Source organism: Triturus cristatus, chromosome 4_2 (assembly GCF_964204655.1).
Source record: "Triturus cristatus chromosome 4_2, aTriCri1.1, whole genome shotgun sequence".
Lineage (NCBI taxonomy): Eukaryota > Metazoa > Chordata > Amphibia > Caudata > Salamandridae > Triturus > Triturus cristatus.
The window spans coordinates 904,688,868-904,760,956 of NC_140586.1; positions in this window are offsets into that span (position 1 = coordinate 904,688,868).

A 72,089-nucleotide genomic window follows, 5' to 3' on the forward strand; every position below is an offset into this window, starting at 1 on the left:
CTTTGCAACGCCAATGATATACCCCCGCGCCGCACGGCCACCAGCTGTGTGAGTGCCCCTCGCCCCTGCTCACAGCCTCGTTGTGCCTCGTTGTGCTGTTTTGCCGCCCTAGCTGCCTGCCTCGCTGCTCCCTGCCCCTCCGCCGTGTGTTCGTAATTTATTGTAATTTATTGTGATTCTGCTGTTGTTCTCATTGCCTTCTTTTTTGTCTCTGCTGTTGTCCCCCTGTGCATGTGTGCGTTTATATTGCCTTGTTTAAACTTTAGTGTCATCCTCCTGTGCCTTGCCCACCCCACTCCCCGCTTCCCGCCGCTGTTCACGCGGCCACGCCCCCTTTTGTTTTGTGTCCTCCCCGCTCCCGCCTCCCAGCTGCTCCTCCCTCCCACTTGTCCATAAAGGGCGACCAAGTGGCGCAGGTGAGTGTGACCTGTTCTCAGGACACCCCCACGCCGCACGGCCACCAGCTGTGTGAGTGCCCCTCGCCCCTGCTCGCAGCCTCGTTGTGCCTCGTTGTGCTGTTTTGCCGCCCTAGCTGCCTGCCTCGCTGCTCCCTGCCCCTCCGCCGTGTGTTCGTAATTTATTGTAATTTATTGTGATTCTGCTGTTGTTCCCATTGCCTTCTGTTTTGTCTCTGCTGTTGTCCCCCTGTGCCTGTGTGCGTTTATATTGCCTTGTTTAAACTTTAGTGTCGTCCCCCTGTGCCTTGCCCACCCCGCTCCCCGCTTCCCACCGCCGTTCACGCGGCCACGCCCCCTTTCGTTTTGTGTCCTCCCCGCTCCCGCCTCCCAGCTGCTCCTCCCTCCCACTTGTCCATAAATGGCGACCGCGTGGCGCAGGTGAGTGTGACCTGTTCTCAGGACACCCCCGCGCTCAGTGCCCCTCGCCCCTGCTCGCAGCCTCGTTGTGCCTCGTTGTGCTGTTTTGCCGCCCTAGCTGCCTGCCTCGCTGCTCCCTGCCTCTCCGCCGTGTGTTCATAATTTATTGTAATTTATTGTGATTCTGTCCTCCCCGCTCCCGCCTCCCAGCTGCTCCTCCCTCCCACTTAGCCATAAATGGCGACCGCGCGTACGCGCAGCGGTCACGCGCAGCGGGCGCGCCGATTGTGCGCTGAAGGCATGCCAAAGGCAAGCCCGTCTGCGCCCGTCTGCTCCTGGCCCGCGCCCAGCGCCAGAACCCCTGGCCCCCGCCGTTGCCAGCCCACCCGACGGACCTACGACGCCGCGGCCCTCAACGCACTCAATGCCGGCCGGAACCCCACCTGCTGCCGGGCCGCCCCGAGACGCATTCACGGACCCTTCACCTGCCCAACCTGCAAGTTCACCTGCCTCCGAACCTGCACCGCGCCCGCCAAGCCAAACTCCAGCAGCGACTTCAAGTGCATCCTGCTCAACACCCGCTCCGTCCACAGACACGCCGTGGAACTCTGGAACCTCCTCGACACAACATCACCAGACATCGCCTTCCTCACTGAAACATGGATGAACGCATCCTCAGCCCCTGACATCGCCATCGCCATCCCGGATGGATACAAGATCATCAGGAGGGACCGCGTCAACCAGACCGGAGGAGGCATCGCCATCGTCCACAAGAACACCATCCGCATCATGTCCGACGCCGACGACACCCTCGCCACCGCCGAACACCTCCACTTCCAGATTCACACTGACCCAAAGACGACCCTCAGAGGCACCCTCATCTACAGACCCCCGGGACCACGCACGCAATTCAGCGAAGACATCACAGACTTCATCAGCCCACACGCCCTCCCCTCCGCTGACTACATCCTCCTAGGGGACCTCAACTTCCACCTGGAGAACAACAAGGACCGCAACACCGTCACCCTGCTGGACAACCTCCCCAACCTCGGACTCAAGCAACTGGTCAACACCCCCACCCACTACGCCGGCCACACGCTTGATCCCGCCTTCTCATCCAGCAAGCACATCACCTTCAGCCACTCCACCGGACTCCACTGGACCGACCACAGCTGCGTCCACTTCGGCTTCAGAAAAACCACAACCCACCACCACCCGCATCAGGTTCTTCACAGGAGCTGGAGCAAGATCACCGCCGACCAGCTCACCACCTCCCTCAGCCAGAACCCACCTGCCAGCACATCGGACCCCAACGAAGCAGCCCGCAACTTCACGCAGTGGCTGACCGCCTGTGCCGACGACCTCGCACCACTGAAGAACCCTCCCAGCAGACCCAGAAGCAGGAAAGCCCCCTGGTTCACCGACGAACTCAAGGACTCCAAGAAGACCTGCCGCACCCTCGAGAAAGCCTGGCTCCTCGACCAGACCACTGACAACATGACCGCCCTCAAACACGCCACCCGCAAGCACCACCAGCTCATCCGCACCACCAAGAAGAAATCACTGAAGGAGCGACTGGACAACAACGCCCACGACAGCAAGGAACTCTTCAGCATCGTCAAGGAGTTCTCCAACCCCAGCACCGGCAACAACGACATCACCCCGTCACAAGATCTCTGCGACTCCCTCGCCTCGTTCTTCCACCGCAAGATTGCCGACATCCACAACAGTTTCGGCGCACCATCCTCGCACCCAACCACCGAACCAACGCACCCCACCGCCACCCTCCGCACCTGGACCACGGTGACCACCGAAGACACAGCCCGCACGATGAACACCATCCACTCCGGTTCTCCAACCGACCCCTGCCACCACCACGTCTTCAACAAGGCCGACTCCACCATCGCACCCCAACTCCGGGACGTCATCAACGCCTCCTTCAACACTGCCACCTTCCCGGAGAGCTGGAAGCATGCCGAGCTCAGCGCCCTACTGAAGAAACCAACAGCGGACCCCACCGACCTCAAAAACTTCCGCCCCATCTCGCTCCTCCCTTTTCCTGCCAAAGTCATCGAGAAGATCGCCAACAGACAGCTTGCCGCCTTCCTCGAGATGAACGGATCCCTCGACCCCTCGCAGTCCGGTTTCAGAGCCAACCACAGCACTGAGACCGCCCTCATCGCAGCCACCGACGACATCCGAGCCCTGCTCGACAACGGGGAAACAGCAGCACTCATCCTCCTGGACCTCTCCGCAGCATTCGACACTGTCTGCCACCGCACCCTAGTCCAACGCCTCAGCAACACCAGCATCCAAGAGAAGGCACTGAAGTGGATCACCTCGTTCCTCGCCGGAAGAACACAGGGAGTCCGCCTCCCCCCGTTTCGATCCGAGGCCACCGAAGTCATCTGCGGCGTCCCGCAAGGATCATCACTCAGCCCCACCCTCTTCAACGTCTACATGAGACTTCTTGCAGCCATCGCACGCCAGCACAACCTCAACATCATCTCCTATGCCGACGACACCCAACTGATCCTCTCCCTCACCAGAGACCCCGCCACCGCCAGAACGAGCCTACACGAAGGGATGAAAGACGTTGCTGAGTGGATGAAGAAAAACCGCCTGAAACTGAGCTCAGACAAGACGGAAATCCTCATCCTGGGACCATCACCCTCCGCCTGGGATGACTCCTGGTGGCCCCCAGCCCTGGGCACCGCCCCCAAGCCAACAGACCACGCACGCAACCTGGGCTTCATCTTGGACTCCTCCCTCTCGATGACCAGACAAGTCAACGCCGTCTCCTCATCATGCTTTCACACCCTTCGCATGCTTCGCAAGATCTTCCGATGGATCCCGACCGAAACCAGGAAGACGGTCACCCAGGCCCTCATCACCAGCCGACTGGACTACGGAAACACCCTCTACGCTGGAACCACAGCCAAGCTACAGAAAAGACTCCAACGCATCCAGAACGCCTCCGCCCGACTCATCCTGGACATCCCCCGACGCAGCCACATCTCCGGCCACCTGAGGGACCTGCACTGGCTCCCTGTCAACAAGAGGATCATATTCAGGCTCCTCACCCACGCACACAAGTCTCTCCACGACCTGGGCCCCAAGTACCTCAACGACTGCCTGACCTTCTACACGCCCACCCGCCAGCTACGGTCTACCAGCCTCGCCCTCGCCACCGTACCACGCATCCGAAGAGCCACCGCCGGAAGCAGATCCTTCTCCTACCTGGCGGCCAAGACATGGAACTCCCTCCCCATCCACCTTCGGCTGGCCCAGGACCACCTCGCCTTCAGGAGACAACTCAAGACCTGGCTGTTCGAGCAGTAGCGGACCCCTTCCCCCAAGCGCCTTGAGACCCTTCCGGGTGAGTAGCGCGCTATACAAGTGTTATGATTGATTGATTGATTGATTATCCTATAACAATAACGTGGATAATGTCGCAAACAAACATATCTCCTATTATCAATCCGGTCGCTAACCTGCGTAGTGACGAGAAAAGTAGTGCTATCCGCGCTTATCGCAGGTTTCATTATGCCTGCTTTCATTCTTACTTAGCCATATTGTTCTATGGGAGGTGGATTGTTGGCATAAGCTCACCCTGCCCTATTTACAAAGATTCTCCTATCGCTGTGCGATTATCACTGGATTTTCAGCGATAATCTCACATTTTGCAGCTATCGCTGGATTATATATCGCATTGGAGATAAGCGTTGCTGATAGCGCGCTATCTCGGCTATATAATCCAGCGATAGCCGGTGATAATTATCCTCGCGCTAAGTGCACTTAGCGATAATTATCGCTGGCTGTTGCTGATATGCCCCCAAATCACCTGGGACATGTTACCAAAGCTTTGCATGAGAAAACACATGCTGTTTCAAGAAAATAACAGGAAATTGGGCACTTTTCGAGAAGTTTGATATTAAGTTAAATAAAACAGACAGTACAATATATGCCAGGTAAGTTAAAGTTATAGAGAGCTTTCTTTTTAAAGAGCTCAGAGCAGTAATAAAGCAGATGTGCAAAAATATAGGTTTAAGCGCACAAAAATGAAATGCTTCTAGCAAAAATATTTGCAATAAAAAAGAGCAGCACAGACCAGCAAAAAGCAGCAAAAAGAGAAAGCTTTAACAAAAAACTCAAGTCTTTTCATAATGATCTGAACAATACGCCTTATGCAGAAAGATATGTTGACATTTTAAAATGCACATCTTTAGGAGACTAAACCGCTACAGCAAAAACACATTTTCCTAACTTCCTGCCTGCTTTCTGTCCAGCACATGCATTTGTTAGGTACAGTTAAACTGTGCATTTCTACATAAACATTCATTATTACTGTAATCTTTTCACCAGGAGCAGAATATCGACCTAGAAATACATTGCATTAATTCATTTTTTTTGTGCATAATTTCTTCCTGAAGATAACATGGAGCAGGAAATCTAATATAATAGAAAATAAATACTTCCCCTCTTGCCAACCGGCGCAGAGCTCCAGCCTCGAATGGTTATATCTTGTTAGCCAAGAAAAAGAAACACAGACGAGTTAGACCATCATTCGAAAAATCCATTCACCTGATTGTTCTGTTTTACAGAGAGAGGAGCGTCTGCACGGTTTTTGTTGCGCGTGTTATTTAACAATACAAAAATAATGTCGAGTGCTTTTTGAACTTGTTAATTAGCTCTCTGGATAGCAGGACAGGCCGCGCTGCTGCTTTTAGCTCTAGTTCTCTGTTTGTATTCCTGACTTTGTAGGTTGTTGCAGTTCATTCAGTCTTCATTGGCCAGGAGGCAGGGGCAAAACACGTCACACTTCCCCTGGTGGGGGCAGGAGTTCTAAGAGACAGCAGGTATAAATAAAAGGGGGTTCATGGATGGACTGGTGCACATTGGAAACCAATGGTGACAAGGTGGAGCCTTATGTGGTGTTGCAGGCTCTTGCCTGAGTCTGGCAGGCAGGGGCCCAACAGAAGGGACCCGCCTCTCCACTGTGGGTCCCAGAAGTCCAGATTTCGGAGTCTGCCAAGAAGGATGATCATGTAGACGGATTTGAAAGCCGCCAAAAAATCAGCTCCTCAGGACCCTGAATTTGCTAAACCAGTTTCCTTTCTAAGAATATCTAAAAAATAACTTCAACGGAAATCAGCTACTATATGCGTGGAAACAGATCCCGGGGTGGAAATCTCCTCCCCTTGTGTACAGCCAGTATAGAATGACTCAAGTTGGGGGCGTGGCTAGCGCCCGCGGACAATGGCGGTGTTTCTGCGGCTCTCCCGGGCAGCGCCGTGAGGTGGGGCCGCGACGGAACTCCTGGCGCCTCTTCTCTCCTAAAAATCATGAAGTCTGTCTCAGGAACGGCCGGAGCATGTCTAGGGTGATTATTGAACTCTAATATTTACTTGCAAGGCTGCTTTCCTCCGACGAACGGTGCGAAGCAATTTCATCTGCAGCGGCCGCCATCTTGTCCAAATGCTGACGGTGCTCCTTCCTCAGCGCTGACAGAAATTCAGTCACAGAGTTTCTTGCGCAACGGAGGTACCGGTGGACTATTCTTTATTTTTATAACCTGCTGCCTGCCTTCATATGCCCTTCTCACGTTTAGATGCAGTTTTGGCTCTCTTTAGAGCGTAGGTTGTGCAATTTGAGATACTTGCCGCTTATTGACTGCCAATTTTACCTTCTTTGATGTTACAATATGTGTGGGTAGTATTTTGAAGGCACTTTTATTTATTTATTTATTTATTTTCTCAACTTCATTGGATTTGGATCGCATTACATGCCTCACTCCAACGTGACATGTCCTTATCTTTGTCCTGAACATATGTGGAACCAATACGTTCGACTGTTACAGTTATCCTGCTGATAATTTGGACTGTGCCTAATTCTTCGCAATTTCTCGGTGTGAGGGGGGTTCTAACCGTACTCCATGTTGCTTACTGCTTCAATTTCAGTTTGTTTAGCCCTGGATTTTTCTACTGCATTGGTACTGTATTGACCTCATCATATTTTTGGATGCTAATGTCATTTTTCGCTGCTGTCCATTATTCCTCATTCTGCTGTTACTGCCTCTGCTTTTGCCATTTTATCTATGGGCAGATTACATAAGGAGCTACATAAGGAGCTACGCAAGCCTTCTCCAACTCCCCGTAAATTTCTTCTTCAGACGGAGTCCAGGTATAAGTGTCTAGAGATGGATGACTCCTCCGATCCCTCTACTAAGAGCTCTTCCTCTGCTGTAACCCCGCATACCAGTGGCGTTGCTAAGGCTTCCACCAAACGTCTCAAAAAGGACCCTCCCTCTCCTCCCAAACAATCTTCATCAGTCACTTTGGACATCCTTTTAGAGGAAATTAAAGCTTTACGCCCTTTTATTGAAGACACTAAAACCACTCTTGAAGAAACCAAATCCACTCTTCAGATGCTTTCCGATAAGTGGTCAAATATTGATGGTCGTGTAACCCATTTAGAACACCACATGGATACTCTTGCTTCCTCTGTTGCTAAGGTCGATCCACTATGTGTTCAAGTATCTAATCTCCACAAACAAATTGAGAATTTGGAAAATAGAAGCAGGAGAAATAATCTCCGCATTTATGGCCTGGCGGAAAATTCAGAGGGGTCTGATGCCTTAGCATTTTTTAAATCTTTTTTGCCGAAGATTCTCCAGTTGCCGGATACCACAAATCTTAACATACAACGGGCTCATCGGTTAGGTCCTCTTTCTACTGGATTATCTACCACTCAAACAAACAAGCCACGAGGTGTTATACTCTATTTTTTGGAATATACTGACCTACTCACCGTTTTGTCTGCTGCCAGGGCACTACCCCGTCTCACTTGGTCTGGTAATCGGCTTTTCTTTTCACAGGATTATGCAAAATCGACTGCAGATCGGCGTAAGGAATTCCTTTCACTTCGACCACGGCTGAGATCTATGGGAGCGAGATATGGTCTTTTTCATCCCTGTCTCTTCAAGGTGACTTTCAATAACAAGACTACTACTTATGATGATCCGCTGAAATTGAAGAGCTTTCTGTACTCCCACAACGTTACTAGTATGGATACTGCTGCCTCGCCCAGTTATTAATATATGGTTGCATTTGCCTGTTCTGTATTAATGATTATATGCTTACCTCCTGATTAGTCTTTCGACTTTGTTATGCTTATGCAGTCTTACTAATTGTCTGTTTTTCTGTTACTTCTGTTTCCCCTACATATTTAATATTAATTCTTTTTTCCCTCTTGTACAGATTTCTTCCCTCATATCATCATTCACCTTCGTGCCCCTGGAGTTCGTTGCGGTCGTCCTCCTTCCCTGCCCTCCCTTGAGAGCCTATGACTCGTCATTGCTCTATGTGGCCTCCAACCTCCTCTCCTTTTGTTTGTTCTCGACAATATGTAAGTCTATTGTTCTTCTTCTTTTGTCCTCTTGCTCTTTCATGTATTTTTTTTCTTCTTTATGTTCTTTAACTCTTTCTTTATTCTTCTTCCAGTCCTTCTATTTTTCTTCGCTCCTACCCTTGCTCCAACTATTGTTCCTTGCTCTTACTTTTTTTCCTTATCACGTAACTGATGTAACTGGTTTTAACTTCACGGTTCATTATGACACTATTTTTCTTTATTTTCGCTGTCTCTTCTTGATATATTTATATGCTTTTAATATTTTTCTTTTTGTTTATTTTTATGCTATTCTATATGCTGATTTATTGATATGTCTTTCTAATATTATTCTATGCCTTTGAAAATATTTTCAAGGAATGTTAGAGGTTTACATTCGCCGATTAAAAGACAGAGAGTACTCTCTCATCTGGCCAAACTCAATGCAGATATAGTTTGTCTACAGGAATCCCACCTATCAGATGTTGAGTCTGCCAAATTAAAAAGGGGTTGGGTGGGTGATGTATACTTCTCTCCAGGGGATGGTAAACGTAATGGTGTTTTGATTTTATTTAAAAAAATCCCTCCCAATCCAGTCAGTAACGCATTTTGCTGATGTTTCAGGTAGATGGGTGTTAGTTAATTTTAATTTTGATAATGTTCCCATTTCCATTTTAAATGTATACGCTCCCACATGTGGGGACGCCTCTTTTTGGTCCTCTTTAGCTCCGCTAATTGCTCAATACTATGTTGATAATTTTATTCTAGTAGGCGATTGCAATGAAGTTTTTGGCCCATATTTGGATAGGCATTCTGCTAACGCTTATATCCCTCATAAATCGCAAAATTTTTTCACTCAACTCATTACACAATTCCAACTTACTGATGCTTGGAGACTTTGCAATCCCACCTCCCGAGAATACACCTTCTTCTCACCCCCTCACCATACTCAATCTCGATTAGATTACTTTTTTCTCACACATCACCTCACTCAGTCCCTTATTTCCTCTGACATTGGCTCCATTTTAATTTCAGATCATGCTCCAGTTTCTATCACATTAGATATTTTGCAGAAGCCTGTCTCCTTTAAAAAATGGCGTTTTAATAACGCTCTCCTTCTCGATGCACAATTTGTTTCTTCCTTCACTTCCTTTTTTCATGAGTATTTTTTATTTAATCACACCGGCGAAGTTTCATTTCCTGTGGTATGGGATGCTTTTAAAGCATCAGCCAGGGATTTCATTATCAACTATGTTACACGTAAACGGAAGAAAGCCCAATTTGACAATAATGCTATCCTTGCTAGAATCAAACATTTAGAGCACTTATATTATACTTCTAAATCAAAGGATTGTTTAAACGACCTCATCTCTGCCAAACTTGAATTTAATAAAGAGTCCACATTTAACGCTTCTAATTTTCTCTTAAAATCAAGCGCCAAGTTCTACGGTGGACGGAATAAGGCTGGTAAGTTGTTAGCTAATTATTTAAAGGTTAGACGCAATAAAGTTAACATTGAATCTGTTTATGGCCGGGACGGTTTGCTGAAACGTAAAAGTGACGACATCCTACAAGAATTCTTACTTTTTTATCAAACCTTACATTCTTCCGAAGCTTCTTCGTCTGAAAATGCCATTTCCCAATTTCTTTCCACCATTTCTCGTCCTTTTGATACTCTTCCGGATCTCTCCTCCTTAGAATCTGACCTTACTCATAGAGATCTCCTTCAGGCTTTCCACACTCTTAAGCATGACAAAGCTCCGGGACCCGACGGCTTTACTGTTGAATTCTTTTCCTGTTTTTCAAATCTGCTAATTCCCAAATTGCATTTGCTTCTCTCTAATTTTCTTCAAACTGGTTCTGCTTCTTTATCTTTTTCTGATGCCCTTATTTGTATTATCCCGAAACCGGGTAAAGATCCATGCTACTGTAAAAATTATCGTCCTATTTCTCTTGTAAACATTGATTACAAAATTTTTTCTAAAGCATTAGCATTGCGTTTAGAATCCTTACTCCCCGAGCTCTTAGGGAAAGAACAATCGGGTTTTGTTAAGGGTAGATTGTTATCGGATAACACCAGATTATTTTTTGACATCCTTTCTAAATCTTCTCACCACCCTCATCCCCTTGCAGCCATAGCTTTAGATGCGGAAAAAGCTTTTGATCCCGTTGAATGGCCTTATTTGTTTCAAACTCTGAAGTGGTTTGGTTTTGGACCAAAAATTTCTTCCTTGATCTCTTTCCTTTATTCTTGTTCTAGAGCTGCTATTTCAGCGAACGGAGGCCTTTCCTCCTATTTCTCTTTAGGAAGAGGAGTGAGACAGGGTTGTCGACTCTCACCTTTCTTATTTAATCTTGCTTTGGAACCCTTCCTTCTGCGAATCCGTCAAAATGATAGTATATGTGGTTTTAATTTTCAAGATACTAACATTAAGATTGCAGCTTATGCTGACGATGTCCTTCTATTTATATCCCACCCAGTCACCTCCCTTCCAGCATTCTTAGATGAAGTTCATTCTTTTGCTCAGGTGTCGGGATACAAACTAAATAAAGACAAATGCGAAATCTTACCACTCACTAAAGTAACTTTCAAGGATGACTTCTCTACCTCAGGTTTTACTTGGAGCCCTAATTTTATTAAATATCTGGGCCTTCATTTTCATTCCTCTCTTTTGGGTACGATCACTAAATCTTTGGAAGAATGTATACAAAAATTGACTACTCTTACTAGCAAATGGCATCCTCTTTATTTATCATGGTGGGGACGATTGGATACGATCAAAATGATGCTTTCTCCTATTGTTTTGTTCACAATATCCAACATACCACTTAGTATTCCCTCAAAATATTTCAAGAAGATTAATTCCATTCTCTCTTCCTTTTTGTGGGGGCATAAACGAGCTTGTATGTCCTTGTCTAGGCTAATGCGCTCTAAGAAGGAGGGTGGGGTGAATTTTCCAAACTTCTCCTTGTATCATAAATCCTTCCTGTTGCATCAAGCCTCTCACTGGACCGAGGACATCTCTTCAACGTCTCCTCTCTGGTTGACCTTGGAACAGTCTATTATTTTCCCCTTTTCTTTCAAAGAATATCTTATGTTCTCCCGTAGACCACAATCTATTTCAACTCCCATCCTTAAATTTACCTCAAAAATGTTGCCTTTATCTACTTCAACCTTTTTTGATCAACCTATCTGGCATAATACGTCAATTCTAATCAACAATAAGCCAATCTTCTGGAAATCTTGGAGAACACGTGGTCTTATCTGGGTAAGGCAATTGTTTCATCATACTCAGATTATTCCTTTTGATTTAGTTGCCGCTTCTTTCAATCTCCCTCTCACTTTCCGAACCAAATATTCATTGCTAACGCGCGCATTACAACATGCTTATGAGGTCTATCTTGATATACCCCCTTCCTCAACTCCCACACCATCTGATGCGCCCTCGTTACATTCTTTACTCCTTACACATTCTAAAGCTTCTAAGATATATGCTTTCCTCCGCACTTTGCCTCATTCCCGCATTAAAACCAGTATAGAGGAACATTGGGAAACAGATTTTGGAACTTCATGGTCTATTGCATTATGGGACAAATTGTGGTTAAAAATTCGTAGATCCTCCAGAGCAGCCAATACCACACAAACCCTGTTTTTTATTTATAATCGTTTATTGTTTTCACCACACATTCTCAGTACTCACTTTCCAGATACCTCTGACAAATGTTGGTCCTGCTCTCTACCAGGTGCAGATCTCTTCCACATGCTTTTTGTCTGCCATTTTGTTCTTCAATTCTGGAAGCAGGTTTGGTCTCAAATGAATAATATTTTTTCCTCAACCCACCCCTTCTCTCCTTCTCATATCTTTTTAGGGAGCCTATCTCCCATCTGGGAACATTGCACTTGTAACGTTAGGATGATTGATTTGCTATTAGCTGTGGCATTTCAGCAAATCACCAAAAACTGGAAGGATTTTACCAAATTATCTTATAAGGCTTGGTGGTACGCTGTTTGCTACAATCATAGGCTAGATACAACTTTTGTATATCCCTTATCCTTAGCTGTTAAACGAAGAGAAATGTGGAGCCCAGTTACATTATTTTTTGATTTGAGTGCTCGTATTTCTCTGTCTTTAACCCCGATACATCAAGAAGTTTCTAAACCTCCATGATTTCCTGTTCCTTCTAAACAAAGGTTTTTCTTTATTGTTCTTTTTCTTTTTTCAACTTTGTTATTGATTATATTGTATATTTCATATCCCCTTGTAGTACTTTATTTCATACCAATTACCAGTTCTTGGTTTTTCATATATTCTTAAACCTTTGATGTTTCATATTACAGCCTATATTAGTGTCATTACTTTATGTGCTGTGTACCATATGATGTAATATTTGAGCTTTTCTTATGTTAATAAAACTTTTCTGAACTCTAGAATGACTCAAGTTAAAATGCAACTCAGAGGAGGAGATATTGCAGCTGGTATTTTGCCTAGGGGTGGGCGGAATTTGCGTAATCGCGTTACGCAAATCTCCGCGAAACGGTAAAAAATCTCCGCGAACATGCAGAAATTCCGCGAACACGCGGAATTGCATGTTCACGATGCTTTTTTCCTGTTCACAGTTGCTGTTTGCGTGCTCGGGGAGAAATATCTTGCGAACACGCATTTTGAGAACGCGAACAAGAAAAAATTTCGCGAAGTCGCGGAAAGCAGAATTTTGGGTAATTTTGCGTTCTCCGCGGAACGCGAAATTACTGAAATTCCGCAAATTCCGCGAGCGGAACGGAATTTACCGCCCAGGCCTAATTTTGCCAACATTCTCAGGTTTAGGAGAACATTAACTAGTGCATGTGTCCTACCTTAAGTATTCATGTTGAGGTAGAAAATAACACTGTGGCAATATGTGGCGATGAAAAGCAGATCATTACTGCACAACAATGTGCTTCTGTTTTGATTTGTCAGATACTAAGGGCTCTGATTAGTGGGTGAGTTTTTTTTATTATCCTTTGCTGGATGCGACTTCATGATTTTCTTAAGCACACAATGCTAGTTATCTTGATTTAGACTACGCCCATACTTGGATTGGCCACACCCCTTTAAGAGATTTGCTGCTGTGCCAGGCGCACGCGCACTTGTGTTTTTTTGCAGCTTTATATAGTGCAAATGCGATCCGAAGGTATAGGTCAGCTTTACATGAGCACCAATTACCATTGAATAGGGTCGCGCTCACTTGTGCCAAGTGTATTGCAAACTTAAATTCTATTTTGGTGTATTTGCTTTCAAACTTTCCCACCCTTCCGTGGTTGTTTTTAAATCCCCCCCGCCCACACCTTCCCGTCACAACTTTCAGATCTTCACCACACTCCGGTCCTTGCTTTCAATTCACCTCCCGTCGATTTTAATTCCAAAACCCTCCCATTGTTACTTTCAGACCTGTCTCCCCCCTCGCCAGAAAAAGTGCATTGGCAAACCTTTGGTAATGCTTAGTTTTATTTTTTATATTTGTGGCAGCTTTATATAGCGCCAATCAAATACGAAGGTATTGGACCGCTTTAAATGAGCGCCTGTAATAGTACTAGCTCTATTAGTTTTTCCACCTAAAAAGCGCTATTAGGCAGCCAGCGTAGGTCGCTATACAGTGCTTTTTTTTAATCATCTCCTTATCCAACTCCAACACCCCACCCCTCTCACACTTGCTAACCCCACCCCATTGCCAAAGCCAATAGCTTGCCCATGTTCAAGACCTATTGGCTTTGCCAACGCTACTTCTGAAAGCAGTCAGAAGGGTGCCCACAGATGCTGGATTCGTCAAGATAGGCGACAAGTCAAATTATTTTCCGTGTGGAGAGGATATAAAAAGGTTAGTTTGAAATGTCACTTTTGCCCCCACGCTATGAGATTACTGCCTGTTCCTCCTCAATATGAACGATGCTACACAGATTAAAAGAACACAAAAGGAGTACACTCTAACAAGTTTACAAAAATCAAAATCACTAGCGTATGCCTCAGACCTCTGTAGGTAACAAAAAGGTTGTGAATCAAAGCTATGCTTTAGCTTGAAGAGCGTTAAATGTCTGAAACCAGTGCACAACTGAGAAATCCCACATTGCGCTGGCCCTTTAGCGATAAAGCACGGTCTTGCTTGATTCCAAATTATCACCAATAAAATGTGAATAAGGTGTGCTTCAAATGCACTCGATGGAGTGTCAACATACTGTGCGTCCATTCCCACAGAACAAATTTCCCTTTTTGAAATGACTTTCTAGCAGATGTTTCAGGACACCAGATATTCAATAAACTATGTTTGAAAAACAAAAGTTGCTCGGTCATACTAAACAGTGCTCTAAGGATAAAAGATACATTTTGATGAATCAACTGGTTTTAAATATACCATATTGGATGTAGCTAAGGAGCTCCATTGCTTTCAAAGAAGGGCAAAGCAAAACATCCGAGTCCGAAAACATGCGCTCATTTTTGTAGTAAAGAAACTCAAAATATTGGTATTGCAGCAGCACAGGCTGGATCATCCAGGCATTAAGACATCTCAATACTCAGTGGAAACAGAAGTTCTCAATGCAAACGCTTTTCTAACAGGATGATCAGAAGTAGTTTACTGAACACCAGCATATGGGCTATACGTTCGCGACTGATGAAGTTACCATACCAGCATATTTTACTACCAATAAAGTTATACTCGTGTGAATTTCCAAAAGATAAGTGCAAAGCACCACAGTGAAATTTCGCTTTATTAACTGAATTTCAAGGTCCCTGCTGAGTGTCTTTAGCAGCAAAACAAGAACTGTTAGCGATGTGGAAAAAGACAACAATTCCAACTACAGGAGCATAGTGGATTTATATTTGAGCAATACTGGGGATTAAAAAATTAGCATACAGCATTCCGGAGAGGGACAGGATAGTTGCGAATGCATGGGGCCCGACAGTGACAGTAAGCTAGAGACTTTGTGGAACTGAACAGTCTGAAACGATGAGGAGTCTCCATATTACTGAAACGGATGCTATTGGGGATTCGGACAAACAGACCAAAAAAGAATCCTTGAAGAAATAGAAAGGGCAGCACTCTTGGGAAGAGAGATTGACCATTATTTAGCAGAGGTTAGCTGAGGGGTGGGTGAAGTTGCAAAGTTTTTCCTTTGGTATCCGACCAGACGATTATGTCTGTCTTGCACTATTCACTAAATTCAAATATTGAAATTTAGATTTATGTCTAGTAATGTAAATAATTGTATTTTTATGGCTTATACTTAATAAATATACCTTATTGCCTATTTTATTATCCTTTGCTGGATGCGACTTCATGATTTTCTTAAGCACACAATGCTAGTTATCTTGATTTAGACCACGCCCCTACTCGGATAGGCCGCACCCCTTTAAGAGATTTGTCATGTCTCTTTTAGAGCACCCCCAGTTTTTTTCCCCACTTAAAGCCCTGCTGCCCCTTAAAGGCACCCTTCCAGTCTCGGGTGGAAGTCATGGGTGGAAGTCATGGGAGGAAGCTTGGTGAATGCAAACTCTAGAACAAGGAACCTATGCAACTGTTGAAAGAGGTGGCATCAAGATTGCATTGTCAAGAATCCTCCTTTTTGCAGTGACAATATGGAAAGCGTTTAAAATGGTCTTTAGAGGAAAAGCCCAGTGGTGTATGGTACTAAGGGTACTAAGAGGGGAGGAAGGAAGATGAACAGAAACAAAAAGTCACCACAGCTCAGTCTCGGAGAGTAAGCTAAAATTCTCATTTTGCTTTAGTTAGCTGTGCACGTGCTGGGCCAGGCGAGAGTTCCCTCACCCTGCAGGCACAAGGTAGCAGGTGTGGAATTCTTTATGTCAGTGTATGTGATTGTTTTTTGCATCGCTCCAGTTGCCTAGTACTGGGTCAACATAGAGCCATGGGCATGAGGGCAATGCTGGCTAGGTGTCAACAAATGTGCGAGCCCTGCTGTGCCCAATGTTGGTATGGCTTTGGTTGAAAGAGGACAGGATGGGGGGCACCCCACAGTGCATGTGCCACAGTTCACACATGAGGAGAGAAGCGAACGTGGCCCTTCAAGCTGTTCTAGACATAGTGCAGCGTTAAGTGGAGAGTGGAAGCTTCGCTCCCAGACTGGCCCTTTCCCATCCTAGCTTCCTCTTGGCTCCATCCTTAATTTGGAGCAGCTGCATTCAGGAGGTATCAGTGCTGCCCAGTGCCCACCCTTTTGCAGCTGCCTTTCTGGAGTGGACACTGCCTGCACCCTCACCCCGTCCATCGCCTTTGATATGCTGGCTGCCATGTGGGGGCGCTGCGAGGTGACGTCTCAGTTACATAGAATGATATTCAGGATCCAAGCGCAGCCTGAGGGAGGTGGCAGGCCCTTGGCAGAAGACGCCTCGTCTTTAAGGCCTCCTCTCCCTCCAAGGTTTGGGCTCCTTCAGGCTCCGGAGGGGGGCTGCCAGAGGACAGAACGTGCCCCCTGAACCCCTGCAGCCTGGCTGTTTCTGTGCTTGACCTTCACCACACTATCCCCTCCGAGGCACCCTGCAGGGGGAGCACTCTGACGCTGACTGCACTCTGCTTCCGTGGGTGGGAGGCTGGGATGGTTCAGTGCTGCCGCAACGGGGTCTCTTTGTGTGCGTGCAGACTGGATGGTGAGTGCTGTGACTGTATGAGTTCAGGGTGAGGGAAGTGAGTGCCTGTGCGACTTCACAGTAATGTGTGTGACTGTATGAATGTGGGGTGAATGGTGGGCCTGTGTGAGTGCAGGTGGTGTTGTGGTGTGAGTGCAGATTGAGTTGTGTGTCTATATCAGGCCTGGGCTAAAATTCCGTTCCGCTCGTGGAAATTGCGATAATTTGACATGTTCGCGTTACGCGAAGAGCGCGAAAATGTAAAAATTTCCGCAATCTGCATTTTACCGGAATTTTTTTTCTTGCTCGCGCTGTAAAAAAATACATTCTCGCGTGCGCGCGATCGCCTTACCTGAATCCCCGCATTCGCCGACAAGTTTTCCCGATCCGGTCGCGTTCTCCACGAGATGTTGGATTGTTGGTAGCCATTTGCGCAGTCTCGCGACAGTTTGCGCCCGCATTAACGTCATTTGTCACGCGATCACGTCAATCGTCGCGTGATCACGTCTTTCTTCTCGCGATCATGCACCGCGAGAGTATGAGATGATTGAGATCTCATGCCCGTGAGCAACCGCATGGGTAAGTTGGCGAGCCGTGAAAATACCGCGAACGGGCGGGAAAAATTCTTCTGCGTCTTCGCGATACTTCCGCGTGTTTGCGGAGATTTTAAACATTTTCGCGATAGTTTGCGAAAGTGAATTTCGCAAATACCGCCCACCCCTAGTCTATATCAGTGCACTATAAGAGCAGTATATCTTTGAGTGTGGGACGAGTGGTGTGACTGTACTGGATGACTGGTGTGAGTGCAGGTCGAGTGGTGTGCCAGTTTGAGTGGCAGGTGAGCAGTGTGCTTGTGTGAGTGCAGGGTGGGTGAAGCAGTGTGGTTGTGTGAGTGCAGGGTGAGTGGAGTGATGTGGTTGTGTGAGTGCAAGGTGAGTGGAGCGATGTGCCTATGTGAGTGCAGGGTGAGTGATGTCTCTGCATGAGTACAGGGAGAGTAAAGTGCCCTTGGTTGTCCATTTTCACCTCTTTTTTCTCTTCAAAAAATTGCAGCAAGTTTTTGTGAAATTGATGTTGAAAATGCAGCATTTGGACCCATTATTTGTTCAATTTCTCGCTGGGGAGAAAGCCCTCTCCTAGCCCCCCTCCCCCAAATTTCAGTTAAAGCTCATTTGCACTGCTTGCTCTCACTTCATATTTAAGTCAAAGCTTCGTGTCCGACCACTTTAAAAGTCTCCCTAGCCGCCACTAAAGCCATATCCTGAATAGCTGGTAAAAGAGGGCTAAGATCCAGGAGGGTAGGGAAAGAGAGGATGCATTGCTTTGAACGGAGAGGCAGCATGCAGAGAACACATGGGTGGGCCTGGGGCAACAAATAATAATTTTGAAAGAAGACTACTGGAAGCCACTGCAAGGAATCTCAAAGGCTTATTGTCACAGAAAAGCCTACTGGTCATATGCAACCGACAATAAGACAGGCCAGTTACTAGCATAGTTTTGCAAGATGGAGGAGGGTCTCGGGCAAATTCATGAGCAGGTGCCTAGGCCCAGGTCCCTCCCACTTACCTGGGACTGGTCTTCCGACCAGTCTAGGCCCTTTGAGACCCAGCCTTGCACCAAGAGGCTCCGCCCTCGCACTGTGTGCATCCTCTCTCTTTCATTCACTTTCTCTCTGCCACATCCACTCTGTTGCCTATTTTCTGCTGTCTCTCTTTTGCGCCTCTTTTGTGTTTTCTGCTCTCTATTGCCACTTTCTTGCCCTTTTTCTGCCCTTTTCACTTTGGTGGCTTTCTGTCTTGTACTGCCACTTTTCTGTTTCTTCTCTTTTTACCACTTTATTCCACTTTTCTCCTTGGTGCCTTACTCTCTTTTCTGCCGTTTTGTCCTGTACTTTTCCTCATTACAGGTCCTCTGCCCCCCTCCGGCATATTTTCCCCTCCTTCCATCTCCCTCCGCTCCTTACCTTCCCCTCCCATATTGCCCCTTCTTCCCACTCCCTAAAGCCCCGTCCACCACCACCCCGTATTCCACCCCACTCCCAAGACCTACCTAATGTTAGCGGCTTGACAAAGGCAAGCCCGTCGGTGCCCGTTTGTGCCTGTGACACGAACCCTGGTCCAACCGGCCCCCACCACTACACCGCAGCGACCCTCCTCTGACTCAACCCAGGCAAGAGGTCAACACAATGCTGTGGCATAGCACCCCACACCGTGGTAGGACTATGCAATGCACCCACTGTCACTTCACATGCAGCAGCACACCCACACACAACCCCAGACACCAACACCCTCATCTCCCAGTAGGGCAAATGCCTCACATCACATCACACCACACTATATGTTATTTTATGTTATAACAATTCATTATGCGCACTACAGCCTGGAGGTGTCTAGGCGCTCACGGTCTCCAAAACTGTATCAGAAAAGCTATTTTCTAAAGAGCCATGTTTTGAGCAGTTTCCTGAACTCAAACAAGGAGGAGGACTTCCTGAGAGGGAGCGGAAGGACATTCCACTCCTTAATAGTGTTGTAACTGAAACTCCTTCCCCCCCAATTAGTCCTTTTAATTCTGGGGGTGAGCATCAGGAAGGCATTGGCTGAGCGAAGCGCTCTGTTGGGAGAGTACCAACTAAAAAGATCCTTCAGAAATCGTGGTCCTTCTCCATGCAGGGCCTTAAAGGTGGTGCAAAGTGCTTTAAATTTGATCCGCTGGTCAACTGGTAGCCAGTGCAATTCCCAAATGCCTGCACTAATAGACTGATATTTAGGGGCATCCAGGACCAGTCTAGCAGCGGCGTTCTGTACTGCCTGCAACCTTCTGAGTAAATTGGATTGCAGATTGATGTACAGTCCATTACAATAATCCAATTTGGATAACACACAGGGAGGTCATCCCAGTTTTTCTAGTGTTTATAGGAATGAAAGGCAGAATATTCCGTACCATTTTAATAATGAGAAATGCAGAAGAGACCACCTTTGAAACTTGGGACTTTATGTTGATTTTATCATCTATAATGACCCCCAAATTCTTAGCCTCGGCCACTGGTGTAGGAGTAATACCCAGTGTGTCCGGCCACCAAACTGGTGAACATTGAGGGGAGAGGTTACCAAATAGCACCACCTCAGTGTTTCCTGAGTTCAGCTTGAGGCAGTGCCTACCCATCCACTCATTCAGCGAGACCATACAGTCATGAAGTTTGGTGGAATAGTTGATGTCCTTATCCACTGCTGAGATGACCAACTGAGTGTCATCAGCATAAGAGGTTGGACATAGGTTAAACCTTCTAATTGGAGGCTACTTCAGAGACATGAATATTAGAAAGCGTGGGGCTCAAAGAGGACCCCTGCGGCACCCCACACGGCAAGATGAAGGGTGCAGATTTAAAATTGCCCAGTTGCACAGTTTGTGTTCGGTCCAAAAGAAATGACCTTAAGAGGGAAAGGGCCCTTCCGCCTATGCGATGGTTTTTAGACGTTTGACCAGGCTCGTATGGTCCACGGTATCAAATGCCGCAGACAGGTCGAGGAGAACAAGGGCTGCCGACCCCCCGCCGTCTAGTGTTTTTCGGATCTCCTCAGTGTTATTGCCGTCTCGGTGTTGTGTCCCGCTCTGAAACTAAACTGACTCTGATCCAGGATTTCGTTTTCAGTAATAAAGGTGGAGAGTTCAGTGTTTAGCCGTTTCTCAAAAATGTTAGTGGGAACAGGGAGTCTAGCAATAGGACGGTAGTTAGCAGGATCAGTTATGTCTAAATTACTTTTTTTTAAAGGGGCAGAATACAAGCCTGTTTCCATATTGAAGGGAAGTGCCCTTGCAATAGCATCTGATTAAACACATTAGTTAGCAATGGGCAAATAATGTGGCTGATGCTTTTGAGAATCCTGGGGGGACAAGTATCCTCTGGAGATCCTGATTTGGTACAAGAGAGAAGAGAAGATCGTTGGTCGGAGCAAGCCGGTGAAAAATCTAAGAAATTCACTTTGCCTGATGGAGCATGTAATGCGTTATTAGTGAATGATCTGTGCGTGGTGAATTGGTCATATATTTGGTCCACCTTGGACTTAAAAAAGTGGGCAAGAGTGTTGCAGAAATCTTGGTTAGAGTTGGCAGAGCCGTCCTTGGGTGCTGAGATTAGGTTCTTTATAGTCTTAAAGAGTTCCTTGCTGGACCTGCCAGCCCCTTCAATTTGTGTCGTATAATACTGACTTTTTTCCGCAATTAACTTTTTCTTATAGTCAGCCAGTGTGGCTTTATATAGTTCCTTCTCTGCTTTATCATAGCTTTTCCTCCATCTTCTTTCCTGCCTTCTGCAAGCTTGCATATCTAATTGTAGGGTCTCTGAGAACCAAGGGGCAGATGGAACTTTCCTATTTTTATTTATCATTAAGGTCGGAACTACCATTGCAAAGTTTAACTCTAGCCATGCAGTGTAATTTATGGCAGAGGCTTCTGCTTCCCCATGCAAAGCAGGTTGGCTTTGTACCAGCTTGGCACCCAGAGTACTCTTGTCAATTTTATGCCATGCTCTGCCGAGAGTCTTACTGCTGGCAGTATTACCAGCATAAGATCGGGGCAGGTTATAGCTAAACAAGACAGCATAGTGATCCGTCCAGGTCAAAGGGAGTGAAGATGTCTTAGAGATGGCTGTATTGTTGGTGAAAAGTCCATCCAAAGTGTGACCTGCTACATGCACGGGATAGTGTATGATCTACTGTAGCCCTAATCCGATGGTGGCATCAAGAAGTTCTCGTGTATCTCTATCTTCTGGAAGTGCCAGTACCAGCACCTCAGCAACCACTCACATGTATGCTTCTCAACACCCACTCACTCATCATCCATGCCACTGAGATCTGGTATCTCATCAGCAACAACTCACAGGATCTCCTCTTTCTCACATAGACCTGGCTCAACCCAGTGTCGGCACCCAACATCGCAGTGGCGATCCTAGCAGGCTACAAGATCGTATGCCAGTACGTCTTCACAAGCCACGACTCACAATCATCCATAAAGACATCATCAAATACACCATATCCAAGGACTCTGACACCCCCTTCATAGAAGACATGCACTTCTATCTACAAACGAACAACAGCTGCACCCTGAAAGGCACCCACACATATCATCCACCTGGACCACAAACCAACTTCAGCAACCTCATCACAGAATTCATCACTCCCTTCATCATTAACTGCAAGGACTTCAAACTACTCTGGAACCTCAATATTCTCCTCGAGGACCATATAGCCCCCTGCTCCACAGCCCTCCTCAAAAGCCTGAATAATATCGGACTCACCAGGATAATCACAGACCCTACACACTCTGGATCCAATCTTCACCACCAGCAACAGAGACACCTACAACTCTGCCTCACCGCTCACATGAACCGACCACTCCATCATCCAGTTCCAAATCTCCACATCACAAGTCAATGCACCCACCAGCAACACTGTACCTAGCCTTAACATGAATAAGGTAACAGAGACTGACTGTCCAACACCCTCAAAACAAACCGAGCCACCACCAACAACAACTTCGACAAGGACATCACCGGGGAGTGGATGAAGCCTTACGGCTAGAGCGGTCGACCTCGGACCTGGGGAACCGGGTTCGAGTCTCGGCAACGATGCCACACATCCTGTGAATCTGGGCAAATCACTTAATCTCTCCATGCCTAACAAAAAATGAATGTGTTCCTCTGTAACGAAAGTGGTGCTCATGTAAAGCGCTCTGATACCCAATGCCTCAAGTCTTGTTCGCGCTATATAAAACTCTAAAAAAAGTGAACAAACTCTCTCGTTCCCATCATAATCAACAGACAAAGAAGAACCAACAAACAAGCCAACTGGTATACAGATGACCTCCGGAAATCTAAACAACACTGCAAGCAGCTGGAAGAAAATGGAGATCCAACCAAGATGTAGATGCCAGAACCACCTACAAAGTTACACTGCAGCGCTGCCAGCTACTCTTGAGAGACACCAAAAGAAAGACACAAACCAAACATATACAGGCAAACTCCAACAGCTGCAAGGAGATCGTGATCATCAAAGAATCACCACCCCCGAAGCCACCGCCAACACTATCACACCAACACAGGATCTCAGCAAAAATGTGTCAAACTTCTTTCACTGAAAAATAGGGAACATCTACTGAAACATGGAACAACAATCAGACCACAAAGATCTCATCACCAACCTGACCACCACTTACCAAAATAATCATCTGACCATATCGAAAACATTCACCGAAGAAGACACCACAGAAATCATGAAAACTGTTCATTCAGGGGCCCCAACAGACTCATGTCCCCACCACATCTACAACATGGGAGGCTCACCAATCATCAATATCTTCACCCACACCATTATCAACTCCTTCATCAAATCTGCCACCTTCCTAGAAGACTGGAAACATGCAGCAGTCAACACCCTCCTCAGAAACCCATCAGCCAACCCCAGATAGCTGAGCAACCTCTGACCCATTTCTCTGCCCCCATACTCAGCCAATGTGATGGAGAAGGCCAACAAACAACTCACCAACCACCTTGAACTCCACAACTTACTGGACCACTCGCAATCAGGTTTCCGGAGCACCCCCAGCACAGAAACAGCACTCATCGTGGGCACTGATGAAATGCATACAATAATGGACCATGGAGAAAACTCAGCCCTCATCATACTCAACCTTTTCGCTGCCTTTGATACAGTCTCCCACCATACCCTCATCAGAAGACTGCACACAAAGGCATCCAGGGACCGGCACACACTGGGATAAGCACCTTCCTTACAGGCAGCACACAGTGTATCAGACTACCACCCGACACATTTGAGCCCAAGAATCTAATCTGCGCAGTCTCCCAGGGTTCATTACTAAGTCCAACACTGTTCAACGTATACATGAAACCACTCGCTAACTTCATCACATCACCTGGTATCTGAATCTTATTCTACGCTGATGACACCCAACTCATCCTTTTTTTGACCAACAAGTTCACCACCACCAGAACCAACTTCTCCACTGCATGATCAACGCAGAGGGCTGGATGAGACCTACTGACTGAAACTCAATTCTGACACATTGGAAGTGCTTATTTTAGGGAACAAGAACTTTCCCTTCGACTCCACCTGGTGGCCATCAGAGCTCAGACCCTCATCCACACCTGTCAACCATTTTTCATTTAAGCTCTCTCTTTCAGTATTAACCCTGGGTGTAGTTCGCGAAGTAGCACTTCGCGAAGCTACGTAAAGTGCAGTTCGCACTATGCGAGCTACGTGTAGCACTTTCTCGAACTGCGTAGTACCTTGTTCGCACTGTGCCAGATGTCGTTTTCAATGATTGCACAGTGCGGACAAGCAACCGGCACTGTGCAATGGCATCTTGCACAGTGCGAACTGTAGTTTTCTGCTGCTCAAGTAGATTTTTACTCGAGCGGCAGCTTTCTCAACGCAAACTGGTAGTTTCTCATCGCGAGCGGTCGCGAGCATACGCGACCACTCGCAATGAGAAACCTGACCTCCTCGCATTGGGAATCTCGCCGGGAGGTTTATTTTCCATGCTCGCAATCGCCAACTTGATGTTGCTGATCGCGAACAAGGAAAAAGTCTCGCCGGGATGTCATTTTGCTTGCTCGCGGTCGCCAACTTGACGTTGAGGACCGCGAGCAAGCAAAAAATGACCGCAGCACTACGCAACACTACGCTACGCGTGTTCGCACTGTGCTACGTGCAGTTCGCGTAGTGCGAAGTAGCGCGAACTTCGCAAACTACGTGAGCGTAGCGTAGTGCTTTGCCCAGGCTTATTCAGTATATACTCCTAAAAAAATAGAGTAACTTTGCTAACAAATAATGTTTATCATTCCAACGCTAGACTGCCCTGGCTACTTTATTGACTACTTTGGATGTTTATTTATTGACAGTCAAACTACATTTTAGATAAGTAATAGTCTTTCATATGTTTTCTTTCTACTACACTTTTAATGTAATAAAACTATTTTTTAATAAAAACTGTTTGTTGGTGTTTTTTTCAAGGCGTTCGTATTTCTAGGTGAGCCTTTACTTTAGGGACTGTGATATCCTTCTACTCACATGCCTTTTCCTCAACCCCTCCCCCCCTTTTTTTGGGTGTTCATTGTGTCTCGTTTTTACTCTATAGTCACGTACAGTATTCGGAAGGTTCTTTCTTTTTCTTGGGATATTTTGCTTCGGTCACTTTCACTACATGAAAAACATGTAATGAATGATGTTGTAATACATTGAAAGTAAAAACTATCTTTGTATGTATACATTTACAGCCCTGAAGAAGTCACCTCATTGTGACGAAACACGTGTTGGCTGTTTCTATGTGGAATATATTCTACGGAACAATAAATCTTGCTGATTCCTGTCCCTCATTTGAACCTACATTGTTTAAGACAATCCAGTCTATATAACTCAGTTTACTTTATTTGGACTCCTTTCTGAGTGCTTGGGTACTAAGTTTTCTTATGTTCATATGGAGGCATTTTATACCACCATGTTCTATGGTAGTAGGGTGCTTTTGTACCTTTACAGCACCATTTATGTTTGTGTAAGAATGACAAAGAATTTGGTATACATTCCCACTACTGTGTGGATTGAGATGTTCGGTCCTCTAAACCACTACTACCTTTTTTTGGATTTGATACATGGGTTAAAGCTGGTGGCAACATCAGTTGAACCTCACGTGAAGACCTAGGTTCTCATGATCAGACAGCATAAGGAGCAGGGAGTCTCGAGTTTCTCTTGCACCGCAGTTGTATGAACGGAGAGCAGTGCAGTGAATTACAGACCTTTTCTCGTGTGGATGGAGTGTATTGAGAAACTGGGAGGATGCAGAGCTGGACACGCTCATCTCAGATTGGACATGACAGCTGTAAGAACAGACTTCATCAGCGGTCTTCGCAGGGAGGGAGCTTTACATCGGAAATAGACAATGAAGTTATACTTGTTTAGCTCAAGCTTGGGGAAATCCATGGCTTCTCAGAAGCAGCATTTCTTCTACTGAACAACCAAGCTTGCCTAAGGGGTGCGGCATTTAACTATCTTACAGGGAAAGATAACGCCTGATTGAGAGTTTGTGGTGTGGAAAATCCTGCAGTCTGTGGTCAACTGATATATCTAAGGGACAGTGTGCGAGGAAGGGTCCCAACACCACTCTACACCAATGTGGGTAGAACACGGCAGAAAGCTTGCTGGTAGAAATGTGCCCATCATATGGGTTTGTTGCACTAGGCTCATCACTTACATTTCGCAATACATTGGATCAGGTGCCCTCACTTCAACAAGAACCGCCCAGTGGCAGCAAGCTGGTGTGGGCGGCAGAAATGGTCACCTAAAGTGCCTTAGGTGCACCAGCACATTGCCATTGGTGCTTGATTGAATTATCCTGCTGGGACACTCATAGAAAGGAATGGGAGCATTGGTAAATAACTGGGTGTGCACTTGTGCTGTCACTATTCCTACATAGGCCAGTTTGGAAACAGGTGGTCCTCAGGGAGGTGTCTGAAATCCCTCACATTGAGCAGGCCCTTGAGCCTGAAGTAATGAGATTGGTGGGTGGTGTCAGCATTTGCATTAGGACAAAAGACTGTAGATCAAATATAACCAGAAGCAAGAGAGACAATGTTGATCGAACTGGGCGTGCCCTTGTGTTGTCTTGATTACTGCCCAGGGCATATGCCCACTGACTCATCAATGCAGGTAGGATCATTAGGAGTCCTTGGCCCAGATTCACAAAGGTTTAGCATGACTTGGAATGACCTGGCACTACTAAAGTCCCTGCACACAAAGCACAAATGCCTCATTACATCAGCCAAACTCAAGTACTAAACCCGCTCCATTAATGACACTACCAACTCAAGCAAAACTTTCTCCAAGACAATGAAGCACTACATTAGATCCCTTCCTTAGTCTCTAATCTCACACTCCAATGGCAAGTGCAATGCCATGCGCCTCATCTGTAGTGAAAAACACAGAAAATCAGACTGCACATCAACACCAAGCGTGCCTCTCTTTTTAAAACCAGCTCTCTGGGAAGCATATCACATTGATCATCATTCGAACGCCTGTCCTTCACAGACTTTTCCAGCACCTTCTTCAAAGACACATCCTAGGAAGATATCTTATCCTCATTCTTCCTCAAAGCCCTCTCACTATCATCAATTCCTAGGAAGATATCGTCCTCATTCTTTCTCAACATCCTCTCACTATCAATGCCTAGGAAGATATCTTGCACTCAGTCTTTCTCAATGCCCTCTCACTACCATCAATACCTAGGAAGATATCTTGTCTCATTCTTTCTCAAGGTCCTCTCACTATCATCCATGCCTAGGAACACATCTTGCCCTCATTCTTTCTCAAAGCCCTCTCACTATCATTAATGCCTAGGAAGACATTGCATACTCATTCCTTCACAACATCTTCTCACTATCGTCAATGCCTAGGAAGATATCTTGTTCTCATTCTTTCTCAACATCCTCTCACTATCATCGATGCCTCAAAGATATCTTGTCCTCATTCTTTCTCAACATCCTCTCACTATCATCGATGCCTTGAAAGATATCTTGTCCTCATTCTCTCTCAACATCCTCTCACTATCACCAATGCCTTGGAAGATATCTTGTCCTCATTCTTTCTCAACGCCCTCTCACTATCAATGCCTAGGAATATATTTTGCCTTATTCTTTCTCAACATCCTCTCACTATCAATGCCTAGGAAGATATCTTGTCCTCAATCTTTCTCAACGCCCTCTCACTATCATCCATGCCTAGGAAGACATCTTGTCCTCATTAATTCTCAAAGCCTCCTCACAATCATCAGTGCTTAAGAAGATATCTTGTCCTCATTCTTTCTCAACATCCTCTCACTATCAATGCCTAGGAAGATATCTTCTCCTCATTCTTTCTCAACATCCTCTCACTATCAATGCCTAGGAAGATATCTTGTCCTTAATCTTTCTCAACGCCCTCTCACTATCATCGATGCCTCGAAAGATATCTTGTCCTCATTCTTTCTCAACATCCTCTCACTATCATCGATGCCTCGAAAGATATCTTGTCCTCATTCTCTCTCAACATCCTCTCACTATCACCAATGCCTTGGAAGATATCTTGTCCTCATTCTTTCTCAACGCCCTCTCACTATCAATGCCTAGGAATTAATTTTGTCCTTATTCTTTCTCAACATCCACTTACTATCAATGCCTAGGAAGATATCTTGTCCTCAATCTTTCTCAACGCCCTCTCACTATCATCCATACCTAGGAAGATATCTTGTCCTCATTCTTTCTCAAAGCCTCCTCACTATCATCACTGCTTAAGAAGATATATTGTCCTCATTCTTTCTCAACATCCTCTCACTATCAATGCCTAGGAAGATATCTTCTCCTCATTCTTTCTCAACATCCTCTCACTATCAATGCCTAGGAAGATATCTTGTCCTTAATCTTTCTCAACGCCCTCTCACTATCATCCATGTCTAGGAAGATATCTTGTCATCATTCTTTCTCAAAGCACTCTCACTATCATCAATGCCTAGGAAGATATCGTCCCCTTCTTTCTCAACATCCTCTCACTATCAATGCCTAGGACGATATCTTGCCCTCAATCTTTCTCAATGCCCTCTCACTATCATCAATGCCTAGGAAGACATCTTGTCTCATTCTTTCTCAACGCCCTCTCACTATCATCAATGCCTAGGAAGATATCTTGATCTCATTCTTTCTCAACATCCTCTTACTATGATCAATACCTAGGAAGATGTTTTATAATCATTTAAGGTCTTTCTCCTAATAAAAAGTGACTTGCCGGTGAGATCCAGCCGGTTCCACACTGGATGACCCTGGTGCACGCACGTAAGCTCCTGTTAAGACTGTATTACTATGGTGTGATTACTATGGTGTGCTTCTGGAAGATGCAGCAGAAAATAATGACATTACCTGGTGTCCTATAATGTAGCTCGATAATGGGCGATAGCACACAGAGGCACTCCTGCGTTTGCTCCAATATGATTTGTATGTCAGTGCTCAGGACTATCACAAATGGGTTATATCTAAATTGTTGTGATTGCTAATATTATTTGGCACCTGGGATTTGCATTTATATTATTCACAGCAGAATATAACCAAATGCTTTTTTTTCTTTGTATAGATTCAAATTGTCAGTTATGATAAATAAGTAAAATACCAATAAAGATATTTAAACAAAACAAAAATCAATACCTAGGAAGATATCTTATCCTCATGCTTTCTCAACTTTCTCTTACTATCAACAATGTCTAGGAAGATAAATTGCCCTCATTCTTTCTCAAAGCCCTCTCACTGTCATCAATGCCTAGGAAGATGAATCATACTCATACCTTCTCAACATCCTGTCGCTATCATCAACGCCTAGGAAGATATCTTGTCCTCAATCATTCTCAATGTCCTCTCACTATCATCCATGCCTAGGAAGATATCTTGTCCTCATTCGTTCTCAAAGCCCTCTCACTATCATCAATGCTTAGGAAGATATCTTGTCCTCATTCTTTCTCAACATCCTCTCACTATCAATGCCTAGGAAGATATCTTCTCCTCATTCTTTCTCAACATCCTCTCACTATCAACGTCTAGGAAGATATCTTTTCCTCAATCTTTCTCAACGCCCTCTCACTATCATCCATGCCTAGGAAGATATCTTGTCTCATTCTTTCTCAACAGCCTGTCACTATCATCAATACCTAGGAAGACATATTCCCCTTATTGTTCCTCAAAGCCCTCTCACTATCATCAATGCCTAGGAAGACATTGCATACTCATTCCTTCTCAATATCCTCTCGCTATTATCAATGCCTAGGAAGATGTTTTGTCCTCATTCTTTCTCAACATCCTCTCACTATCATCAATATCTTGTCCTCATTCTTTCTCAACTTCCTCTCATTATCGTCAATGCCTAGGAAGATATCTCATACTCATTCCTTCCCAATATCCTCTCACTATCGTCAATGCCTAGGAAGATATCTCATACTCATTCCTTCTCAACATCCTCTACCTATCGTCAATGCCTAGGAAGATATCTTGTCCTCATTCTTTCCCAACATCCTCTCACTATTATCATTGCCTAGAAAGATATCTTGTCCTCATTCTCTCTCAACATCCTCTCACTATCACCAATGCCTAGGAAGATATCTTGTCCTCATTCTTTCTCAACGCCCTCTCAATATCAATGCCTATGAATATATCTTGTCCTTATTCTTTCTCAACATCCTCTCACTGTCAATGCCTAGGAAGATATCTTGTCCTCAATCTTTCTCAACGCCCTCTCACTATCATCCATGCCTAGGAAGATATCTTGTCCTCATTCTTTCTCAAAGCCATCTCACTATCATCAGTGCTTAAGAAGATATATTGTCCTCATTCTTTCTCAACATCCTCTCACTATCAATGCCTAGGAAGATATCTTCTCCTCATTCTTTCTCAACATCCTCTCACTATCAATGCCTAGGAAGATATCTTGTCCTTAATCTTTCCCAACGCCCTCTCACTATCATCCATGCTTAGGAAGATATCTTGTCCTCATTCTTTCTCAAAGCACTCTCACTATCATCAATGCCTAGGAAGATATCATCCTCATTCTTTCTCAACATCCTCTCACTATGAATGCCTAGGAAGATATCTTGTCCTCAACCTTTCTCAATGCCCTCTCACTATCATCAATGCCTAGGAAGACATCTTGACCTCATTCTTTCTCAACATCCTCTCACTATCAATGCCTAGGAAGATATCTTGTCCTCAACCTTTCTCAATGACCTCTCACTATCATCAATGTCTAGGAAGATATCTTGACCTCATTCTTTCTCAACATCCTCTCACTATCATCAATACCTAGGAAGATATCTTGTCCTCATTCTTTCTCAACGTTCTCTTACTATCATCAAAATCTAGGAAGATATATTGCCCTCATTCTTTCTCAAAGCCCTCTCACTATCATCAATGCCTAGGAAGATGTCTCATACTCATACCTTCTCATCATCCTCTCACTATCATCAATGTCTAAGAAGATATCTTGTCCTCAATCTTTCTCATCCCCCGGATGAAAGTAAGAAAGTTTTCTGTTCGTCATCATTGAAAACTCTTGCCCCATACACCTTGCAAGCAGATAATTTCTTACTCCTACGGGATTCTAATCATCATTTAGATATTAACTCCGACCCTGACTCTGCATGTTTAATCGCGGCTATGGAGTCAATAGGTCTCTTCCCTAAAGAAGGAGATGTAGTCTCCAATCATTTGCCTCTCAGTTGTGGGGTCCTTCAGAGCTCCTCCCTGAGCCCCACTCTAATGTATACATGAGACCCCTGGCAGAGATTGTCCATTCATTTGGCATCAAAATCATCCCCTACACAGATGACACGCAGCTCGTGGTGGCTCTAAACCACTCCGGGAGGTCATCGAGCCCCCTAGGCTGTTTCTTAGAGGAGGTTGCCAGATGGATGGAACTCTCATGCCTCAAACTCAATGGGGACAAAACAGAGCTTATGCTCCTGGGCAACCTCACCCTCCTTTAGCTCTGCTTTGCTTTGGCCCACCTGTCTCAGGCCTGCTCCAGTCCCCAAAGACCAGATTGAGAGCCTTGGCATCTGGCTCGACTGCTCACTCACCTTCAATCATCAAGCAGCGAAACTCTCAGCCACCTGTTTCGGCTTGCTTAGGATGCTTCGCAAGATCCTTCCCCTCCTCCCTTTTCAAGCAAGAAGGATCATGGTCCTGGCCCTTATCCTTTCCCGCCTGGACTATGGGAACATTATATATTTGGGAGCCCCACAATACACCATCAATAAGCTCCAGATAATCCAAAATTGCGCTGCCCGCTTGCTTCTACAGAAACCCCGCCGGCAGTCTGCAAAGCCAGCCCTAGAGTCCCTTCATTGGCTGCCGATCAGGGAAAGGACTCAGTCTAAAGCCATGTGCTTGGCCCACAAAGCCTTTTGGAAGATCGGCCCAGCTGTCATCCAATCCCTGATCACCCCTACCAACCTAGGAGAGACCTTCGTTCAACAGCTGCCTTTCTCTCTTTACCCCCCAGAATAAAGAGAGTCAGATGTGGCGGAAAGGTATTTTACCTATAACACTGCTATCCTCTGGAACGCTCTTCCACTCACCTTCGAAAATAGTCCAACCTGTTGGCCTTCCGAAAGCTTTTAAAAACATGGCTTTTTAGGAACTGTATGTAATTTTCACTGCTCAGTCCTCTGCCGTGTCGTCTGTAGCTCTGGGAGGCCTCAGGGTAGCCATCGCGCTCTATAAATGTCATTTCAAAGGACGCAGCCCGACACGTATAGCAGGACATACATTAGATAACTTCTTCACAAACTACCAGGATCTTACAGTAGAACTCCCTTCAGTACTAAGTTGGACTGACCATCTGGCTTTAGGATTTTCCTTGATCATCTCGAAACCATTAAGCCAATGCCAATGTCGTAGGAGTTCTCGTAGATCATGGAGGAAAGTAACCCTTACAGCATTCAGTTCTGCATACTCCCCCCCCATCGTTTAGCAATTGTACTGACAGCAATACAGCTCTGCATTTATCGGAGACCTCTATAATAGAGGCCTTTGACACCATCGCTCCGATTAAGGCAGTCACAGTTCGGGAAAGAGTTGCCCCGTGGTATTCAGAAAGCCTGAAGAAAGAAAAAGCCACATGTAGGATTAGAGAATGGAAATGGAGGAAATCAAAATTGGAGGAGGATAAACTGGAATATAAAATAGCACATAGAGCATATTTAAACAATTGTAACACAGCTTGGAGATCGTATCTAGGTATGTGAATGTCCGAAGCAAAAAGCTCTTCTAAAGAGCTTTTTAAGATCCTCAAAGAGTTCACCAATCCTAGAGCTAACAATCCCTCTCTCCCACCTACGCAGGGGTTATGTGACGATTTAGCCAAGCATTTTAAACATAAGCATGACAAAATCTATAACTCTTTTGACTCGGAAGAGGTGGAGAGGGAGTTAACAACGCCCCAGGAAGACCCCCCCTTCCAGAGTCTAGAGACCTTCTCAGCCATCACCTCTGAGCAAGTTTTATCTTTGCTGGCACACATTAAGTCAGGCTCGCCGGTAGATGTGGTTCCCCTTTATATTATTTCAGACCTGGCTACGGCCTTGTCTCATTCAATTATGGAAGTCTGCAATCTATCAATAGTCACATCCTCGTTTCCGTCAAAATGGAAGAAGGCTCAAACCAAGCCACTGCTTAAGAAAGCATTAGCCGACCCGACAGACTTAAAAAACTATAAACCCATCTCGCTTCTCCAATGCTGTTCAGAAATCATGGAAACTCTGATTAATCGACAACTCTCGGGCTATCTGGAACAATACAACTTGGTCGATCTCTCGCAGTCAGGTTTCCGTGCATTCTACAGCACCGAGTCCGCGCTGACTGAGGTTACAGACTCGATAAGGATGTTATTGAACGAGGGAACCCCCACGATCTTAGTTCTTCTTGACCTCTCAGCAGCCTTCGACACCATATCTCACAGAATCCTTTTGGAAAAGCTGCAAGAGATTGGTGTCGGAGGAACGGCTCTAAAATGGATGCACAGTTTTCTGACTGACACAACACAATGTGTACAATTGGACACATTTGTGTCACAAACCTGGGTAGTGGATAAGGGGGTACCACAGGGTTCCATTCTAAGCCCTACCTTGTTCAATGTCTATATGTCTTTCCTGGCCTCGATTATTAGATCCTGTGGGTTTGATACAATTTTGTATGCGGACGACACCCAGGTGATAGTCCCCATAGGTAAGGACCCCACTTTGACCAGAGAAAAATGTAAGACTTGCATGTTACAAATAGCCACATGAAGAAGCAAGAACTTCCTACAGCTTAACTCTAATAAAACAGAGATTTTGCTGTTTGGGAAAGCAGAGGAGCCATGGACCTCTGAGTGGTGGCCTGTGGAACTTGGGGAAGCCCCTACACCCAAAAAATGTGCAAAGAATCATGGCATCGCAACTGATGACAGTCTTTCCATGGAGGAGCATGTAAAAACTATATCGGGCAAGTGCTTTGGTACGATGCGCATGCTGAGAAGTCTTCCCTTGGATTCCTCTTGCCTGCAGAAAAGTTCTTATACAGGCGCTTCTAGTCAATAGACTAGACTATGGAAATTCTCTTTTGGTAGGGATTAGGGAAGACGTATTATCAAGGCTGCAAGTTGTCCAAAACACAGCTGCCCGTCTTGCCCTCAGCAAACCTGCACGAACTCCTTCATTACCCCTCCTGCGTCAATTGCATTGACTTCCTATCAGGAAAAGATCAGTCTTTAAACTACTAAGTCTAGTGTTTAAATCACTCCAGGGGTTGGGACCGGCATATTTTTTTTTTAAAACTAGAACCTTACATTCCGGTGCGCCAGTTGAGATCAAGCAGTCGAAATTTGCTCTGTACTCGAAGAATCTGGAAGACCAAAATGGGCAGACGTGCTTTTTCTCACCTAGCCCCCGCCCACTGGAACAGACTGCCTGATGAAATTCGAGTGTGTTCCAATTTAGCGCAATATAAGAAACTTCTAAGAACCTGGCTGTTTTAATGAGCACTCCCCAACTCTGTCGCCTGCTACCCTGGCGCCGAGAGATCCCCTTGGGGATGATTCGTTGCGCATTACAAATAATAATAATAATAATAATATCATTGTACAGGCCTCATCGCAGACTGCTTCCCCTTCCAGCTCTTGTGCCACTGACTCTGTGCCACGGGAGTCAGGGACTCTCTGGTTGAACTTTGGTGGTGTCAGACTTTATGGCCTGGGGGTTGTCTTCATCGTCATGTAGCTGATACTGACATGGTGGGAAAAAGGAGACTGTCGCATACAACTCCTCCATATTGCCTGTTTCTGTTTGCTTCTGCCCTCTGCACCATGCCCTGGACGGACACCTTCCACTGTCCCCCGTAACACTCCGCGACATTCTCCTTGGACATCAACGAAGACCTGCTCAGCTCTCGTGACCCTATCTCAGTGCACCGCAAGTCACCGTGCCTTGCGAGTGTGCCTGTGCCGGCTGCCGTGCATCTGGGGCCACTTACTCTGTGCAGCTCAAGTCATGGACCCTTGCTGTTTGTACTTTAAACTTCTAATGGTCTGATCACTATTGTAGTTGTTGCCGGCACCAACCAACCCCTGAGGGGTGGCTTACACTACCCAAAAACCATCCAGCACAGGCATCAATGGACGTGTGACCCTGGCAATAAAAGGTTCCGGGCGCAAATGCCCATAGCCAGTTCCACAAATTATCTCAGTGTGTCCGTGTGGTCATTAATGTAAATGTAAATTGATACTTGTATAGCGCACTACTCACCCGCAAGGGTCTCAAGGCGCTTGTACAAATACCGCTGTGGAACCCATCCTGGCTTTCCCTGTGAGGCGTCCACTCCTGGGCACCCCCAAGGTGGAGGCCAGGCATGCTTAGCGTTGTGGGGGCCGTTGTGGAGATTAAGCAAGCTATTGCCCAGAGTTGCAGAGTGGGACTCCATGATTGGAATGGCACCGAGGCGAGAATTATCAGGTCCGTGGAATTTTTGAGCCCAAGACCCACCGAGGCGGGGAATTGAACCCTGGTCCCGGGCTAGACCTCTGCATCAGGGTCTGCCGCTCTAATCATTGAGTCACACTTCTCATTATGTATGCATTAGGGCCCCGGGCCATACCACATTAATTGTGCTGTGTACATCGGGCGCAACCTTGCCACCTTAGGCAGTGGGGTTGACCTGGGACATGTAGCTATGTCGAACCCCCCTGTGAGCGCAAGGAAGTGGACCGGCGTACGGCAGTACGGCGTAGGGGTGTGGTCATTCAACACGTGGCTCTGGACGTGGTTGACTTTAGGCCTTGCCAAGGAAGTTACTAATGCCTGTCTCTGGTGTAGTGTCGGCACCACCTGTCACGCAATATACAATGTTGCTAAATAGCATGCCCCCGGAGTGCGTGCTCGGCCAAGGGGTATATGAGGGTGCGCAAGCCCGCTCGCGGTCAGGGATCAGACATGCCAACTGTTGTGTGTGGCGCTATTACCGCAGCATAAGCCAAAGGTCTATCCTCAACCGCATGGTGAGTTCACCCAGCCATGAACTCTACATCTGTGTCCACCCTGTCCTTACCATAGGCCTACACACACGTGGCCACCCACCTTCAGCGCACAACATCACTGTGTCATTGTCAGGTATGTGTACATGCGCAGACAGGCATGACAATGGTGTGCCGTAGGACTGCAAGTGATGCAACCGCGCTGCACACACTAGTGAATAGGCTCGGGGGAGGGAGGAGCAGCAGTGAGGCTACGTAATACACATTGATGCTGCTCATTTCCAACAAGCAGTACATGTCATGCAGAAATCACAAAGTCACACATATCGCACACCAATGAACCAGTGAGCCTGTCAACACATCATGCAGAACCATTGACTCATGTGCACTGTCACAGGTGACCAAGGATATGCACTCTGCACTTGGATGATGACACCCCTCCGAGCCCTGAACACACAGGCCCAGAAGCAGTACAACGCGGCCCAAAAACGCACCACGAGCATCGTAGAATGCACATTTGGCATGTTGAAGTCACGTTTCAGGTGCCTGGATGTCACAGGTGGAAGGCTCCTGTACAGCCCAGACAACGTGTGCAAGATGATCATTGCATGTTGTGTGTTGCACAACATATGTGTACGCAGCAATGCCCCATGGCTACAAGTGCCAGATGCACCGGACGATGATGATGAAGATGAGGCAGGTGGACCAAACCCCACTGCAGCCGCAGCAGGAATAGCCCGTAGGAACATCATCATTAACAATTTCTTCACATGAGCACGTCACATTGTGACAGTCCTTAGCAATCATGGGACAGTACAAAATGACCACAGGCACAGCATGTGCAAATAAATGCATTCCAATGATACATTCCCTGAGTGCATGTCACTCATCTGTACAGGCACACTCAGACAAGTGTGAGTGCCACATGTAGTGCTGACAATTTTATGATTTGTTCATGGATGGTGGGTGTGTCATCTCTGTGCAGAAAGGCTGTTTACGGTGTCACGTATTCGAAATGCTAATTCTGTTTGTCACAGTTGTTGTGGAATCCCACTCTTCGGCGTTTCACATGTGTCCAAAATCGTTCCATTTTGGCTGCCATTTGTGACCTACAGGTGACAACAGGGTTCCTTAGGGGGTCAGATATGTACCACCATGATGCAGGGATGCGCCCTGTGACTCAAGTCCCACAACAGTGGCAACATGTACGTAAGTGGGAGTCACGGCCCCTACATTCGTCCACACTTTCATAATTGATTGGTCATGGCCATGACACGTCAGTGTGCAGGAGGGGTTGCTTATCCCTCTGCAATGTGAAGGGGAGAAGCGGTTTCACAGTGTGTTCCATGCATGTTTCAGCATTGGCGCAGTTTACATGCAGACTGCATGTCAACGTACATTGTGACTGTGAGGAGATGCCTATTTGATACGGGACAGTGGTCATTTGTTCTGCGTCACGGATGTGGGGCTGTGCTCGTACATTGTCATCTCACCGTTTTTTTACTCTGTTTTTCTGGTGCATTTTCCCACATGACGTGTGGGAATTGCAGGCCTAGCGCTAGTTGTTGCTGATTTTTCCATTGCGATTGTCCTCATCGCAACTTTTTTTGCGTTCGTGTTTCGCATTTTTGCGGCGCCGCGTTGATTTTAACACAGTCCTTTGACGCATTATTGTGGGACTAAAACATGGTGCCGCGGGGTTGAGAATACAACGTAAACGCAGTGTTGTTTTCCCCGCGATTGAATGCAAAATGCAAAGTTGCGTTAGGCTAATTTTGCGATGATTATCATACGTTCTTGAGAATATGCCCCAAAGTCCTTTTCATTCCCAGCGCAGTTCTTGAAGGACACGAATTGCTCAGGGAGGGAAAGCTGTGAATTACGCTCTACACGGACGCCATACAGAGCCTGACGGGGCCATTTCCTGCTTGAACAGTGTTCACTTCATTTACAATTTAAAGAAATGCACAAGTGAAACTTTTATGTGTCGCCAAGATGCATTTTGCATAAGTCCCATTGAATATGAGTAATCAGTGAGGAGTCTGTGGGATCCCAGTCACCTCTCATTTCCATTCCTGTTTTGTTTGATTGCACCCAAACTGACACTGACACTGACACAAAGACAGCGCCCCCTGCCTGCTCCTGCACTTACTCCGTACTATGAAGACCAGCGAAGGCGCTCTTCTAATTCAGCGAAATGCCGACAGCCCGAGCTTTACAAACAGTGACTTGACGTGATATGTGCTATTTACAGGGCGGCTCTAATGAAGTTAGTATTGTTGAATAAACATGTTAGGCTCCGGCGAAATTTAAATGACTGTCATAATTCATGTAATATCCGGCATTTCCCATTATGCTTTGTGACATTCTGCGAAATTAAATCATTGCACCAAATGGTGTAACAGGTCGCTGACTATAAAAATCCTTGTGTGGGAGCTTTGGAACTACCCGAAAGGACAGAACGCTTCTGCTCGCGGCACTTGTATTTTTTGTGCAATTTACATTCAAGTGTCTTTTTGCTACCGCGCTAGAATTTTGTACGAAAGGGCGCACTTTGAGCTAAAAAATGAGTAATATTCCAGATTTGCATTTCGCATAATCTCTCGTAATGTTACAAAAAAAGAAATTATGCATATTTATCACACCACACAAAGCATCATTCTTCTGTGTAACTGAATATATATATATATATATATATATATATATATATATATATATTTCAATCTTGTAGATAAAGCAGGGCCGGCTTTAGCGCTGGTGGCGTCCTGTGCGACAATCTTTGGGCCATATCAGCAACACCCGGCGATAATTATCGCTCAGCGCACTTAGCACTAGGATAATTATCGCCGGCTAGCGGTGATTTTTATCGCTGAGATAGCATGCTATTAGCAACGCTTATCTCCTCAGCGATAAAAATCCTCACGCTAACTGCCTAACGTGAAATTATTGCTGGAAACCCAGCGATAATCTCACGAAATGTGGCGTTAGCTTGTTGATAGGGCCTCACAAACTTAGCCATGATATCCACCCTCCATAGGATATCATGGCTAAGTCAGTCCTGAAGCAGGTGTAAGGAAAGTAGCGATAACAGGGGTTATCGCTACTTTTCTTGCCGCTATGCTTCATAGCGTGGGGCTTGATGATAGGAGAAATGTCGCTGAGCGACATTTCTCCTGTCATGTCAGATCAGGAACGCCCACTTTGCATCTCATTAGAGATGCAAAGCTGGGCGTTAGGAATCCCCACGCTAAAGCAAGGTTTCACGCGTTAGCGTGGCCTTGCTAATTAGGCAATACAATTATTGACGCTTTTCGGCCGAAAACGGCCGCAAAAGCGGTGATAGTTTTTTATCGCCAGCTTGTAAATATGCCCCTTTGTTGCCCCCCGCAACCCTCCAAACTACTCCTACTCCACAAATCCTCTCACTATCAGACTCCCCCAGTGCCCCTCATCTCTCCATAGCTGCTCTCTCACATGCATTTCATTTGTTTTATAGCGCTACTCATACCAGTGTACGGACTCAGAGCACTTTACATCGCACACACGTTATACAGCTTTAATGAATCATACGTGTGTAAATCAGTCTGTAGTAAACATTGCGTAAAGCGAGGAGGATTACAAGGCGTGGGAGTCACGTAGCCAATACTAGTAGGCAGTATATGTGAAGAGTGTTTGGTGTGGAGAAGCACAACAGCGGGATATGAACCACACTACGGGGCATATTAGCGAGACCGGCAATAAAATTATCGCCGCTTTAGCGGCAGAAAACTGCCGCTAAAACAGCGATAATGGGCTTGATAATATGTTCTATGGAATTCCAATTGAAGCCCATGCTAGATGTGAAGGACATCTAACCGGAGCTTCAATTGGAATTCCATAGAGCATATTATCAAGCCCATTATCGCCGTTTTAGCGGCAGCTTTCTGCCGCTAAAGCAGCGATAATTTTATCGCCTGGCTTGATAATATTCCACTACAATCGTTGGCTTTACTAATAAGATTGTATTTCTACCCACATGAACTCTTTTTAGCATTTCTTTTTTGATATTGGGGTACTGTAAGACTAGGGAGAAAAGCATAACGTTGTAACCTATCTCATGCAGTTTGCATGCAGCACTTTGATGACAGCACATAGCTCACTGTGCTATATTTGTGTTGTAATTTATGAACTGCAAGTAACAAAAGGATCTCTGTGGCAAGAGCAGTAACCCTCTGAGTGATCCACATAAATACAGCTTGGCGATTTCCGTGGTACATGTTCTTTGCAGCAGGCACATTAACCCTCTACCTACATTATGAGTGGAAACTTCCACTAGACAAAGCTTCCATCTCTCGCCAAGAGGAACATTAACCACCAGAGTAAACAATAGTTTTATTGTTTCCTGAAAACTGCTGGACACACAAAGAACTCAGCAGCAGATGCTTTTTAAACCCATGTTATTTCTAAACAAGGTGACCCACCTCCAGGGGCAGTGCAAGGTCGGCGGCACCAGTCACACCGCCCTAGAGCCGGCCCTAGGATGAAGTGTGCAAATTGTAACAAGGACGTCTGTGCTCCAGTTGCCACGTGCTTTGGCACTTAGGGCCAACCAGGAGCCAGGCTTGCTCTGGTCTGCTTTAATCTCCATAATACTCAGATTTGAACCCTTGCCTCTCTCTCCCTCCATTAGATTTCAAGTGCAGTTGACAGTACCCTAGGCAAGGATGCCATGAGCCCTACATCAAGCTAGGAAATTGACCCCTCTGATTGTTATTGGGGTAGTAACGAACAATTAAAAGGGTTCATTAGGCCTCTCAGGGCTCTATGCCCCGTTGCCACTGAACCTAACACCCCAATGGTTTACACCGTGCTGGAGGCTGCCTCCTTGCTTGGCAGCACACAGGACACTTCTCATTGTGTCAGAATCATCCTTCTTCTGCCGAGCTCCCCCTCCCCCGCCCTCCGCACACAGCCCCCTTTCTCTGCCCCTTTTATCACGTGTCTGCAAACAGTTTGCTTGTCCGGTGCATGGCGCATCAATCACGGTGGATGCGGCGCGCCCTGCAGACAGCAGGCTGGGCGCAGAGGGCTGACACAGTCAGGTGCTCGCTAATAAGATTAACCCGGCGTGGGCTCAGCTGTCTGTGAGGAACGGCGGGATTAGAGGGGTACAAGGAGAGGGCGCTGCCTGAGGCTGCTGCAGTAAATGCTCTGCCTGCGCAGGGAGTTTAAATGTGTCCACATAGTTTTCTATCAATGGCTTTACTCCTGAGAGGTGGTTTTCTCCATCAGGCAAACCTGCCCATTTTCCGAGAGGTTGCTCTGCAAAGCCAGTCAGAGAATTGTGGCCGTCCCATGCCAACGCCCGGCTGCAGCCCCAGCCCGATTGGCCTTCCTCAGGCAGTCTGCAGGGTTGAGAGTCCCTGGTGCAGTAGCCATGTGTCAGCCGGCTTCTCATTTCAACATTCTGAAAGACTCACTGTATGGCGCTGGACAGGTGACCCTGGTCACAGGTCCCATGCCATGTGCTCTACATGACGTCTGAACACTTCCCTTAGTGCCAGACAGACTGCTGGGCTGCAGGGCTCCGCCGCAAGGAAGTCATGTCTGCTGGAGGATGCCATGTCGGGGAGGTCAGGAAACCACACGCAGTTCATGGGTGTAATCAGCAGCTGTGGTTTATACATGTAGCACCGTTACAGCAGCAGGAATAACATACCAACACCTCAAGCCCATACATTCCATATAGGAATCTGAAACCTACAATGAGCATTCCTGAGCAACACCAATGAACATCCCATCACCACAGCATCTCCCCTCCTTCACATGAAAACCAAACATAACTAAACATAACTAAACACAACTAAACATAACTAAACACAACTAAACATAACTAAACATAACTAAACATAACTAAACATAACTAAACATAACTAAACATAACTAAACATGCCCAAACATAATATGACATAAACGTCGAACATTCCTAATCACCAGCCCTCAATAGCACATAGTATAACTAACAAAGCTAAAAACAAATACACACACTAATCCCTCATATCATAACGGCATTAGCACACTAAGTGATAAAACATAACAATAAACATTGCCTGATAAAATGCGGATTCTAATCATACATATCACAGCAATGTCAATATGCGACGTGCGAACCCTCACAGGTTTCCTGCTCACCCTCACAGGTTTCCTGCTCACCCTCACAGGTTTCCTGCTCACCCTCACAGGTTTCCTTCTCACCCTCACAGGTTTCCTGCTCACCCTCACAGGTTTCCTGCTCACCCTTACAGGTTTCCTTCTCACCCTCACAGGTTTCCTTCTCACCCTCACAGGTTTCCTGCTCACCCTCACAGGTTTCCTTCTCACCCTCACAGGTTTCCTTCTCGCCCTCACAGGTTTCCTTCTCGCCCTCACAGGTTTCCTGCTCACCCTCACAGGTTTCCTTCTCACCCTCACAGGTTTCCTGCTCACCCTCACAGGTTTCCTGCTCACCCTTACAGGTTTCCTTCTCACCCTCACAGGTTTCCTTCTCACCCTCACAGGTTTCCTGCTCACCCTCACAGGTTTCCTTCTCACCCTCACAGGTTTCCTTCTCGCCCTCACAGGTTTCCTTCTCGCCCTCACAGGTTTCCTGCTCACCCTCACAGGTTTCCTGCTCACCCTCACAGGTTTCCTTCTCACCCTCAAAGGTTTCCTTCTCACCCTCACAGGTTTCCTGCTCACCCTCACAGGTTTCCTGCTCACCCTCTTTTCTCTGGGGTTGCCTTGAAAGGCTTCCCCTTGCCTTGGTGACGTCATGTTATCATCTTGTCTATCTTGTGTTAGTGCTTGGGCCAGAGGGGCCGTCCACCTCACTTCCCTTAGTCACTATCACTACTCTACTGAGATTCCACCATTGGTGTCCTTTCACTCTGACTGCACACCCCCTTGACTGCCTCTACTACAACAAGGTCTCTAATCTTTGATGACCGATTTGGTACATGACTTTTATGCAAATCCAGTCCACCACTTGACTTCCAGTCTTGCTGACACCAAATGTACCATCAAATACGTTTTCATCTTCATCTGAGACCTTGCCACTTAAGTACAAATTTCCAAATCTAGGAGACGTCTGTGCTCAGACCTGAGCCTCCAACTCTTCCACCATGATGGACACATTGCACGGGTGGACAGACGGCCCTTCATGATTTCAAATTGTGTCTCGTCCGTATCACTGTTAGGAATTGTGGGATGTGAGAACAACGTGCTTTTAACAGCTTTGCATACTTCTACCCTATTTTTGTTCACCCACTGCATACGTTTCACCAACGCCGGGTTCATTTTCTCTACAAGGCCGTTTGCTTGTGGGTGATATTAAGCCACACGTGTGTGAGTTACGCAACACGTTGTCAAAAGCTGTCATTTTCCCAGACCTGAACTGCATCCCATCATTCAACACTAATTCCGTAGGCAATCCCTTTTTGATAATTCTTGTTTGTAAAAACGAAATCACAGCTTTAGTATTTGACTCCTGCACAAACTCATTCTCCCAGCATGCGGGAGAGCCCTAAACGGCCAATGAAATCTAATGTCAGCCTTGACCAGGGTCCTTCTGGCAATTCGAGTGGATGAAAAGGAGGCGCCCTTGTCTTCAAAGGCGTATCATTAGTAGCACACATTACACACTCACTCACTGATTGAATTACTTCTGTATCCATTCTGGGCCACCAGAACACTGAGATTATGTTCCTCTTGGTCGCTGTCTGACCTAAATGCCATTTCTGCCCAGCACATATGATACTGCTACGTAATCAACTGGGCAGTACAAATTGGTCTCCTCTCATTACATGTTCCCTTTTTCCAAAGATAACTTATCAGCCACCTTTAAATATGGCTGTAATCTGGGATGTAAGGCCTCTTCTCTGGTCATCCCTTGTATTTTTGGACCAACTTGAGATCCTCATCTGCCTTCAAACACGCATGGCACGTTCACAACACACAACAGCGACAGCCAGGAGATATTCCGCATCATCATCCTCTTCATTGTGCGGCAAGGCTCACGTGTCACCCCCCTGAGGTGCGCTTCATAGATATTCTACCCACATGTTCTTTCCACCTGCTATGTGTTGGATGTCAAGAAGATATTGGAGCAACTTCAAACTTAACCTGGCTGTTCCCAGTGTGCGATCCTCACCGACACAACCATTCAAAATGTTCACTAAGGGCTTGTGGCCCGTTAATAAAGTAAACTTCCTTCCCAACACAAAACTTTCAAATGGTTCTGCCACCTAACAGCATGCCAACAATTCTTTCTTGATGACTGTGGACATATTTTCATTAAACTTCAGAGCTCTTGAAGCAAACCCGGTTTTATAGGCACAAACGTTTGCCAAAGAACTTTGCCACACACGTTGCCCCCGAACAGCGCTTTCCTGCGGTGCACCTGACTGACACTTGACTGCTTCTCCACCCTGACAATAAAACACTATATGCATGCTGATGTAGCGCATTTAGCCTAGCGCTTACTATGCCGCTCCGCGTCTTGCTCCAAACCAGCAACACAGTCACATACCTCAAAGCACGAGATACTTCGACGTCAGAGATGCCATGTGATCCGCTGCTGTCACTGTGTCTGGTAGAGCTGTGGTTTATTCATATAGCATGGTTACAGCACCAGGAATATACGGTCAAAACCTCAAACGCATAGATTCCATAGAGGTATCTGGAACCTACAATAAACATTCCTGAGCGTCAATGCTGAGCCTCACATCACCACACATGTCCGTTTGAAGGCCACGACCAAGCTTTGCTGATGGCAGCTGATTGATAGCTGAGAAGGAGAGCCCCTATTGACTGCACCCAGACTGGAGAAACTTCCCAGTGGCTCTCCTCAATAAAGCTGGATAGGTGCCATGACTCCCTGCCATCCCCATTCAATGCAGGTGAAAGAGGGGTTCACATGGCCGCATGGGTAAATGGGGGGAAGGGGGCTCAAGTGTCAGGTTCCCCTTGAATTTATGTATGAAGACCCCAGGTTTGTAAGATGGACCATAAGAAGTTCTGCAGTTCCTTCCTTCATCTCCCCCTGCTCTCCTCCCTGCATTGGCCATGTTACTTCAGGTCCTTCCTTCATCTCTCCCTGCTCTCCTCCCTGCATTGGCCGTGTTACTTCGGGTCCTTCCTTCATCTCCCCCTGCTCTCCTCCCTGCATTGGCCATGTTACTTCAGGTCCTCCCTTCATTTCCCTCTGCTCTCCTCCCTGCATTGACCATGTTACTCCAGGTTCTTCCTTCATCTCGCCCTGCTCTCATCCCTGCATTGGCCATGTTACTTCAGGTCCCTCCTTCATCTCCCCCTGCTCCCCTCCCTGCATTGGCCGTGTTACTTCGGGTCCCTCCTTCATCTCCCGCTGCTCTCCTCCCTGCATTGGACATGTTACTTCGGGTCCTTCCTTCATCTCCCCCTGCTCTCCTCCCTGCATTGGCCGTGTTACTTCGGGTCCCTCCTTCATCTCCCCCTGCTCTCCTCCCTGCCTTGGCCATGTTACTTCAGGTGCTTCCTTCATCTCCCCCTGCTCCCCTCCCTGCGTGGGCCATGTTACTTCAGGTCCCTCCTTCATCTCCCCCTGCTCTCCTCCCTGCATTGGCCGTGTTACTTCATGTCCCTCCTTCATCTCCCCCTGCTGCCCTCCCTGCATTGGCCGTGTTACTTCGGGTGCTTCCTTCATCTCCCCCTGCTCTCCTCCCTGCATTGGCCATGTTACTTCAGCTCCTTCCTTTATCTCCCCCTGCTCTCCTCCCTGCATTGGCCATGTTACTTCAGGTGCTTCCTTCATCTCCCCCTTCTCTCCTCCCTGCATTGGCCATGTTACTTTAGGTCCCTCCTTCATCTCCCCCTTCTCTCCTCCCTGCATTGGCCATGTTACTTTAGGTCCCTCCTTCATCTCCCCCTGCTCGCCTCCCTGCATTGGCTGTGTTACTTTAGGTCCCTCCTTCATCTCCCCCTTCTCTCCTCCCTGCATTGGCCATGTTACTTTAGGTCCCTCCTTCATCTCCCCCTTCTCTCCTCCCTGCATTGGCCATGTTACTTTAGGTCCCTCCTTCATCTCCCCCTGCTCCCCTCCCTACATTGGCCATGTTACTTCGGGTCCTTCCTTCATCTCCCCCTGCTCTCCTCCCTGCATTAGCCATGTTACTTCAGGTCCTTCCTTCATCTCCCCCTGCTCTCCTCCCTGCATTGGCCATGTTACTCCAGGTCCTTCCTTCATCTCCCCCTGCTCTCCTCCCTGCATTGGCCATGTTACTTCGGGTCCTTCCTTCATCTCCCCCTGCTCTCCTCCCTACATTGGCCATGTTACTTCAGGTCCCTCCTTCATCTCCCCCTGCTCTTCTTCCTGCATTGGCCATGTTATTTCAGGTCCTCCCTTCATCTCCCCTGCTCTCCTCCCTGCATTGGCCGTGTTACTTCGGGTCCCTCCTTCATCTCCCCCTGCTCCCCTCCCTGCATCGGCCATGTTATTTCAGGTCCTCCCTTCATCTCCCCTGCTCTCCTCCCTGCATTGGCCATGTTACTTCGGGTCCTTCCTTCATCTCCCCCTGCTCTCCTCCCTGCATTGGCCGTGTTACTTCGGGTCCCTCCTTCATCTCCCCCTGCTCTCCTCCCTGCATTGGCCATGTTACTTCGGGTCCTTCCTTCATCTCCCCCTGCTCTCCTCCCTGCATTGGCCGTGTTACTTCAGGTGCTTCCTTCATCTCCCCCTGCTCTCCTCCCTGCATTGGCCATGTTACTTCGGGTCCTTCCTTCATCTCCCCCTGCTCTCCTCCCTGCATCGGCCATGTTACTTCAGGTGCTTCCTTCATCTCCCCCTGCTCTCCTCCCTGCATTGGCCGTGTTACTTCAGGTCCTTCCTTCATCTCTCCCTGCTCTCCTCCCTGCATTGGCCATGTTACTTCATGTCCCTCCTTCATCTCCCCCTGCTGCCCTCCCTGCATTGGCCGTGTTACTTCGGGTCCCTCCTTCATCTCCCCCTGCTCTCCTCCCTGCATTGGCCATGTTACTTCGGGTGCTTCCTTCATCTCCCCCTGCTCTCCTCCCTGCATTGGCCGTGTTACTTCGGGTCCTTCCTTCATCTCCCCCTGCTCTCCTCCCTGCATTGGCCGTGTTACTTCAGGTGCTTCCTTCTTCTCCCCCTGCTCTCCTCCCTGCATTGGCCGTGTTACTTCGGGTCCCTCCTTCATCTCCCCCTGCTCTCCTCCCTGCATTGGCCATGTTACTCCAGATCCTTCCTTCATCTCCCCCTGCTCTCCTCCCTGCATTGGCCATGTTACTCCAGGTCCTTCCTTCATCTCCCCTGCTCCCCTCCCTGCATCGGCCATGTTACTTCAGGTGCTTCCTTCATCTCCCCCTGCTCCCCTCCCTGCATTGGCCATGTTACTCCAGGTCCTTCCTTCATGTCCCCCTGCTCTCCTCCCTGCATTGGCCATGTTACTTCGGGTGCTTCCTTCATCTCCCCCTGCTCCCCTCCCTGCATCGGCCATGTTACTTCAGGTCCTTCCTTCATCTCCCCCTGCTCCCCTCCCTGCATCGGCCATGTTACTTCAGGTCCTTCCTTCATCTCTCCCTGCTGTCCTCCCTGCATTGGCCGTGTTACTTCAGGTCCCTCCTTCATCTCCCCCTGCTCCCCTCCCTGCATCGGCCATGTTACTTCAGGTCCTTCCTTCATCTCTCCCTGCTGTCCTCCCTGCATTGGCCGTGTTACTTCAGGTCCCTCCTTCATCTCCCCCTGCTACCCTCCCTGCATTGGCCATGTTACTTCAGGTGCTTCCTTCATCTCCCCCTGCTCTCCTCCCTGCATTGGCCGTGTTACTTCAGGTCCTTCCTTCATCTCTCCCTGCTCCCCTCCCTGCATCGGCCATGTTACTCCAGGTCCTTCCTTCATCTCTCCCTGCTGTCCTCCCTGCATTGGCCGTGTTACTTCAGGTCCCTCCTTCATCTCCCCCTGCTCTCCTCCCTGCATTGGCCATGTTACTTCAGGTCCCTCCTTCATCTCCCCCTGCTCTCCTCCCTGCATTGGCCATGTTACTTCAGGTGCTGCGCCTCTGCTTCTGAAATCACATCCACCGCAGGGAGATGTCTTTGTGTCCACCCTACCTGGATCCGGCCAACTGCAGCAGCCCAGGATGGGGCTAAGAGGACACCACCTGAACAGAAGACAACATCCAAGAAAATGCCCCATATCAAACACCTCCATAAGGGACATGGGCTGCCTGGCCGTCCCCCCCCTACATGTCCAGTTGTGGCAGAGGCGAGCCTAGCCAAGTAACAATCGCCAATTGGCTGCAGTCCTTTTGGGGTGGATACACAAACATGGTGGGTTTTAAGACATCATTGGCAGTGCCATGGAACTATCCAAGCCCGCTGGCATGTCAGGGTATCTTCCCATGTTAGTGCCTGCCTGGCCGTCTCAGCTTGTGCTCTGTTTTACACCACGCTCAGCTCAGTTCATCCATCCTCATGTTTTACTTTCTAGCACAATCTGCCTCCCTACTGTCCTCAGTGATCCCCTGTCCACTCGCCTCCTCTGATCAACCTCTTCTCAGAACAAAGTGATGCTGAGATGAGACCTGTCAGCAAACGTTAAGCTCGCGACAGCCATCCCATGACCTCGAAAGCGAATGAAGAGGACGCGCGATGACACAAAGTGACAGATGCAGCCACGTCTGTCCATCAGACAAAAACACAAGATTGTGTCTGAGATCTGAGTACATAACACGAGCAAAAGGAACAGACGTGGACATTAAGCATTAATGGGCTGCATACATATGATGCAAACATAAGACTCACAGATTTATGCTTATTTCACTGGTGACATATAATTATTTGAATTTATTTCTACCATGTTGTCAACATTTTAGTACATTCATTTCTGTTTAAAAATATAGTTTAAAAAAGTACTTTCCAGATGTATTTGCATAAAAAATGTATTAGGCCACCCAAATTGAAGTTTGCATCTATTAAGTAGCCATATGCATTACAGCATTATGGGACTGATTTAAGGTTTGTGGAGAGGGTACCTCGTTGCAACGGCAACAGAGCACCTCTCTGCCAAACCGAAGGTCTGGTGACCTGATGTACAGATGGGTGGACCTTAAGCATGTCAGTGAAGGAGACTTTGTCATATTCCTCCGATGGCCCAATGGAGTAAGGGCCGTTGGAGGTTTGGACATTCGACAGGGTGGGATTGAGAATGGTCAGTTTTTACTCTCCCTTACCACAATGAAAAACAAGGTGATAAGGTTTAAATGACCCCCACGCTGCGGGAGGGAGCCCCTATAGTCTGTTTCTCATTATTTTTTGTTTTAAAACAAAATTTCACTTTGGGATTTTGTTTTTGAAGAAACAAAAACTTGTGAAAGTTTGAACTTTTCTCTGATTGACAGAAACCACTGTGAGGGCGGGTCCTGTCAATGAATAGAGATATCTGCTGGGCTGGTGGACATCTCTAAACTAGGAGTACAGGTACCCCGACCTCTAAATAAGGTCCCATGTTTTTATTACAGTTTTCTTGCACATGCTTAGTTAGTGATTGGCCTGGAATGTTGTAGCACTTACACACAAAGCTATCTGCACACTGTGAACTTTAGTGGCCATGCACAAACTCTAGGATGAAGAGCCCCAGAACCTAAAGCTCTCCACACAAGTGAACACTACCTCACAAGCCGATATGAAGAGAGCCTTATTCTGGGGGAGAGGAAGTAATTTATTCTTCCAGAGTTATCAGAATATCATTAGCAAAGATATACATTATAACCTGAACATTGTTTACAAAATGTTTGTCTCCCTGGGTGTGTATTTCTACTATCAACTACAATGGAGAGAGTTTTGTAAAAGGCATTTGGGATGCATTGTTTCTGTCAGACAGTATTTTGCTTAAGATATTCTGATGCCACACTCCCAGTGAACATTCTGATCACAGCACCCCAGTTCCTAACGGGGTCTACAAGCAAGATCAATCAGAAAGATTATATTTGTTAAAAAAATGTTTTAGATTGGCACCCATTTACGAACTGCTGGGAGCAGAACATTGGTGATGTCATTGGAGGTCAGGGGTGAAGGGGTGGGGACCGGAAAGGCTACAGAGCAAGTCAACCCGGAAGTGCTCCTCCAACATTCCTGCACGTTCTAAGGGGCATATCAACAACAACCGGCGATAATTATCTCTAAGCGCACTTAGCGCTAGGATAATTATCGCCGGCTAGCGTGAATTTTTATCGCTGAGATAGCGTGCTATTAGCAACCCTTATCTCAATAGCGATAAAAATCTACACGCTAACAGGCTAACGTGAGATTATCTCTGGAAACCCAGCGATAATCTCCCGTTACCTTGTTGATAGGGACAGGCAAACTTAGCCATGATATCCTCCTTCCATAGGATATCATGGCTAAATCAGAAAAATACCAGACGTAAAAAAGCAGCGTTAACCGCGGTTAGCGCTGCTTTTTTTGTCTCTAACAGGGTTAGCGACATTCTTGATAATAGGAGAAATGTCGCTTAGCGACATTTCTCCTATTATTTTACTCTGGAACGCCCCCTTTGCATCTCATTACAGATGCAAGGGGAAACGTTGAGTAAAAGGGTGCTAACATACAAATTTGCATGTTAGCACCCTGTTGTTGATAGGGCGCTAGTTTTATCTCTGCTTTTTTGGCTTTTAAAGCCAAAAAAGCAGAGATAAAGCCCTTGTTGATATGCCCCTAAGTTGGGAACTGTGAAATCAGAAGACCAGTTTCTTTTATTCATATTTATAAATACAGACAGGAAAGCAGATTGTTTCCCATGAGTACAGCATTTAGTTTAGGTTTAGGGGAATCTGTCAATGACAACAGTCACCCCGAGTGTGTGTGTACTTTGGGGCTGACAGAGCAGGAGAAGTGACTCCAGAAGCAGGCCTGAGAGCAGGTAGTTAGGAGGCGGGTGTCTATTTACTCCCAGATGTCGGGGTGCTGTGGGGTGGTTCTCAGTGACAGTGAGTGGATAGAGGTTCATACTGAGGCACCCAGATAAGGGAACCACTGCCCTCCCTGCTCCTTCTCTCTGATGGACATATTCATAAATAAGCACTTACAAAGGCAATAAGTTTCACCTGGACAGAATCCAGCAGTGACAAAGATACTTGCCTTGGATTTTACAGAGGTTAGCTAAGCATGCATGCGAACATACCTGTTACACACATTCACTTGCAATGGTTCTTCTCTTCTCTGAGCCTGTCTGGACCTTAATGTATTCACATTGATTTGTAGTTAACATAATGTGTATTTGTAAAGCGCATCGTCAATCTGAAGGGCATATTGGCGCTGAATACAGATTTTTATTGTTACCCAATGTTGCTCATTTTTCTCAATCTGAGAAGGATGAAAGGCTGAGTGGACCTGCTGGGATTCGCACCCGTGACCATGAGGTCAAACACAGACCCCTTAGTCCACTAAGCCACCAGACCCAGCCTGGTGCCTTGGTAACAGTATACCAGGGTTGCCCACAATAGACCAGCAATTACTTCCTTTTGGCTGGGACAGGAATTATCCCTGATACGCCAGGGCATGTGCCAATATCCAGACCCAGCATGAGTCCCAGGATTACCACCACTGTGCCAGTGTCAGCATTTTGCCAGCAATCTAACAAGAAATTAATGACCACTGCACAAGGGTCAGCATGTTGCAAGGGATTGAAGTCATTGTGCCAGGGTTAGCAGTTTAAGAGGAATTACCACCAGAAATCCAGGGTCAGTGCCCTCATATTGCCAGGGAATACCACTATTGTGCCATGGCCAGCATTTCACAGGCCGTGGCAGAAAGTTACCATCCTTGCTCCCCACTTGCAAAAACATTCACACATACACGCAAACATAGACATGCACCCACAGACGTGCACCCACACATACACGCAAACATAGACTCACCCACAGACGTGCACCCACACATACAGAAACACACAGACGTGTACAGGCACTTACATGCACAGACATGTGCACACACATATACAGATATGCACACATGCACTTGCGCACAAACACACAGGTACACACCCACTAGTGAACACAAAGTGCAAGAGGATAGATTGTGGCAGGTGTTTAGGGGACACAGTAGAAGCAGGTACAAGTGCCTGGTGTGGTCCGTGGCCCATCAGGCATGCGGGGTGGGGCGGGGGAGAGTTATCAAGAAAGAGTGCAGGGCTGGGAGAGGGTACAGACCGAAGTGCCTGTCTGTGAGGGGGGAACAGAGGGTGAAAGCGAACACAATGGAAGGAGGTGTTAGCAACTATTCGGTGTTATTCGAGGGGGGATAGAGGCACAGTAAGGCATACCTATTGGAACTGCCTACCCTCGGCCAGTGCCCCCCCCCCCCCCATGGGCTGGGATGTCGGTGCCGATCTTACTGCACAGGGACCCCTTGCTCTTTTCAGCTGGCACAGCGACGGGGGGGGGGTGAATGCCACGTTCTCTTCCTCCACATCAGCGTTCACTTCAGTTCCCCGCTGTGCAATGACCTCAAGACAAAGACTCAACAGAGGTCTGTGAGGAGCGCAGAGGCCAGGATGGGGCACACCACTGCCAGAAAGAAGGATTCTAACACACAGAACGCCCCACGGGGAGTTCAAGGCGCCTTTGGCTCTGCTGCGACCCTACAGTGAAATGGCAGCCAATGTGAGGCAGCAGGATAACAGAGGCAGTTCAGAAGGTGCAGCAGCACCCACTCTCACGATCTGACAACTGGACAAAGCGAGCATTGGGACGCCTGATGACGCGCCCTAGGAGGCCTCTGAGGCCACCAGATGTGGTTAGCATGGAGATACCCAGAGGTGTGAGGGAGTGAAGGAAGACCGTGCCTGCAGGTCTGAGCTGCAGGTGTAAGAGGAGGCGTGGCTGGTCCATGTCCAGTGAGGAGGAGCCGTGGGGTTCACAGAGACTTTCGAACTGGACAGGAGCAGGTATGCACGGAGAGGCAGGTGTCCATCAATGCACTCATGAACCAAAAAGCTCAAGCATTTTAGCAGAGGTCCAGCTTCAGCCACCAAAGTATCAATGCTGTTCAAGCACTTGGTAAGGTGGGAGTTACAACACAGTTATGCCCTCAATATTATTATCATTATGATTGGATGCCATTTATAGAGCGCACGGCTACCCATCGGGCTTCCAGGCGCTACACGTAAGCAAGAAAGATACTGAAGACACCATCCTTAAAAGAGCCATGTTTTTAGAATTCTGCAAAACTGCATGAAAGAGCTGCAATTTCTTATGACGTAAGGGAGGGCATTCCAGAGCTTCAGACCTAGATATGCAAATTACCATCCACCCGAACGAGCCCGGTGGTTTCTGGGCACGCAGTGTAGCTCCTGACTGGCAGATCTCAGTTCCCGGGAGGGTAGATAAGGGAAAACCAGATCTTGTACATGTCTCGGGCCAAGTCCTGCTTTAGCTTTAAACATGAAACAGAGAGCTTTAAAGTGCACTCTTGTGTCATTTTGCAGCCAGTGCTGCTCAAGGAGAATAGGAGAGGCCGGGGTATAGCTCGGAAGTTGAGCAAGAAGTCTAGCAGCAGAATTCTGCACGACCTGAAGCTGGCAGATACCAGCCTTGTCAGCACCCAGATGGAGAACGTTACCATAGTCCATTCTTGAGAGGATGAGGGCCTGAATCAGCGTTCTCTGTGCCGAGTAGGGAATAGTCCAGATAATTTTCCTCACGTATTTCATTACTGCAAGGCAGGTGGATGCAACTGTAGCAGCTTGTGGACACATGGACAGATCACCATCTAGCCAGAAGCCTACATTTTTAACTTTGAGAGAAGGAGTAGGAACAGTCCCTAGGGATACTGGCTTTCAGAGCCCTACAACTGAGGGTTCCCACCAAAAATCCTAAACTCGGTTTTATCACCATACAGTTTGAGCGAGTTGTCGTCCATCCAGGAGGCAATCTATCTAAGACCACAGTTAAGTAAGGGGATGACAGAGAGAAGATACTTTGGGTGTCGTCTGCACAGGAAAAAAGCATCAGGCCGCAACTCTCCACCATGTCTGCCAAAGGGCGCAAGTAGATATTAAACAGAAAAGGACTCATTGTGGAACCTTGAGGTACACCTGAAGACAGGGTACAGGTCTAAGACCTAGAATGTGAGGAGAAGACTTGGAATGATCTATGTTACAGGAATTAAGTCGTCCAAGCAAGGGCAGTGGCCTGCAGGCCTATTTGCCTCAATCTGTCCACCAGGATAGAATGGGACACAGTATTGAAGGCAGCGCTGAGATCTGGTAGCTGTGCTGCCCTTGAAGCTTCAACATGACCTTGGTGTCACCCACATAGTTTTAGAACTATAGCCCGTACGAGTAAATGAGATGATGTGGAAAAGAGGTGAGAGGACAAATCCTAGGGAACACATGAGGCTAAGTTTGGGGGGATGGGAGGAAAGGTGTGTATGTGATACCCTAACAAGAGAAATACTATGGCTGATGATGTCAATGAACGTGGGAGGCCCAAAAACATTCAGAGGGAACCCACACTTCAAGGTGACAGCGTGTGAGCCCAAACCCCAATAATTTACTGACACCCAATATTTTGGTCACCTCCGATGATTCGGCTCCAGCACCCTTTATCTAGCGATGAGTCAACACTCCAATTAACTGGGACCACTCAATAACTGAGTTCCAGATCCATAAAAAGTGAAAAGGATTTAATTCCAAAAGTTATAATAGGCAAAACTCAACAAAAAATGCAAATTCAATAAAGGCAGAGGTACAGATATCTAAGAAAAATCAGAAATCATTAGTAATTGCCATGTCTATAAAGAACACTAACAACATTATCTAATATAAATATAGCAATCAGGCAAAGTTTGTAAGGAAAAATGAAAGTCTTGTTCAAACGGACAGACTTCTGTTAGGAAAAGTAAAAGTACCCCCAATCCACACAAAACTACGTCTGGGCAGTGAACTCCTCTCCGCTCGCAGAGTTTGCGGAGTTTTACGCACTCTGTGTTACGCGGAGCTCGCGCAGTTCCGAAAAAGTTTCTTCCCTTGCTCGAGTTCATCAACATCAAGTTGGCGAGTGAGGAAAATCCACCACCTGGCGAGTTTTTTCCTCGTTCATGATCGTCAACATCAAGTTGGTGAGCGAGATCATGGAAAATCAACCTCCCGCCGAGATTTCTCAATGCGGCGGTCAGATTTCTCATTTCGAGTGGTCGCTTATGCTCGCGACCGCGTGTGTTGAGAAACCATCCGTTCGCGCTGAGTAAGCTGCCGCTCGAGTAAAAATCCACTCGAGCAGCAGAAAGGAAGCAGCGCCCACTTGCGCTGTGCATAGTGCCGTTCACGATGATTGCACAGCGGGGACAAGCACCTGGCAATGAAAATCACCGTGAATGTCATTTATCTAAAGAAACTCTGCCACTTGCGGAATTCCACTTGGCGCGTCTGAGTTTTTTATGCACTTCGTGGAGCAGAACTCCGCATACTCTGTCCAGGAGGTGTTTATATGCATTTTATGGATAAACAATGAGGAAGCCTGCAGATTCAGCATAGCATGATAATCAACAGTATATGTTAGCCAAATCAGAATCATGATCATCACAAATAAATTTACAACACTAACTCACTTCTAAGAATAATCAAGAATCTTCCATGACCTGCCACAGCAACACAAATCCGGAGATGCAAAACGCAATATGAAACATCCTCTATCAAAGACCATTATACTAATGTGCTAGCAAGGCGGCAATCGGAACTTCCGGCGGAAGTGTCCTTCAAATTGCTACATCAAGGATACACTGATAGGTTCGTTCACAATGCAAACTCTTTCAAAGATAAAGCCTAGTACGTTCCATTGGCGATGTTCTGCAGAAACTGTGAGGAGAGAAGACTTGCAGCAGGACATTTTTTCAGAAAGGGGTCGAGCAGGAGCCGAATGAACAAAAAGCACCAGAAACCGCATCCATCTTATTATCATGGTGTCTTTACAAACACGTGGCATGGATCACTGACGAAATATCGAGAAGAAGAATATCGAATTGCCAAAATATCGAAGGAAAAATATAGAATGCCAAAATATCGAAGCCCTATCTCCAAACAGGTAAGTACGAAAATATAAAATCCTAAATATCGTTGTTAAATATATAGTTAGTCACACTATCGAATTTTTTTAAATGTCTTAAAATTAATGTAAAATTAATGAAATAAAACATATAATTAACTGAAACATACTTAAAAATACTTAAATTACTTTACAATTAATAAATAATTAATGTAAGTAAAAAAAAAGATAATAATACATATATATTAACGTAATATTTATTTTAAAAAAACAATATTTTTTGCGTAGGATAGCGGGCGGGTAAAATTTACTATTACCACTCCAGTAAGTGCAATAGTAGGGAAAACGTTGGATAGCGGGAGGGTAAAAATTACTATTCCCACTCCAGAGAGTGTAACAGTAGGGAAAGCGTTGGATAGCCGGAGGGTAAAAATTAGTATTCCCACTCCAGACAGTGTAATAATAGGGAAAGCATTGGATAGCGTAGGGGTAAACATTAATATTCACACTCCAGAGAGTGCAACAGTAGGGAAAGCGTTGGATAGCGGGACGGTAAAATTTACTATTCCTACTCCAGTGAGTTCAACAGTAGGGAAAGCATTGGATAGCGTAGGGGTAAAAATTATCATTCCCACTCCAAATAGTGCTACAGTAGGGAAAGCGTTGGATAGAGTAGGGCTAAAAATTACTATTCTCACTCCAGAGAGTGCAACAGTAGGGAAAGCGTTGGATAGCGTAGGGGTAAAATTTACTATTCCCACTCCAAAGAGTGCAACAGTAGGGAAAGCGTTGGATAGCGTAGGGGTAAAAATTACTGTTCCCACTCCAGAGAGTGCAACAGTAGGGAAAGCGTTGGATAGCGTAGGGGTAAAAATTACTATTCCCACTCCAAAGAGTGCAACAGTAGGGAAAGCGTTGGATAGCGTAGGGGTAAAAATGACTATTCCCACTCCAGTGAGTGCAACTGTAGGGTAAGCGTTGGATAGCGTAGGGGTAAACATTACTATTCCCACTCCAGAGAGTGCAACAGTAGGGAAAGCGTTGGATAGCGGGTGGGTAACATTTACTATTCCCACTCCAGTGAGTGCAACTCTAGGGTAAGCGTTGGATACCGTAGGGGTAAAAATTATTATTCCCACTCCAGTGAGTGCAATAGTAGGGAAAGCGTTGGATAGCGTAGGGGTAAAAATTACTATTCCCACTCCAGTGAGTGCAATAGTAGGGAAAATAATAATTTAATATTTTATTACAAATAAATAAATTATTAATACCAAATAAAAATATCTAAATTAATTACCAATCACACAATATTTAATTATTAATTTATTAATAATACCAATGTTTTTTGTTATTAATAACCTATTAATAATTAATTAACAACCAATTAATTTTCAATACCAAAAATTAATAAATAAAATTCATACCAATTAATAATTAATTAAGAATAAATTAATTAGCAATATAAAAAAATTATTTCAATAATTAATTATTTACAATTAAATTAATTCCCACCATATTCCCCTATAAACCCACAACCCGCTACAAATAATAAATTAATACAATTAACATAATTATCAATTAAACAATTAATACTAATTAATTACCAATTAATACTAATTATTTACCTATTAATAATTAATCAACAACCAATTAATTTTCAATACCAATTAATAATTACCTAATAACAATTAAATTACTTCCCACCCTATTCCCCTATAAACCCACAACCCGCTACAGAAGTAAAACGTAAAATTAAATTAAAAATAATTAATACTTCCTAAAAATTATTATTTAATGTACTATAATTAAATTACTTCCCACCCTAATCCCCTATAAACCCACAACCCGCTACGGAATTAAATTATACAAAAATGAAATAACATAAAATTAATTACTTTAAAAATATTCAAACATACATTCCAAAATGTATACATACTTTTAACACATATACTAACACTTAAAACACTATAAAAAATTCGATATTTTTAACAAGTATATTATGACTGTCGATATTACTTACTTCTATTTTATTTATATCAATATTTTATTTCTTACCTGATTTTCGATATTCTTCACCACTATATTTTGGCAATTCGATATTCTGTCCATTCTATATTAAAAACTCGATATTCTGTCCTATCGATATTTTGAAATCGATATTATGTCTGTTTACCACGTGGCATAACTAAACTACATTATTATTCTACACTTTGCTCTTAATTAGTTTCAAGAGCAATATAATTAGTTCATTGGTTATGACCCTACACACTATAGCATTTTCCATTTCACACTAAGAAATATCCTTCAAAATTTGCACTTTAAAAAAAAATATATTTACAACCCCATTCATTCCACGGTAAATGAATATCTGTGAGATGGGAGAGTCAGGGGCCCTCATCACATTGTGCGGGGGGGGGGGCATCATTTTGCGTTGCGCCACTGACGCTTAGAGTCCTAACAAGACCAGGGCACTGTCATCGCCTCAGTCAAGTTCCTGCATAATGTCATCTAATATCTGCATTAGCATTGAGTTGGTTCCTTTGCTGGGGCAGATGCCTGTGTGCAGTGGATCCGGAGTTAGGCACGTTCCTTCTGTTGTTGTCCAGTGCTTAATCTGAGCCAGTGGTTTCAGGTGCTCGACACCAGCACTTAATTGTCAACACCGGCACTTATGAAAGTCTGCCACAAGGTGGCACTCTGTGGCTAATTTAGAGATGACCACAACAACAGTTAATTATTAAATCAATATACATTAAAAATTACTATTACCTCCCACCCAAATCATTCTTTGGGGGCCTGAAAAAGTCTGAATTGTCCCACTTGTGTGTGATGTTAAGTAGTTGTGTCGTTACCATCATTTGCAGCATGGTAAGGGCAATGTGTGGTGCAAGGTGCAGTGGCCTCCTGAAGAGAGCCCTGGCACTTATTGTTTTACAAATTAAGCACTGGTTGTATCTTGTTTCTCATGTGGGGGGACGGAGGTTGTTTAAAGCATCTGTTGAGGAAGGAGAAGGGTTAGACCCTACCTCCCTATGCCAGTGTTTGCCAGGAGTGCTCTGCTGCCTGCAGGAATGTAGTGATTGGGTGAATGCGGGAATCTGGTAGTGAACATTGTTAGTGGGGTGGAGGAGTAGGGAGGTTGCCTTCTCCTTTGGGATATACATGTGCATGTAACCTCATCATAGAACCCATTAAAGAACGGGCATCCTTGTACCCCTGAGTTCACTCTACCTCTTCGACAGAGGCCGCTTTAAGTGTATTACTCCACCCTTGCTACTTGTTCCCACCAGCGGTTTCTGTCACTGCTTGCACACTTGTGACACCGTTAGGCTGATGGTGAGCGCAGCACTCTTTATAGTGTATATCAAGGCCATACTGGCTGTACCAGGCATTGGGCGTTTCCCGGGAGGCTGGAAGGGTGCGGGCTGGTTTTGTTACTGGGGGCCTGTTTTGTAGCAGTGCAGCAGTTTTGAAAGCACTGCAAAGTTCCTTGTATACCCAGTAGTTTTCCAGGCAACAATACAAGTGTCATGGCAAGATAACTGTAGTGATTAATGTACCTGCTGCACAGAGATGGCACTTTGTCTAGTGGCAGTTTTGACTCATCTAAAGTAGCGCAGAGGGTTAGTATGCCTGCTGCAAAGAGCGTGTACATGCAGATAAAAGAACAGTATTTTATGTGCAGAGCTCAGTGTATTACTGCTTTTGTCACAGAGATCCTTTTCTTACTGTGCAGTTCATGAGTTACAATCGTAGTCTAGCACAGTGAGCTATGAACTGCCATCAAAGAGCTGCATGCAAGCTGCATGGTACAGATCAGAAAGTTATGTTTTTTTCGAGTCTTTCATTATCCTAATGTTGTAAAAAAGGGTTTGTTTGGGTAGAAATACATTCTTATTAGTAAAGTCAACCCTAACCACTGTGTTATGTTCTGAATCCTGAGTTTGTGCTTCTCCAGTCAAGGCACTCTTTAAAAATGCCTATCACCATGGATGATATGTGGATCCTACAATCTGTCGTCCCCTTAGACTTATGCAACATTTTCTATGCACTGATTTGCACATGTATGATTCATTGTCTCTTTATGTGTGTGTGTTGTAAAGTGCTCTAACAACCTACAGTGGTATGAGATGCAATATAAACCAAATTAAATATAGGCGAGAGAGGGCTATGGAGAGATGAGAGGCACTGCTGGAGGGTGGCAGTGGGGGAATCATTGAAGAGCCCAAATAAAGATTGCCATAGTGCAATGTAAGGTCTTCATTTACAATGCTTTAAAAGCTAATGCAATTGAATAAATAATGAAAAATGTGTTGTAAATTGCTCAATTTCCCCCCACTTTTCTTGGGGAGGAACCCCCATACCCTCTTCGTAGTGATCAGGCTCCTTCGATGCACTCACTATGCGCTGTACCGGGTAACCCTGGGCGAAGCACCACTCTACGCTCACGCAGTTTGCGCTACTTCGCACTACGCGAATTGCACGTAGCACAGTGCAAACACGCGTAGCATAGTGTAGCGTAGCATCACGGCCAATTTTTGCTTGCTCGCGGTCCTCAACATCAAGTTGGCGACCGCGAGCGAGCAAAATGACATCCAGGCGAGACTTTTTCCTCGTTCGCGATCAGCAACATCAAGTTGTCGATCGCGAGCGTGGAAAATAAACCTCCCGGCGAGATTCTCAACGCGGGGAGGTCAGGTTTCTCATTGCGAGTGGTCGCGCATGCTCGCGGCCGCTCGCGATGAGAAACTACCTGTCCGCATTGAAAAAGCTGCCGCTCGAGTAGAAATCTACTCGAGCGGCAGAAAACGACCGCTTGCACTGTGCAAGATGCTGTTTGCGATGCTTGCATAGTGCGAACAAGCATCCGGCACAATGTAAGCATCGCAAACAGCATTTTGCACAGTGCACTTCGCAGTTTGCGTAGCTACGCGTAGCTCGTGTAGTGCGAAGTGCACTTCGCGTAGGTACGCGTAGCGCTTCTACGCAAACTACGTCCAGGGTTAGTACAAGGGCAGGTCTGACAAAATTTACCAGGGCTGCTTTGGGTTTCCAGTCGGGCACCTGTGTAAATATGTGTCATGTACTGAAAGGCCATCACACTAGGGGGTGCCCACGCCCGTGGGTGCTCAGAAATTGGGATTGATAACACAAAGCCCCAAGATGGTGAGGAAGTAATAAAAATAATACCCAGCATGCGTACAGCGCCTCTGGTGAAGAATGTGGCTTATGACAACATTCCAAGGACTCTGCCCTGAAGATGCCCTTTGGGCAGATAGGGTTCATTGGGGTGTAATACTGCCTGTTTTCCGAGAGGGGATTTTTGACTTTGTACTGAATCAGAATCAGAATAAACTTGATTCGATCTAAATAAATAGACCATAAATGTACAGTAAAAGAAGATACAATAAAATAAAATGAATATCAAATAGACATGTGTGAGTGACCTCACAAGAGACCATTGTAATATTAAGGCAGAGTCCAGTTTCAGGAACAAGGACTTAACACTACAGCTGGAAAGATAGCTCAGTAGGTACATGCAACTTCGGCAGAGCTCCTTGCAGGCATTGTAAATAAAGTCAACAGCGAGAGCTTAAACTATGTAGGGGCATATTATCAAGCCAGGCGACAAAATTATCGCCGCTTTAGCGGCAGAAAACTGCCACTAAAACGGCGATAATGGGCTTGATAATATGCTCTATGGAATTCCAATTGAAGCCCATGTTAGATGTGAAGGACGTCTAACATGGGCTTCAATTGGAATTCCATAGAGCATATTATCAAGCCCATTATCGCCGTTTTAGCGGCAGTTTTCTGCCGCTAAAGCGGCGATAATTTTATCGCAAGCTTGATAATATGCCCCAGAGTTCTTCAGAGGACTTCACGTGAGTTTGTCCAAGTAAATCTCACTAATGTACACTGCTTTGAGGCATTTCAGACAGTGCACTCTACTTTCACTATTGTGCACAATAAGGCGCAACATTCATTCAGCTGTTAAAATGCTGTTAAATCAAAACTACTGTTACGCATCACACCAACATCTATCTAGGAAACATGCAGATAAAAAACTTTCACACCACCGCAGGCAGAACCGTGCATGTCAGTCACCGACCTATGGGGCATATTATCAAGGAAACACGATAAATATCGCATTTCCCGCTTTGCGTAATGCTGTTTAACGCCGCGTATCGCCGGTTTTAATCGCCGAGATATCGCATTATTATCAATGCAAATCTCCACGGCGATTAAATCCAGCGATAGCGGCTTGAAACAGAATTGCGCAAAGGGGGAAATGCGATATTTATAGCGTTTGCTTGACAATATGCACCGTTGCCTCAGCCGTTCAATGCACCTGCCATTAAAAGTATGGCTAGGTCAGTTTCTTAGCAGGCGTTACAAACCTACGATAACCGCGGTTAGCACGGTTTATTTTATTTTATCGAGGGTTTGCACGAGGCTTGATAATCTTGCGCTGCAGTGTCAGTGCGGATTTCCATTGAGCAATGGAAAGGAATGCCTACTTTGCATGTCATTAGCGATATTCATCGCTGACATGCAAAGTGGCGTTTAAAGGGCTGCTTAAACAAGGAAACACGCGATAGCGTGCCCTTGTTGATTCTGCGATAGAATTATCGCCACTTTTCGGCCGAAAACTGCCGCTAAACCGGCGATAATTCTTTTGATAACATGCCCCCAAGTTGTGATACTTATCTAGAAACTACTGAGCTCTGATGAAGCAATGGGCAACGGGCAGAGCTTAATTTGTAAAAAGATAAGTGCCAGGGCTCTAGTCAGGAGGCCTCTGCAGCTTGCATCACCCATTGCAACTGCCAGCGCTGCCAATGACAGTACCAACACAACTACTAGCCATCACACTCCTACAAGCGACACAATTCAGACTATCCCATGCCCCAGAGCTATAATAGCTTGGGTGGCAGGTATTTGTTGTGTTTAATGCATACTGAATTAATAAAAAAATGCTGTTCTACTCATCTCTAAATTATACAAACAGCACCATCATGTGGCAGCTGTCTTTGGTGCCGGTATCAACAATTATGTGTAATCACCGAGCACCGGAAACCATCGGCTCAAATTAAGCACTGGCAACGATCCACCCACTTCAGAGAAAAACTGGAAACGCTTTTTGACAAATCCACCCAGATAGAGAAGAGATCAAGATTGTCGTTCCGAGACCACATTCATTCTCCTTTCACACTAGATTACAGAGAGCATCTCGGAACCAAGCACGATAAATAAATAAAACTCCCCAGAAGCCACGCACGGCCGAATACCAGCAAAGCATTTACTGTCAAACAATTACTCTGCCAGGTCGAGTAAGAGGGTGTCCAGATGATGAAAGCGCTATATTGCCAAAATAGTGGCACTGTACAAATGTCAATATGATAACAAGCCATACAAATGGCCACATTTACTACCAGACTAAAGGTAAAGCACGTGTACCTACTGAGCCAGGAGAGCCTGCTGTAGGCCCAGGAGGGTGGGATCCATGCTAGGTTTGCAGAATAGGTACTGATTATGTGAATAAATGTTGTAGTTGGAGGACAAGGGCATCACACAAGAGTCTGCAGCCACTTAGTTAGCAGGTAAATTCTTTATTTCATGTTGGACCCTTAGGGTACATCCACTGCCTATGAGGTCCTGTTAGGGCTCCATTCTCCTGTCACCTGGAATCAGTCCCCCCTCTTCCCCCAGCACAGATGCAATCATCACATTCTAACAGTATCTACACCCAACGTTCAACAGCATGTACACGTAGGCCCATATCAAGACAAAGGTAGTCAATTGGACCTTGGCATGCAGCTCCAAAGCCAACCAGGTCACTGGAGGACCCGGGCCCTGCCTCCACTCCCCTGGCAGTGGACCGTCTTCCATATTTAGTGATACCGGCCTCCACACGAATGGGGGTGATCCATGTAATGAAAGTGCATTTGTGGGTCTGCAGCATGTGCTTGCATGACTGTGTCACCATTGTTTTTCAGCCCACTTGCCATTCTCTTTTGCATCATCAACCCTGAAAAATGCTTTCCCTGCATTTGTACATTTCCTACTGGTACCACAATGCTTCACATGGCAGTCTGATGATTTCACACCAATTTGCCAGTCACCCTAACCTTTCCCAACTCGCGACAGAGTTAGAAATGATTGGGGTGCATGAGCAGAGACTAAAACACCTTGAATGTATTAGTGCGCATGTTCGAGGTTTCAGTCTCATGCGCAGGTGCTGGAAGCAGAGATGAGCACTAGGAGGCAGGAGCGGCTCCTCCATTAGGATGGCGGAGCGTCGCCCCACTGCGCAAAATGCCCACCAGGGATGAAAAATAATGTATTACCATTTTATTTTCCATTCTCCCATCCTGACGGGAGTGTCAGGACTGGGCGGGCCATTGCTGCTGGGTGGCAGCAGGGAGCTGTGCACTTCAGTTTAAAGTGCGCATGTTTTTAGGCCGTCCGTCTTGCGACGGCCAGTCAGACTTGTGCATTTTAAACCTCTTTAACATTTAGAGAAAGCACAGGCCTCCAGCACTCTTGAGAGCGCTGAGAGAGGCCGCTGCCTCTAATCCTGGCACTTCTCTCATTCTGGTTGCCAGCATGAGAGAAGTACCAGGATTGCTTAAGGACATTTACAGGAGCGCCAGGAGACCGGAGCGAGGAGGACCTCAGAGGTCATGCAGCAGGCAAGGTTAGTGTTTTTTTCTTTTTGGTTACACACACCACTCACCTTGCATGGATGCATGCATGCACTGACACCACATATGCCAGCCCCCACTCTGCCAACATGCCAGCCACGGCCGGTAGAAGTCCAAAACAGAACCTGTGTAGACAGCAAGGCAAGTAAAAAAAAGATTTCAAATGCTATTTTCGTATGAGTGGGAGCGTGTGTCTCTGAGAGTGTGTGTGTATGTACAAGCATGTGTGTATGTGTGTGGGACTGGGAATGAGTGATAGAAAGAGTGAGTATGAGTGAAAATGAATACGAGTGGGGGAGTATGACAGCAAGTGTAACTAAGTATTACTGTGTGTGAGACTGAGTGAGTCACAGTCTAAGTGAGCCTTAGTGAGTCAGAGAATGAGTGCGACAGACTGAGTGAGAGTGAAATTAAGTCAGACCGATTGAGTCAGAATGAGCGAGAATTAGGGAGACTAAATGAGACTTAGTGCGACTAGGCGAGTCAGAGTGAGATTGAGGAGTTGGAATGAGGAAGAATGAGTGAGACTTTGTAAGAATGAGTGAGAAAGTGAGATTGACTGAGAATGAGTGAGACCCAGTATGAGTGAGTCAGAGTCATATTGAGTTGATCAGAATGATTGGAATTTAGAAAATGAGTGAGACTGAGCAAGACTGAGGGAGACCAAATGAGTCAGAGTGAGACTGAGTGAGGAAGATAAAATGAGAATGGGTGGGACTGGTTGAGAATGAGTGATACTGAGTGAGTATGAGTGAGTCAGAGTGAGACTGAGCGAATCGGAGTGAGTGGGACTGAATGAATCAGGGAGATTGAGTGAGTTACAGGTAAACTAAGTGAGAATGAGTGATAATGAGTGAACACAAATGAGTCTGAGTGAGATTGAGTGAAAGTGAGCATGAGTGAAAATGACCGAGTAACTGTTAGATTAAATGGGTCAGAGTGAGTGAAATGAGTGGATTTGAGCAAGTGAGACCGAGTGAGTCAAATTTAGATTGAGTGAATCAGAATGAGTGAGACAGAATGAGACTAAGTACGCCAAAGTAAGTTAATATGAGTGCAAGGATGAATTAGAGTAAGTGCATGAGACTAGGAGAGAATGAGTGAGAGTGTAAGACTGAGTGCAAGGGAGTGTGAGCGAACCGCCCACAAACCCTCTGAGAAGAAGTCTGACTTTCTCATTGGCATCCCAGCAAAGGATCACATCTCACCACTTTTAAAGGTCACCGGCCACCACTGGGCTGGAGTACCTCCAATCTATGGCAGTGCCCCTATCCTATCAAACTATGATTCATCCCCAGATTCTTTTGCCAACAGAGTCTTGGTAGAGGACCCATAAATCACCAGGGCAGTCATTAACAGGGCTCACAGCACCAACAGCTACACCCTGGATTTGGCAATCCAGTGGAACCAAGTTTCATAAAAGGTATTTCAGCAGCACTCTTGAAGGGAGCAATTCCTTAATTGTTCATTTCAAAATGCATCTGCTTTTCAAAATATCCCTTCCAGGGAGATTTGCATTTTGACTTATCTTATCACAGCTGATCTTCTCCCTCACCAAAGACCCTCGCACCACCAAAACCAACCTCCACGAAGGAATGAAAGCTGTCGCCGAGTGGATGAAAACAGCCGTCTGAAACTGAATTCAGACAAGACAGAGGTCCTCATCCTCGGCTCCACCCCCTCAGCCTGGGTGACAACTGCCCTGGGTGCAGCTCCAACACCCACCGACAACACACGCAACCTGGGATTTATCTCGACTCAACTCTCTCCATGGCCAAGCAAGTCAACGCCATCTCTTCCTCCTGCTTCAACACCCTCTTCACGCTCCGAAAGATCTACAGGTGGATCCCCACCGCCACAAGAAGAACGGTCACCCAAGCCCTATTAAGCAGCAGGCTGGACTATGGAAACGCCCTCTACGCGGGAGCCCCGGCGAAATTGCTGAAACGACTGCAACGCATACAGAACGCCTCCGCTCGCCTGATCCTATACATCCCTCGCCACAGCCACATCACTCCCCACCTGAGAGACCTGCACTGGCTTCTCGTCAACAAGAGGATCACCTTCAAGCTCCTCACCCACGCACACAAGGCACTCCACGACACCGGACCAGCGTACCTCAACAGACGACTCACCTTCTGCACCCCGAACCGCCAGCTCCGCTCCGCCGACCTCACCCTCGCCAAAGTCCCCCACATCCGGAGAACGACCACTGGCAGCAGATCGTTCTCCTACCTCGCCGCCAAATCCTGGAACGCCCTCCCCATCCCTGTACAGCAGACCGAAGACCTCCTGACCTTCAGGAGGCTACTCAAGACCTGGCTGTTCGAGCAGTAGCAGCACCCCCCCACAGCGCCTTGAGACCCTTACGGGTGAGTAGTGCACTCTATAAATGCCGTGATTGATTGATTGATTGATTGATTGATCGAGTGGAGTAACTTTATAATACATTTAAGAAGGTTTCTGTTCTAAAGCAGTGCAGAAGGACTGTTCACTCATCAAGAACACTTTTCAAAAGTTTTGTCGAGACTTTTGTCTGTAAAGAGCAAAAAGTAATAAAAAATGGTCTATTTTAAAAACAATCATGGCGGCTCCGGCTGGTGAAGTATTATCTGCCTCAATGAGCAGAGCAGCTCCCCTATAAATATTTCCCAGTGCCTTACTCTCACGTCAGCGAGCGGGAGCTGGCATGAATACTGATGCTGACATGACAGGAGGGTGATTTTTGCAGGTCACACACTAAGCTGCCAAGTTAACACATGGCTGCAAAGAAATGTCAAAGAAATACAAGTCGCGCTGAATGTCCTCGACTGTCTTTCAAACCGAAAGCTGCCAAGAGTGATAACGTTTCCGCTCTATGTCCTGCATAAGGCGCCCCCTTGCACTGCAATCCAACTGCCAGTCATCCTGTTCACTTGGCAACTCACAAAATGGGGTTATTTTTTCAATAAACAATGCCTTTTTCCATTGACGCCGTCCAAAATCAATAGGTTTACTCAGGTGCTGGAAGAAAACAAAAATGGCTGCTGGATTTTTCAGAATTGGTATGATAGTCCAAGACCTACTCAGGGGAGGGGGTGAGGGCTAATAATTTCTCAAATTACATAATTTGTCACAACACTCATTGACGTGGAGTAGATCAGAGTGACGTATAGTGGAGTAGGATTAAATGGCATACAGTGGAGTTGCATATAGTAGAGTGGTGTTCAATTGACTAGCGTAGATTGGAGTGCTGTAGAGTGGAGTTGCGTACACTGGTGAAGTGTGGAGTGGAGTAGCATACCGTGTAGTGGCATACAGTGAAATAGCATACAATGGAGTCTTGCATAGTGGAGTGGAATACGGTGGAAAAGCATAGAGTCCAGTGGCATAAAGTGGAATATCGTATAGTGGAGTAGGGTACAGTGGAATGGCTTACAGGGGAGTGGTATAGACTGGAATAGTGTACAGTGGAGTGGTGTAGAGTGTAATAGTATACAGTAGAGTGGCTTACATTGGGGTGGCGTATAATGGAATATCGTAGAATGAAGTGGTGTAGAGTGGAGTGCAATACACTGGAGTAGCGTAGAGTGGAATGACATACAATGAAATAGCTTAGAGTGGAGTGTTACAGAGTGGAGAGCCATACAGAGGAATAGTGTAGAATGGAGTGGCGTACAGTGGAATGACAAACAGTGGAATAGCGTATAGTGAAGAAGTGTCCAGTGGATTGGCGTACACTGGAGTGGCATACACTGAGGTGGCATAGAGTGGAAGTGTGTACAATGTAAGAGCATAGAGTGTGGTGGTGTTAAGTGGAGCTGATTACAGGGTAATAGCTTAGAGTGGAGTGGCATAGAGTGGACTCTCAAACAGTGGAGAGGCTTAGAGTGGAATAGCACATAGGGAGTGGTGTACAGTGGCGTGGTTTTGAGTGGGGCGGCGTAGAATGGAGCGGTGTACACTGGAGTGGCATATACTGGAATACTGTAGAGTGGAGTGGTGTATAGTGTAGTGGTGTACAGTGAAGTGGCGGATGGATGGATGCAAAATTTAGCAGCAATGTAGATTATGATGTGCAGAGTAACACAAAACAGCAAATTGCCCTGCCTTGCGTTTCTCCAGATTTACCAATCAATGCAGGGCCACACATCGCATGACATGCCACTCCATTCTACGACACTCAGCTCAGCAACACTTTACTCCACTGTATGCCAATCTACTCCACTCTACAACACTCTACAAGATGGCACTCTGCTGTACAATACACCACTCCACTCTATGACATGCCCCTCCAATCTACAACATTCCACGTCACTCCACTCTTCTCTACGACACATCACTCCACTGTACTCTATGACACACCACTCCTCTCCCTGCCACTCCAGTCTACGCCACTCCACTCTATGCCACAACACTCTACACCACATCACTCTATGCCACAATACTCTACCCCACAACACTCTATGCACAACACTCGGTGCCACAACACTCTACACCAATTCCTTCTACACCACTCCACTCCACTATATGTCACTGTACTCCGCTTCACAACACGACTTGACCTTCCTGTCAATGACATTCTACTCCATTCTATACCACTCCATTCCACAACACTCTACTGCACTCAATGACTCGCTAATCCAATCTATGCCACTCTATGACACTCTACGCAACTCCCTACTTTACTGTACTTTATGACACACTACTCCATTGTACTCTACTCTACTCTTGTACTCCACTTTATGCCTCTCCACTCTATGCTACTCTGTGCCACTCCACTTTACCACAGTGTACAACACTCTATTCCACTCTACAACTTTCCACTCTACAATACTGTACTCCACTCTATGGCACTCGAAGCTACTCCACTCTACACCATTCAGCGACACTCCACTGTATGACACAACATCTTACGATACTCCACTCTACAACACTATCCTCTTGGACACTCTCCCCCTGTCAGAGCCCACAGGAAAGTTCCCATCAATAATCTGATTGTGGCTGGTGTATTGGGAGGTAGGGTGTCAAAACGACATAAATACATTGGCTCTGGTGGAATCTGGAGATCAAGTTGGCGAAATTGGAAAACTAAGATGGCCGCCAACTTGGTCCTTCCTTCAGCGCACTAGTCGTTCTTCTCTGAAGTCCGTTTTGAATGTGAAGCGTGTCCAAGTTCTAATTGGCATACTTCACCAGTGAAATCCCAGTGAGTAAACATTTCTAGAGTTTTCTCAGTCAGTTAGTCAGATTTCAGGGTAGTTTCGGCGCTTGTCATTGTTTAATGTTGCTTCGGGGTTAAGCTTATTGTTTCCTAGCCTGCGCATGCCTAATTAACGGACAGAGTAGTGTTTCACTTTCTGAGCAAACTCTCATTTCCAGGGAACTGTGTGTTCGTTGATATTGTGGTTGCCCCGGTTACCTTCACTAACTAAGCGCAGTTATAATTATTACGCTATCAAGTTAATAGACATTCCCGAGCTGATAAACGCTTATGCTTACAGCTTACTATAGATCAAAAGACAGAAGTGGAATCTTACTTGTGAGCTGCGTCTGCGTTTGTGAGGAGGGTCCATTATAAAGTGTTAGACTATTCTGCTTATTATCCTGAGACCTCATCTAGAAATAGAGTTCCGTAGTAGCCGTATGCTGTAGAAGTTCCTTACCTGAGTGAAGATTCCTGTACACTCCAGTTCCTGTGGTGTCCGCTTCCAGCACACGCAACTACTTCCTGAGAAGGAGAAAAGAATACATTTGATTAAAATTGATCGTTGTTAAAAGACAGTTAATTTTCAAACATGAACAACATTCAATAAGAAGAAGAGCAATAGTTGAGGAAACTTTGGGTACGAATTATCGTATTTTGAAACAATAATATATAATTATATATTTAAATGTACAATTATATTTAGTTGTAATGTTATTGTAGTTTTCAGGTCTTACAAGGATTACAGATGGAAGAAAGCAATTAAAATCCTTGGACTGAAGATCGCTGTTTTCTGGCTGTCTCGTCTCTGTCCCCAACCCCTTTCCCCCTTTAGAACGCTTTCGCAAGTAGCGTCTAAAAAGGAGCATTTCTGGAGCATTTTTCTGAAGGGTGTGTGGGGATATAGCCGTGTTCTGCTCCTGTGCAATTTGGAAACCAAGCACGCTCTGACACCCCCATTGCACTCTAGGGCACTCTTCTCGATGACAGTCCACTCTACGATAATCTATTCCACTGTACTCCACTCTATGCCACTTCACTTTACAACACTCAACTATATGGCATTCTACGACACTCCCTTGATGGCACTCCATGCTGCACACTCCACTCTACGACACTCCACTTAATTTTAAATATATATTTTGTTTTAAACTGAAATGTAATGAAAAAATAAAGGCCAAAGCTTAGTTATAGTTATGAAAACTAAATGTATTATTTCCATACAAAACCAACTTAAACTACCCAAATATTAGTGTGATCTCTCCAACATGGCGGACAGCGGGACCCAAACCGGAAATAGTCTGCGCGGTCTAGTTGCGCAGGCCGCGACTCAGCTGCCGGCAATTGGGAGTCCCGCAGAAGAGGCTAAAAGCGCAATACGGGAGGAGAACAGTTCGTCGGGAGAGGAATCGGAGTGGAATGCCGAGGCCAACACGGACCACGATGAGAAGGAGAGACGCCCGATACTGAAGACCGGAGGAGAGGAGCCCGAAAGAGACAACCGCTCTAGGAGCAGCGCCCGCGAGTCTGGTGCTCCAGCAAGAGAAGCAGAGGCCGAGGCTCCCCTACCCACAGCCCAGGAAGGCCGTGGGTTCAGGCAAGTGTCGGGATCTTTTTGGTTTTGGGTTTGGTGGGAGGGAATACGGGGCATGGCACACTAAGACACAAAATGCCTTCCCTCACTTAGACACCCCACAGCTAGGACCCGGTGGCGGTAGCACAAATCCCCATTAACCCTTCTGACCAAAGGAGAAAGACCTGACACTCTTGTTTTTTTTTTTTTTTTTTATTCTTCTGCTTCCCTGATTGAGGAGACGGACACCCATAACCCAGAAGCTGACCAGACCCGAAACGACTCCACAGCAAAAGACCCGGAGTACAGAAAGAGACCTATTGACCAAGAGACTTTCATGAAAGACATTTGAGCAAAAGAACCCCGCTTTTTGTTGGGCCACATTTCTTTTTCTTTTTTTCTCTGTTCCTCCAATCTGACAACCGTCGATGTCACCCGCGGACTACTAAATATAAATACCGAGAGCCAAACGCCCTCTTAAGTTAAAATAAAGGCTCCACAATTCCCCAAAACCTAAGACTCCTCTGCATTTTCTTTCTCGAAAAGGGAACTGTAGATCACCCCTGAGCCAGGGGTACGAGTACAGTGGTGTCCGAAGTGGGATCACCGTGTCTAGCACATAATGACACAGCCCATCACCATGGAGTCCATAGTGACCCAGTTGGCAG